The sequence below is a fragment of the Schistocerca cancellata genome, chromosome 6, assembly GCF_023864275.1.
Source record: "Schistocerca cancellata isolate TAMUIC-IGC-003103 chromosome 6, iqSchCanc2.1, whole genome shotgun sequence".
NCBI classification, from domain to species: Eukaryota; Metazoa; Arthropoda; class Insecta; order Orthoptera; family Acrididae; genus Schistocerca; species Schistocerca cancellata.
Genome location: NC_064631.1, coordinates 82,564,076 through 82,636,164, shown reverse-complemented (window position 1 = coordinate 82,636,164; position 72,089 = coordinate 82,564,076).

The window sequence follows — 72,089 nt, the reverse complement described above, 5'->3', positions numbered from 1 at the left end:
AACGACCGGTATAACATTTCTAAATTGGCTTAGCTGTGTTGGGAAAGTACAGAGACAGCTCCAAGCACTAACAGAAAGCACTGATGCTCACATCGTCGTAGGCACTGAAAACTGGCTGAAGACAGAGATAATTTCAGCCAAAATTTTAGCGAAGAACCTAACGTTTTTCCGAAAGCATACGCTAAACACAGTTGGCGGTGGCGTGTTTGTTGCTGTTACAATTAGTTTGGCCTGTCGCGAAATTGGACAGAGGTCATTCTTGGCACTCGGAATAAAATTATAACTGGATCCATTTACCGACCTCCCAGTTCAAAAGATACAATTGCTGGAAAGTTCAAGCAAAACATGAGTTTCAGTTCAAAGACGTACCTGATTCATACAAATGTAGTTGATGGTGACATATGTAACTCCGGAGGTACGCATAAAGCATCATTCGAAAATGTACTAATAGCATTCTCTGAATATTATTTCGAGTAGTTAGTTCATGAGCCCACACTAATAGTAGACGGTTGTGAAATTACACTTGACCTCTTAGCGACAAATAATCCTGAGCTAATAAAGGGCATCAAAACGGAAACAGGGATTACTGAACACAGGGTTGTCGTAGCGAGATTGAAGATTGCAACTCGCAAATACTCCAAGAATAAACGAGAAATATACCTTTCAAACAGCAGGCAAGAATTCACCTGACGCCGTTCTGAGAGATCATCTCTTCTTCCATATTAACAATGTTAAGTGTACACCAGATGCGGCTTGAATTCAAAGAAATAGTATCGGCAGCAATTGAGAGATTTATACCAAACAAATTAACAAACGATGGAGCTGATCCTCCTTGGTACGCAAAAAGGTCAGGACACTGTTGCAGAAACAACGAAAAAAAAAAAAATTCCAAATTTAAACAGGCGCAAAATCTCAATTATTTGCAATCTCTTACAGAAGCTCGAAATTTAGCGCGGACTTTAATGCGAGATGCCTCTAATTACTTCCACAACGAAACTTTGTATCGAAACCTGCAGATAATCCAAAGAGATTCTGGTCGTATGCTATGTTAGCGGCAAGACACAATCAATGCCTTCTCTGTGCGGTAGCAATGGAGATACTATTGGAGGCAGTGCTGCCGAAGCAGAGATACTAGATACAGCCTTCCGAATTTTCTTCTCCACAGAAGATGAAGTAAATATTTCAGAATTTGAATCAAGAACAGCTGCCAACATGAGTAACGTAGAAGTAGATATCCTCAGAGTAGTGAACCAAGTTAATTCACTTAACAAAAGCAAGTCTTCCGGTCCACATATTATATCAGTTAGGTTCCTTTCAGAGTATGCTGACACAACAGCTCCGTACTTAACAGTCATACCCAACCGTTCACTCGACGAAAGATCCGTACCCAAAGACTGGAAAATTGCAAAGAAATGGTTCAAATGGCTCTGAGCACTATGGGGCTTAACATCTGAGGTCATCAGTCCCCTAGATTTAGAACTACTTAAACCTAACTAACCTAAGGACATCACACACAGCCATGCCCGAGGCAGGATTCGAACCTGCGACAGCATCAAAAGCGTGGTTCCTGACTGAAGCGCGTAGAACCGCTCTCCCACAGCGGCCGGACGGAAAATTGCACAGGCAACACCAATATTCAAGAAAGGTAGTAGAAGTAACCCACTGAAATACAGGCCCATATCGTTAACGTCGATAAGCAAATAGTTTGGAACACATATTGTGTTCTTAACATTATGAATTACCTCGAAGAAAACGGCCTATCGACACACATTCAACACGGATTTAGAAAACAACTTTCTTGTGAAATACAACTAGCTCTTTACTCGCACGAAGTGTTGAGTGCTACTGAAAAAGGATTTCAAATTGATTCCGTATTTCTGGATTTGCGGTTGACTATTGACATTGTACCATGAAAGCGACTTGTAGTGAAATTGCGAGCTTATAGAATATCGTCTAGTTATGTGACTGGATTCGTGATTTCCTGTCAGAGAGGCCACGGTTCGTAGTACATCACGGAAAGGCATCGAGTGAAACAGAAGTGATTTCTGGCGTCCCCCAAGGTAGTGTTATAGGCCCTTTGCTGTTCCTTATCTATATAAACGATTTGGGAGACAATTTAAGCAGTCGTCCTCGGTTGTTTGCAGATGACGCTGTCGTTTGTCGACTAATAAAGTCATCAGAAGATCAAAACAAGCTGCAAAAAAAAAATATATCGGAATGGTGCGAAAAGTGGCAGTTGACCTACAATAACGAAAATTGTGAGGTCATCCACATGAGTGCTAAAAGGAACTCGTCAATCTTCGGTTACACGATATCTTACCCACTTCCTTATCTATATAAACGATTTGGGAGACAATCTGAGCAGCCGTCTTAGGTTGTTTGCAGATGACACTTTCGTTTATGGACTATAGTCTATTCAAAATTACTTTAGTATTGACAGCTGCGACGGAAGTGGTAGGAAGAAGGCCGCGCCGGGGGCACGGCTCGGATTTCGCCAGTCCCGTGATGGCTGTAGCCGCAGTTACCGTATTGTTTCTGTGACAGTTATTAGTTGTGTCTTATTTAACATGCCAGAAGAAAGTATATCGAAAGTTAGAAGTGGAAAAGTTCGATGTCGTTCTCGTGGACAGGGAATTGCTTTACGAAGATAGTGTAGAGAAATGGTCTGTTCGTTAAGAGCTTACTTTGAGAGTGAAAAACGTAATGGTGGCCTACTACTCTCCGTTAGCAAGGTAGTAGATAGAACGGCAGCAGCCCTGAATATCAACAAAAGCACCGTCGTAAAAATTCGGAAGGAACTGTTTGAGACAGAAAAGGAAGTTGGAGAACCATCCAAAGTTGGTACTCCAAGGAAGAAACTTTCTATGGATAAGCGTGTTACGAATTTAGATTCATTTGCAGAGGATGCAATTCGTCGTCATGTTTACGATTATTATCGCAGAAACGAACATCCCACATCGTTATTCACAGTTTTGCACAAGGTAGGATTTCACTACAGACAATTTTGCGGCCGTAAGCTATTGATGGAAAGGGATGATATTGCTGCATGGCGGTGCCGATTTTTAAGACAAATATTTAGCATAAATGTTTGAAAGGGTACAGTACCGCCCGACATTGAAAATAGGTACAACATACTTCATTATTTTTGTCAGAAGAACACATTTTTTTTGTAAAATAACTCAATTTCAATTAATACAGCGAAGCCGGATACCAGTGTGGGAAAGAATGACAATTTATTTATTTAATTGATCACATGTGCACTCCCACAAAGTAAAGCTCTGCATCCAGTTTGGTGAGATCTGTGAAATGAATGAATGTATGGTCGTCTGCTAACCGCAGACAGTGAATGTGAATATATGATCATCTTTGAGACGATCCTTTGGTGGGACCAAAGAGATGAAACTTACCTGAGCTTTGAGCGCCTGAAATGTTGCTGACCAATACGGTAGCAAGGTGCTGCCCCACTTCAGCAGAGGTGCGAGAGGACCTCGAGAACGGCCATGTTTCAGCACTCTACCGCTGGATCTTGTGCTGTTATAAACTCTTTTAGTTGTGGTCCGTAATGATGAAAGAGTGGAGACATGGTATGCATGTGGAATATTTAAGAGTAGTTTGAGATAATAATTTCTCTATTTCAGGAACTTTTGTGGGGAGAATTAAATGTCAGGCAGGTAATATTAATGGGATTGTAGTAATCTTCGGAAGTGACCAACGGTCACACTGAAACCACGTGTAGCAATAAGTTGAAATACTTCCATGTGCTTAAGTTAAGCTGAATTACTAGCGTGTGTACAATAAGTTGAAATATTTAAGAAATAGCGTGTGTACCATAAGTTGAAATATTTAAGAAATGGCATGTGCAGGACTTGAATTTAGAGACGAGTACTTCCACGTGGTGAGTACTGTGTGAGTCTCAAACTGTGTATGAGACAAAAGATAAAGAGAAGTACTCGTCCATGGTATCAGTTGAGGACTCGCGTGTGTGATGAATATGTTCTTAATATTACTTTGCGTGATATGATTCCGTGTGACGCTAGATTCAAACTCTGAGAGAGAAGCAAGGTGAGTCGGCCGTCTATCCAGCTACGCCACTTGGCTTGCATTGCACAGGAAGACGTGCATATATCTCCAGAGTTCATAGTAGGAAAGTAGAATTAGGAAGTGGGGCAGTGTCGTGAAACTGGGATAAATATTAATTGAAGTGGGAAAGCTGAAATTGATAATGTTGTGACTATTACCTGTGTAGTATTTCATATTGTAGTGTGGTGTATGTCATGTAATTTGGGTATGTGTGGTTTGCATGGGAGAGTAGCGAGGTAGTTTCAAAAGATTTGTGGGTTATGCTTGTTCCTTCTGTACCGCTCGGTCTGGAGGAAAGTTTCGTGATGATGATCGTGAGAGTCGAAGTGTGAGAAATAATAAAAGATCCACCATCCTATCCAGAAAGTGCACTGTAGTGTTAAATAATTACGAGACCATAATATAGAGATTCACCAATGTAAAGCCATGCACACTGGGCGGAATTTCTCATGTGTTATTGTTGTAGGTTATAGAATTTGTGTGTTTAGGTTACAGAATTTATCGGAATAAATACACTCCTGGAAATGGAAAAAAGAACACATTGACACCGGTGTGTCAGACCCACCAAACTTGCTCCGGACACTGCGAGAGGGCTGTACAAGCAATGATCACACGCACGGCACAGCGGACACACCAGGAACCGCGGTGTTGGCCGTCGAATGGCGCTAGCTGCGCAGCATTTGTGCACCGCCGCCGTCAGTATCAGCCAGTTTGCCGTGGCATACGGAGCTCCATCGCAGTCTTTAACACTGGTAGCATGCCGCGACAGCGTGGACGTGAACCGTATGTGCAGTTGACGGACTTTGAGCGAGGGCGTATAGTGGGCATGCGGGAGGCCGGGTGGACGTACCGCCGAATTGCTCAACACGTGGGGCGTGAGGTCTCCACAGTACATCGATGTTGTCGCCAGTGGTCGGCGGAAGGTGCACGTGCCCATCGACCTGGGACCGGACCGCAGCGACGCACGGATGCACGCCAAGACCGTAGGGTCCTACGCAGTGCCGTAGGGGACCGCACCGCCACTTCCCAGCAAATTAGGGACACTGTTGCTCCTGGGGTATCGGCGGGGACCATTCGCAACCGTCTCCATGAAGCTGGGCTACGGTCCCGAACACCGTTAGGCCGTCTTCCGCTCACGCCCCAACATCGTGCAGCCCGCCTCCAGTGGTGTCGCGACAGGCGTGAATGGAGGGACGAATGGAGACGTATCGTCTTCAGCGATGAGAGTCGCTTCTGCCTTGGTGCCAATGATGGTCGTATGCGTGTTTGGCGCCGTGCAGGTGAGCGCCACAATCAGGACTGCATACGACCGAGGCACACAGGGCCAACACCCGGCATCATGGTGTGGGGAGCGATCTCCTACACTGGCCGTACACCACTGGTGATCGTCGAGGGGACACTGAATAGTGCACGGTACATCCAAACCGTCATCGAACCCATCGTTCTACCATTCCTAGACCGGCAAGGGAACTTGCTGTTCCAACAGGACAATGCACGTCCGCATGTATCCCGTGCCACCCAACGTGCTCTAGAAGGTGTAAGTCAACTACCCTGGCCAGCAAGATCTCCGGATCTGTCCCCCATTGAGCATGTTTGGGACTGGATGAAGCGTCGTCTCACGCGGTCTGCACGTCCAGCACGAACGCTGGTCCAACTGAGGCGCCAGGTGGAAATGGCATGGCAAGCCGTTCCACAGGACTACATCCAGCATCTCTACGATCGTCTCCATGGGAGAATAGCAGCCTGCATTGCTGCGAAAGGTGGATATACACTGTACTAGTGCCGACATTGTGCATGCTCTGTTGCCTGTGTCTATGTGCCTGTGGTTCTGTCAGTGTGATCATGTGATGTATCTGACCCCAGGAATGTGTCAATAAAGTTTCCCCTTCCTGGGACAATGAATTCACGGTGTTCTTATTTCAATTTCCAGGAGTGTAAGATAGTGAAAAGAAAAAGATTGGTGGACTTTTCCTTCGAATTGTATGTTGTCATGATGTCCCGAATTTATAATGTGTGCGCCATTCATATTCAGTTCGGTGGCCACGTGTTGATAAAAGCCGTTAAATAAAAGACATAAAGAAAATGTGGTATTGCCAGTGCGTAGTGAACAGTCTAAGTCCTGTAAATCACTGGTAGTCAGATGTGCGTTTCCGTTGCGTATTATTCATACAGGAAGATAATTTGTAACTTAATTGTGAGTACGACAGTTCATGTTACTCGATAAATAAGAATGAATCCACTCGCTTGGCAGACCACTCATCTTGCAGGCCTGACTGCTTGATGCCACAGTATGAGCAAGGCATGTGGGTGCCTCTCATGTTAATGAAGTGGTTTGTCTCGATGAAACGTGAGTTAATTCTGGTCACGTAGTTAATCAGGTGCGGACAGACGACACGTTTAAAGAAACAATGAAGATGCCGTCTGGTAAGGGGAGCAGATTGATTCTATGGCATGCAGGCACCTCGCAAAGTTTTGTGTAACACTGTGTCCTTCACTTTAAACCGAAGAAGACAGGAGAACATCGTGAAGATATGAACCACATTACATTCACAAAGTGGTTCGTAGAAGCTATAATACCCAATCTAGATAAACCGTCAACAATTGTTTTAGACAATGCTCCATATCACTCTGTTGTTGTTGATAAAGCACCAACTATGACAAAGCGAAAGGAGGAAATGATTAAGTGGCTTGAGCATCGTAACGTAAATGTATCTCATGACCTTATAAGGTCGAGCTTATGGAAAAAATAAATTTCCATACACCGAAATTACCAAAATATGAAATCGACGAACTGGCAAAAAATATGGGCATACAATCTATAAAGTTTATATGGGCCCAAATTAAAAGTTACTTTGCCAAGAACAACCAAACATTTACGCTCTCCGCAGTAGAAGCACACACTAAAGAAGCAATTACTCACGTTACCTCTGAAGACTGGAAGAAAGCCGTCAAACACAAACACAACATTATGGAAAGAGAATGGCATAATGAAGGTGCTTTGGAGACTTCAGTGGAAGAGATCTCAGTGGAAGAGATCTCTTTAAATAACAAAAGTGACAGCGAAATTTCAAGTGTCTGTAACAGCGACGGGAGTGATATCAGTGGAGTTTTACCATTATCCACATAGAGATACAGCACAAACGGATTCAGCTACCCATTTGGAGTGCACACTTTGCACTTGTAAGTACTGGCATAACAAAATTAATTCACACTAAGTTTTGAAATTTTAATATGGCGGCATTATAAAATATAACGAAAGTACATTTCTAGAATTCAATCTGTGCATACATATTACAGTATACAAAATAATGTCTGCAGTACATTAGCCATTTTTGTATTGTTTTTGATTCTCAGAATACATGTTGCCGAGTGTAAGATACCAAACCAGCATTTTTTATTTTTTGTTGTGTTGGAAATAAGGATGCATATCACAAATATATCAGGTCTTTACAAATATAAAGATCTGTTGCCTATCGCTACTGTACGCTATCTGACGATTGCGTGTCATATTATTTATAGTTCTGTATCTCGCATTAGAGATCTTCGGCACAGCTAGAGTTTGAAACAGATGAAAATTTGATGTTCTCTTGACATTTCATTCGCATAATGTGTAAACCTAACGTCAATAACAAAAAACTTTTTCGCATGACGAAAATTTGGTAACGTCGTCGGAAAGTTGTTTCTTGTAAACTGTCGTTTAATTGTCTACATAAATGTTTTTAAATAATAAAAATGAAATTTCACAACGACTTACAGTCGGCTCCACATTTAAAGATCTAATAGTTAGCGTGTGTGAGCGAGATGAATGAAATATGATATTACTCACGATTTTCGTGTGGGATTTAACAACTCTGTTCCGCGCTCACCTGTGCTACTTCCAAGCTGTCAATCCTAAAGTAATTCTGAATGCACTGTAGTAAGGTCATCAGAAGATCAAAACAAATTGCCAAACGATATAGAAAATATATCTGTATGGTACGAAAATTGGCCATCGACCCTCAATAACGGAAACGTATGAGGTCTTCTACATGAGTGCTAAAAGGAGTCCGTTAAATTTCAGTTAGGCGATAAATCAGTCCAATATAAAGGCAGTAAATTTAACTAAATTCGTAGCAATTAGAGTTACAAAAAACTGAAGTTGCAAAGAATACATAGAAACTGTTGTTGGGAAGGCTAACGAAAGACTGCCTTTTATTACCAGGACACTTAGAAAATGTAACAGATCTACTAAAGTTCAGAGAAGGGCAGCACGTTTTGTACTATCGCGAAATAGGGGAGAGAGAGTGTCACTGAAATGATACAGGATTTTTGATGGACATCATTAAATGTTCAAATGAGTGTGAATTTGTAAGGGACCAAACTGCTGAGGTCATCGGTCCCAAGACGTAGACATTACTTAATCTAACTTATACTAAATTATGATAAAAACAACGCACACACCCATGCCTGAGGGAGGACTCGAACCCCGGCGGGAGGGTCCACGCTGCCTCTCCGCGCGGTGTACATAATTAAAACAAAGGCGTTTTTCGTTGCGGCGGAATCTTCTCACGAAAGTCAATCAATTTGAGACACCAACCTTCTCCCCCGAATGCAAAAATATTTTGTTGACGCCGACTTACATAGGGAGAAACGATAACCACAATAAAATAAGGGAAATCAGAGCTCACACGGAAAGATAAAGGTGTTAGTTTCTTCTGCTCGCTATATGAAACTGGAATAATAGAGAACTGTGATGGTGGTTCGATGAATCCTCTGCCAGGTACTTAAATGTGATTTACAATCCTAATCGTAGATAAAACGAATATCATCAGTTGTAAGAGTTACGTAGTCTTGACGTACTAAAATCCCCCTTTACTATGGTCGAAAATTTGAATGCAAACAAACACGGAGCACCGTACGATCATCATAAAAGGTGGAAAATCTCAAAGTTATATATTTTTCCTGGCACTTTCTATATTTAATCAGTTTCCTGCTGTAGGTAACTCAGTAGAAGGAAACCAGTCAATTGACATTAATGCGTTTCAACCGGAGGGTAATGCTGTTCAAGAGGTATTAAAAAAAAATCCCTTCCCCGTATTTGCCTGGTTTCCAAGAGGTTTGCAAACAGCACCTTTTGAAGTATGTATTGTTTAAGGTTATGGACAAAGATTGTTGCTAACCACATATTCCCCACAAATACTGTATATTAAGACCAATAGTCTTCTCCACACCTATCACCGTATCTCTCCTTCTCCTACATCTTCTTCTTTTATTACGGCCCGCAAAAAAACCAAAATTCATTCGTGGATGGAGTTTTTCTCTTCGCCTACCGTAAACTGTTCTTTCTTTTCCTTTCTATCCTCCACTTTTCTTATAAGTTTCTCTGTGATCTACTTTCTCACCCGTTCCATTGCTTATATGCGATGTTTCAGCTGGTGTACACATTTTCACTCACATTGTCCTCTTCCATCGTGATTACTATATGAACCTATTCAATTTCTGTCACTCTTCCATAAATACTGATTTCCCTCATATTCTTCTGAGCATTTACTCCAATTTCATCCATCTACATGTCTGCACATTCTGCCTTATTCATTATCGGTACTTTGATGTAGACATTTAAGCTAGACCTCTCATATGATCGTTGCTCATGTTTTTCGCCTACTATTTTTGGCGTTAATGCCTTCACCATGGTTTTTCCATTTCGTAACTCAGCTGTTGAAAGCATCAGAGGGAGCATTTGGTAACAAGACACAGGATTAAAGTAGAAGACGAATGGTAGCTTTGAGAGATGAAATAGTGAAGGCAGCATAAGATCAAATAGATAAAAAGAAAACACCTGGTGGAAATGCTTGGACATCGTGGGAATTTTAAATTAAATTGATAAATTATAAAATATAAAACAGCAGCAAATGCAACAGGTGAAACATAAATACAAAATATGAGAAATAAGAGTGGCAGAAAGCGAAAAATGGCGAAACAGTAACGGCTAGAGGACAAATGTAAGGATTCAGGAGCATAAATCACTAGGTGAAAGATACTGTCTGTTCCTAAATTAAAGAGGCCTTTGATGATAAGAGAAGCATCCGTACAAACATAAAGAACACAGATCGGAGACCTGTACTAGTCAAATAAGGGAAGCTAAAAGCTAGAAGTCAAATAAGGGAAAGCTGAAAGGTGGAAGCAATATATGGGGAGGCAATACAGGGGAGATGAACTTGAAGACTGTTTTATAGAAAGATAGGAAGACGTAGATGAAGATGAGATGGGGGATACGACATTGCGCAAAGAATTTGATAGAGCACTGAAAGGCCTAAGACGAAAAACGGCCACTAGATTCTGAGCACTATCGGACTTACCTTCTGAGGTAATTAGTCGCCTAGAACTTAAACCTAACTAACCTAAGGATATCTCACACATACATGCCCGAGGCACGATTCGAACCTGCGACGGTAGAGGTCGCGCGGTTCCAGACTGTAGCGCCTAGAACCGCTTGGCCACCCCGGCCGGCCACAGCCACTAGAGTAGAGGACATTCCGTCAGAACTACTGATATCATTGGGAGGGCCTGTCATCACTGAACTGTTCCACCTCGTGTGCAAGATGTGTGATACAGGCAAAATACCATCAGGTATCAAGATGAATATGTTGTTGTTTGTTGTTGTGGTCTTCAGTCCTTAGACTTGTTTGATGCAGCTCGACATGCTACTCTAACCTGTGCAAGCTTCTTCATCTCCTAGTACTTACTGCAACCTACGTCCTTCTGAATCTGCTTAGTGTATTCATCTCTTGGTCTCCCTCTATGATTTTTACCCTGTACACTGCCCTCCAATGCTAAACGTGTGATCCCTTGATGCCTCAGAACTTGTCCTACAAACCGGTCCCTTCATCTTGTCAGAGTTGTGCCACAAACTCCTCTTCTCCCCAATTCTATTCAATACCTCCTCATTAGTTATGTGATCTACCCATCTAATCCTCAACATTCTTCTGTAACACCACATTTCGAAAGCTTCTATTCTCTTCTTGTCCGAATTATTTATCATCCATGTTTCACTTCCATACATGGCTACACTCCATACAAATACTTTCAGAAACGACTTCTGACACTTAAATCTATACTGGATGTTAACAAATTTCTCTTCTTCAGAAACGCTTTTCTTGCCATTGCCAGTCTACATTTTATATCCTCTCTACGTCGACCATCATCAGTTATTTGGCTCCCCAAATAGCAAAACTCCTTTACTACTTTAAGTGTCTCATTTCCTAATCTAAATCCCTCAGCATCACCCGACTTCATTCGACTACATTCCATTATCCTCGTTTTGCTTTTGTTGATGTTCATCTTATATCCACCTTTAAAGACACTGTCCATTCCATTCACCTGCTCTTCCAAGTCCTTTGCTGTCTCTAACACAATTACAATGTCATCGGCGAACCTCATAGTTTTTATTTCTTCTCCATGGATTTTAATACCTACTCCGAATTTTTCTTTTGTTTCCTTTACTGCTTGCTCAGTATACATCGGGGAGAGACTACAACCGTGCCTCACTCCCTTCCCAACCGCTGCTTCCCTTTCATGTCCCTCGGCTCTTATAACTGCCGTCTGCTTTCTGTACAAATTGTAAATAGCCATTCGCTCCCTGTATTTTACCGCTGCTACCTTTAGAATTGAAAAAAGAGTATTCCAGTCAACAATGTCAAAAGCTCTCTCTAAGTCTTCAAATGCTAGAAACGTAGGTTTGCCTTTCCTTAATCTTTCTTCTAAGATAACTCGTAAGGTCAGTATTGCCTCACGTGTTCCAATATTTCTTCGGAATCCAAACTGATCTTCCTCAAGTTTGGCTTGTACTAGTTTTTCCACTCGTCTGTAAAGAATTCGTGTTAGTATTTTGCAGCTGTGGCTTATTAAACTGATTGTTCGGTAATTTTCACATCTGTCAACACCTTCTTTCTTTGGGATTGGAACTATTATATTCTTCTTGAAGTGTGAGGGTATTTCTCCTGTCTCATACATCTTGCTCACCAGATGGTAGGGTTTTGTCAGGACTGGCTCTCGCAAGGCCGTCAGTAGTTCTAATGGAATGTTGTCTACTCCCAGGGCCTTGTTTCGACTCAGGTCTTTCAGTGCTCTGTCAAACTCTTCACGCAGTATTGTATCTCCCATTTCGTCTTCATCTACATTTTCTTCCATTTCGAGAATATTGTCCTCAAGTACGTCGCCCTTGTATAGACCCTCTATATACTCCTTCCACCTTTCTGCTTCCCCTTCTTTGCTTAGAACTGGGTTTCCATCTGAGCTCTTGATATTCATGCAAGTGGTTCTCTTTCCTCCAAAGGTCTCTTTAATTTTTCTGTAGGCAGTATCTACCTTACCCCGAGTGAGATAAGCCTCTACATCCTTACATTTGTTCTCTAGCCATCCCTGCTTAGCCATTTTGCACTTCCTGTCGATCTCATTTTTGAGACGTTTGTATTCCTTTTTGCCTGCTTCATTTACTGCGTTTTTATATTTTCTCCTTTCATCAATTAAATTCAATATTTCTTCTGTTACCCAAGGATTTCTACTAGCCCTCGTCTTTTTACCTACTTGATCCTCTGCTGCCTTCACTATTGCATCCCTCAGAGCTACCCATTTTCTTCTACTGTATTTCTTTCCCTCATTTGTGACAATTGTTCTCTTATGCTCTCCCTGAAACACTGTACAGCCTCTGGCTTAATCAGTTTGTCCAGATCCCATCTTCTTAAATTCCCACCTTTTTGCTGTTTCTTCAGTTTTAATCTACAGCTCATAACCAATAGATTGTGGTCAGAGTCCACATCTGCCCCTGGAAATGTCTTACAATTTAATACCTGGTTGCTAAATCTCTGTCTTTCAATTATATAATCTATCTGATACCTTCTAGTATTTCCAGGATTCTTCCATGTGTACAACTTTCTTTTATGATTCTTGAACCAAGTGTTGGCTATGATTAAGTTATGCTCTGTGCAAAATTCTACCAGACGGCTTCCTCTCTCATTTCTTTCCCCCAATCCATATTCACCTACTATGTTTCCTTCTCTACCTTTTCCTACTCTCGAATTCCAGTCACCCATGACTATTACATTTTCGTTTCCCTTTATTACCTTAATAATTTATTTTATCTCATCATACATTTCATCATTTTCTTCATCGTCTGCAGAGCTAGTTGGCATATAAACTTGTACTCTTGTAGTAGCTGTGGGCTTCGTGTCTATCTTGGCCACTATAATACGTTCACTTTGCTGTTTGTAGTAGCTTCCCTGCACTCCAATTTTTTTATTCATTGTTAAACCTACTCCTGCATTGCCCCTATTAGATTTTGTATTTATAACCCCGTATTCACCTGACCAAAAGTCTTGTTCCTCCTGCCACCGAACTTTACTAATTAACACTATATCTAATTTTAACCTATCCATTTTCCTTTTTAAGTTTTCTAACGTACCTGCCCGATTAAGGGATCTGACATTCCACGCTCCGATCTGCAGAACACCAGTTTTCTTTCTCCTGATAACGACGTCCTCTTGAGTAGTCCCCGCCCGGAGATCCGAATGGGAGACTATTTTACCTCCGGAATATTTTACCCAAGAGGACGCCATCACCATTTAACCATACAGTAAAGCTGCATGCCCTCGGGAAAAATTACGGCTGTAGTTTCCCCTTGCTTTCAGTCGTTCGCAGTACCAGCACAGCAAGGCCGTTTGGGTTAGTGTTACAAGGCCAGATCAGTCAATCATCCAGACTGTTGCCCCTGCAACTACTAAAAAGGCTGCTGCCCCTCTTCAGGAACCAACTGGCCTCTCAAGAGATACCCCTCCGTTGTGGTTGCACCTACGGTACGGCCATCTGTATCGCTGAGGCACGCAAGCCTCTCCACCAACGGCAAGGTCCATGGTTCATGGGGGGAAGATGAATATATTAATTCCAATTCCAAAGAAAGCTAATGCTGGTAGATGAAGATGTGAATTTTACCGAACTGTCAGTTTAATAAGTCATTATTGAAAACAAACACGAATTCGTCACGTAAGAATGTAAAAACTGGTACAAACCGGCCTCGGGGGGATCTATATGGATTCTGGAGATATGTAAGAACACGCGAGGTAATAGTCACCCAACGACGTCTGTTAGCAGATGGGTTAAGAAAAGGCAAACCTTCGCCAATACCATTTGCAGACTTCAAGAAAGCTTTAGATTGTGCTGACTGAAATACTTTCTTTGGTAGCAGGGGTAAAATGCAGGGAGTAATAAGCCAGTCTGCACTTACAAGAGTCGAGGGGCATGAAAGGGAAACAGTGGTTAAGAAGACAGTGAGACAGGGTTCTTTCAATATGTACACTAATCAAGCAGTAAAGGAAACAAAAAAATTGGAATAGGAATTAAAGTTCAAAGAGAAGAAATAAAAACCTTGAGGTTTTCCGATTATACTGTAATTCTGTTAGAGACTGCAAAGGACTTCGAAAAGCAGTTGAACGAAATGGACAATGTCTTGAAAGAAGGATATACCTAACAAAAGGGAAATGAGGATTATGGAACGTAGTCGAATAAAGTCTGACGGTGATGAGCGAATTATATGAGGAAATGAGACAGTATAAGTATTATAACAGTGCTGTTATTTGGGCAGTGAAATAACTCTGATGGCCGAAGTCTGCAGGAGACAAAATTCAGACTGCAAATGGCAAGAAACGCGCTTCGGAAGAAGAGAAATTTCTTGACACTGAATATAAATTTAAGTGTTAAGTATTTTATGAAGGTATTTTCTGGAATTTTCGGCATGTGTGGGAATGAAATGTGGATGATAAACAGTTTACACTAGAAGAGAGTAGAAGTTTTTGGTATGTCGCGCTACAGAAGGGTACTGTTAATTAGATACATTGATGGCGCAACTAATGAACAGGTACTGAGTAGAACTGGAAAAAGAGAAATTTGTGGCACAATCTGACAAGAAGAAGGTATCGGTTGCTGGAAGACATAGTAAGACATCAAAGCATTGCCAGTAAAGTGCTAGAAGGAAATGTACTGAGTAAAAAATCTTGTAGGGAGGCCAAGAGATGAATACAGTAAGCAAATTCGAAAGGATGTAGGATGGATCTTGCGGTTGCAATAGTTATTCGGAGTTGAAAGGCTTGCTCACGACAGAGTAGCACGGAATGCTGTATCAGACCAGTTTTTGGACTGGAGACCATAGCAGCAACTCAGTTGATTAGTAATTAACATCTCATTATCAGTACCAAATGTCTTTATCTTCCTGGCTATTGATTTCAGAGCTTGCTATTTCAATTCAAAAAATTATAAAATTATGTAGCCTTACATAAGACCATTCATATCTCCTTCATCCATTCTTTTATCTGTCCACTACACCAGTTTCTTCCTGGTCTTCAGGGTGTTTCAAAATTCCAGTTACAGACTTCTGGGAGTTGTGTAGAGATTTAGTAGATACGTCCTTGGTAAGAACCCACGTGTGGAAATTTACCGGTTGTGTATAAAATACATTTGAAGATCGACTCGCTTTGAAATCTCCTACTTCACGGTAAGATCAGTGATGGTGACGATGTGTTACGGTATTACACAACACGTGTAACAATTGTGTTTTCTGGATCACTTCAGCCCATCACACGGCAATTCCGTTCGACTGACACAACGACTGTGAGGATCTGGTTCGTTAAGAACTAAAAGGATTGACTGTGGTGCTCCAGGAATATGCACCAGGTTTGTGGACCCTGTGTATGAAAGCAGGCGTTACAGATACACATTGTGCAACCAATGGCACGGGGTAGAAGCTGGTGGCACGTATGGGATACAGTTAAGCGACGTCAAATGACTTGTCACTCGAAGCAGTCACAAAACTCGATAAAATGGCTCTGAGCACTATGGGACTTAACATCTGTGGTCATCAGTCCCCTAGAACTTAGAACTACTTAAACCTAACTAACCTAAGGACATCACACACATCCATGCCCGAGGCAGGATTCGAACCGGCGACCGTAGCAGTCGCGCGGTTCCGGACTGAGCGCCTTAACCGCGAGACCACCGCGGCCGGCAAAAACGCGATAGAAGTCAACAAAATTTGGAGAACGATTTATTGTTAAGTAAGTGCCAGGTACTGACACATCAGTGGTAAATATTTCAGAAAATTCTAAGATGAATGATAATATCGTTGCAGATTCATGTGTACGCCTAGGTCTGGAATTCTGTTCAGGTAAGAAAATGAAGGAAGTAGGTTCGTGTTTTACTATACGCTATTTTTTGCACCTTGAGGTGTGCAAGAGTTTCTGAGACTTTCTTATTAATGCCACAGAGTTATGTTGTGGGACATTAGATGTTTTTTTTTTACATACAAGGACACTCTCTCTCAGGCGTATGTTTGTTAGATTTTGTATATTCTATCTCATCATAACATTAATATTCTTCCCTTACCACAAATATGTGACTGCTGATTTCCTAGTATGTGGCGATTTCCGAGCATCCATCACGGCTTACCGGGTCGCCGGCTATCGCGTTTCGTGGTCTCATCGAGTGACACTTCATTTTGACGTCACTTCCGTGTAAGCCGATCGTGAAACTAGCTTGTCTCACAGCAGGGTCCCTACACAGAGCGTCTGCTGTGTAACACACATTTCTGACAAGGGAATCGTTCTATCACACATATTGGAATCCACCCTGAAATTTTGTCATGAGGGTTAAAACACACCGCCCTGTCAGAATTCTGCCTGCTGAGTCACATTGCAAGTATTTCTTTGATACTACAATTAGTCACTCTTACCACATGAAGAACCGCTTATAACAGCCGATTTTACAGCCCTCCGTGGCTAGAGCGCAAAACCGTGACAAGAGAGTACGTAGTCCTGCCTAGCGCCTAGTCCATCGTGCACACACGCGTTTTTTAAGCACTGAAACTATACCAGCAAGATATAAAATCATTATTTATTTGAAAAATTACGGTTCATGTCGACAGTTAGCTGTTGCATATATTACTGTTATTCGAGCCACTAGCAAAGGAAAGAAAATCAGGGAAGCACATGAAGCCTTACAGACTACATCCACTAGACGGGAATTTAATTTTTGCCATTATTTTGTAGCGATTCCTGTAGCACACGTCATATATTAAATTTGAATGACGCTAACTTTGTTTTCAGTGAAGCAGTTCTACATCTACATCTACATTTATACTCCGCAAGCCACCCAACGGTGTGTGGCGGAGGGCACTTTACGTGCCACTGTCATTACCTCCCTTTCCTGTTCCAGTCGCGTATGGTTCGCGGGAAGAACGACTGTCTGAAAGCCTCTGTGCGCGCTCTAATCTCTCTAATTTTACATTCGTGATCTCCTCGGGAGGTATAAGTAGGGGGAAGCAATATATTCGATACCTCATCCAGAAACGCACCCTCTCGAAACCTGGCGAGCAAGCTACACCGCGAAGCAGAGCGCCTCTCTTGCAGAGTCCGCCACTTGAGTTTGTTAAACATCTCCGTAACGCTATCACGGTTACCAAATAACCCTGTGACGAAACGCGCCGCTCTTCTTTGAATCTTCTCTATCTCCTCCGTCAACCCGATCTGGTACGGATCCCACACTGATGAGCAATACTCAAGTATAGGTCGAACGAGTGTTTTGTAAGCCACCTCCTTTGTTGATGGACTACATTTTCTAAGGACTCTCCCAATGAATCTCAACCTGGTACCTGCCTTACCAACAATTAATTTTATATGATCATTCCACTTCAAATCGTTCCGCACGCATACTCCCAGATATTTTACAGAAGTAACTGCTACCAGTGTTTGTTCCGCTATCATATAATCATACAATAAAGGATCCTTCTTTCTACGTATTCGCAATACATTACATTTGTCTATGTTAAGGGTCAGTTGCCACTCCCTGCACCAAGTGCCTATCCGCTGCAGATCTTCCTGCATTTCGCTACAATTTTCTAATGCTGCAACTTCTCTGTATACTACAGCATCATCCGCGAAAAGCCGCATGGAACTTCCGACACTATCTACTAGGTCATTTATATATATTGTGAAAAGCAATGGTCCCATAACACTCCCCTGTGGCACACCAGAGGTTACTTTAACGTCTGTAGACGTCTCTCCGTTGATAACAACATGCTGCGTTCTGTTTGCTAAAAACTCTTCAATCCAGCCACACAGCTGGTCTGATATTCCGTAGGCTCTTACTTTGTTTATCAGGCGACAGTGCGGAACTGTATCGAACGCCTTCCGGAAGTCAAGAAAAATAGCATCTACCTGGGAGCCTGTATCTAATATTTTCTGGGTCTCATGAACAAATAAAGCGAGTTGGGTCTCACACGAACGCTGTTTCCGGAATCCATGTTGATTCCTACAGAGTAGATTCTGGGTTTCCAAAAACGACATGATACTCGAGCAAAAAACATGTTCTAAAATTCTACAACAGATCGACGTCAGAGATATAGGTCTATAGTTTTGCGCATCTGCTCGACGACCCTTCTTGAAGACTGGGACTACCTGTGCTCTTTTCCAATCATTTGGAACCTTCCGTTCCTCTAGAGACTTGCGGTACACGGCTGTTAGAAGGGGGGCAAGTTCTTTCGCGTACTCTGTGTAGAATCGAATTGGTATCCCGTCAGGTCCAGTGGACTTTCCTCTGTTGAGTGATTCCAGTTGCTTTTCTATTCCTTGGACACTTATTTCGATGTCAGCCATTTTTTCGTTTGTGCGAGGATTTAGAGAAGGAACCGCAGTGCGGTCTTCCTCTGTGAAACAGCTTTGGAAAAAGGTGTTTAGTATTTCAGCTTTACGCGTGTCATCCTCTGTTTCAATGCCATCATCATCCCGGAGTGTCTGGATATGCTGTTTCGAGCCACTTACTGATTTAACGTAAGACCAGAACTTCCTAGGATTTTCTGTCAAGTCGGTACATAGAATTTTACTTTCGAATTCACCGAACGCTTCACGCATAGCCCTCCTTACGCTAACTTTGACATCGTTTAGCTTCTGTTTGTCTGAGAGGTTTTGGCTGCGTTTAAACTTGCAGTGAAGCTCTCTTTGCTTTCGCAGTAGTTTCCTAACTTTGTTGTTGTACCACGGTGGGTTTTTCCCGTCCCTCACAGTTTTACTCGGCACGTACCTGTCTAAAACGCATTTTACGATTGCCTTGAACTTTTTCCATAAACACTCAACATTGTCAGTGTCGGAACAGAAATTTTCGTTTTGATCTGTTAGGTAGTCTGAAATCTGCCTTCTATTACTCTTGCTAAACAGATAAACCTTCCGCCCTTTTTTTACATTCCTATTAACTTCCAAATTCAGGGATGCTGCAACGGCCTTATGATCACTGATTCCCTGTTCTGCACTTACAGAGTCGAAAAGTTCGGGTCTGTTTGTTACCAGTAGGTCCAAGATGTTATCTCCACGAGTCGGTTCTCTGTTTAATTGCTCGAGGTAATTTTCGGATAGTGCACTCAGTATAATGTCACTCGATGCTCTGTCCCTACCACCCGTCCTAAACATCTGAGTGTCCCAGTCTATATCTGGTAAATTGAAATCTCCACCTAAGACTATAACATGCTGAGAAAATTTATGTGAAATGTATTCCAAATTTTCTCTCAGTTGTTCTGCCACTAATGCTGCTGAGTCGGGGGGTCGGTAAAAGGAGCCAATTATTAACCTAGCTCGGTTGTTGAGTGTAACCTCCACCCATAATAATTCACAGGAACTATCCACTTCTACTTCACTACAGGATAAACTACTACTAACAGCGACGAACACTCCACCACCGGTTGCATGCAATCTATCCTTTCTAAACACCGTCTGTACCTTTGTAAAAATTTCGGCAGAATTTATCTCTGGCTTCAGCCAGCTTTCTGTACCTATAACGATTTCGGCTTCAGTGCTTTCTATCAGCGCTTGAAGTTCCGGTACTTTACCAACGCAGCTTCGACAGTTTACAACTACAATACCGATTGCTGCTTGGTCCCCGCATGTTCTGACTTTGCCCCGCACCCGTTGAGGCTGTTGCCCTTTCTGTACTTGCCCGAGGCCATCTAACCTAAAAAACCGCCCAGCCCACGCCACACAACCCCTGCTACCCGTGTAGCCGCTTGTTGCGTGTAGTGGACTCCTGACCTATCCAGCGGAACCCGAAACCCCACCACCCTATGGCGCAAGTCGAGGAATCTGCAGCCCACAAGGTCGCAGAACCGTCTCAGCCTCTGATTCAGACCCTCCACTCGGCTCTGTACCAAAGGTCCGCAGTCAGTCCTGTCGACGATGCTGCAGATGGTGAGCTCTGCTTTCATCCCGCTAGCGAGACTGGCAGTCTTCACCAAATCAGATAGCCGCCGGAAGCCAGAGAGGATTTCCTCCGATCCATAGCGACACACATCATTGGTGCCGACATGAGCGACCACCTGCAGATGGGTGCACCCTGTACCCTTCATGGCATCCGGAAGGACCCTTTCCACATCTGGAATGACTCCCCCCGGTATGCACACGGAGTGCACTTTGGTCTTCTTCCCCTCCCTTGCTGCCATATCCCTAAGGGGCCCCATTACGCGCCTGACGTTGGAGCTCCCAACTACCAGTAAGCCCACCCTCTGCGACCGCCCGGATCTTGCAGACTGAGGGGCAACCTCTGGAACAGGACAGGCAGCCATGTCAGGCCGAAGATCAGTATCAGCCTGAGTATCAGCCAGAGACAGAGCCTGAAACCGGTTCGTCAGACAAACTGGAGAGGCCTTCCGTTCAGCCCTCCGGAATGTCTTTCGCCCCCTGCCACACCTTGAGACGACCTCCCACTCTACCACAGGTGAGGGATCAGCCTCAATGCGGGCAGTATCCCGGGCAACCACAGTCGTAGCCCGATCGGGGGATGCGTGGGACGAGCTGGCCGTCCCCGACAAACTCCCATCCGGACCCCCACAGTGATGCCCATTGGCAACAGCCTCAAGCTGTGTGACCGAAGCCAACACTGCCTGAAGCTGGGAGCGAAGGGATGCCAACTCAGCCTGCATCCGAACACAGCAGTTCCGTGTTAATCCATGCAGTCGTCACAAAAATGTGAAGTGTTTCTTGTATGATGCAAACAAACACTTTCCTTAAGCAGGGACATGTCACAGCAGTTAGTAGTTTTATTTGAAGAGAATTGCGACAGGGTAAGAATAGGTCGCGCCCGCTGTTTTGTATGCCGTGAAGCATACCCGACATTCTGGACAAAAGTCTTGAAACATGCTGATGCTAAGTGGCAATGCAGAAATTACTAGAGGTCAACAGAAATTTTCTGCTGATAAACCTGAAATGACAAACACGTATCAGAATTATATTGTCCACCACTTTCCCGAAAAAAGCGTAAGAGTGTCGAAAAATTTAACCATCGAGAGACTACGAATGGAAACTGAATTACATTAACAGTCTTCTCGTTGTCTTCTTAAAGACAAAGGTGTCGTTACGTGTGGGCCAAGAGTCCAACAAAACGATGAATTATGGTCTGCAGCTGATAAGAACTCGTTTCGGATGCTGTACTGAAAATCATTCTCTCCGATTTTTCCATATTTTGCTACATCGATTACAAGATTTCTGCACCTAAACCGCCCTTTCTTTTGATTTTTGGTTGTAATTCGCCTTAAGGTTCCTGAAGGCAGATACAAAGCTGAGAAGCTGTAATCCACTGATATTTATCACTGCCGCTGTTAGCCGGCCGGTGTGGCCGTGCGGTTCTAGGCGCTTCAGTCTGGAACCGAGTGACCGCTACGGTCGCACTTTCGAATCCTGCCTCAGGCATGGATATGTGTGATGTCTTTAGGTTAGTTAGGTTTAAGTAGTTCTACGTTCTAGGGGACTGATGACCACAGATGTTAAGTCCCATAGTGCTCAGAGCCATTTGAGCCATTTTTGAACTGCCGCTGTTGTACACGAATGAGCCATAGCATTCATCGACTGCATAGATAACTGACTTTTTTCGCTCAAAATGGCAAAGTGTAGCTTGAACGCAGTTCTTGCACGAACGTTACTGTGGAATGACTTTAGAATCTAACTGAAACTCTCAATAAAATGTTGTTTTTTGCTAAAATACATGGACTGGACTCCAAAACACTTACTAGCTAATGTAGGTAATTGTTAGGTGCAAAATTGTTTAAACGAATTATTTATCGAACTTTATAATACCATGACACAGGGAAAGAGTTGGAATTCTAAATCAAATGATATTGATGTCGCACGAGTGCAATTTGCTGTGTCCACATAAACTGTCAGTGACTGCTGAATTAGGTGACAGATTAAAGGAACGAGGTAGACAACCAGTGGCGAAATGTGGCATTTTTTGTAGGATAGGCCGAAAATTACAAATTTTGAGAAAGGAAAGAAATCTTAAAACCAATCTTGTAAAACAAAACTCTACAAAAGTAACATAGTCACTTAATTCTACTAAGATTAAAACTATTAAAGAAAGTGTCATAAATAAATGCGTAAAAATATCAAACAACTACATTTTCATTGAAGTATAACACGTAGTAATGCACAGTTATATGTTTTCATAAATTTATTCTATCCTCCGGTCCTTTTTCTAGGCGTAAACGTCGGTGACACGAGATATGAAATCTTGCCAACTGGTTCAAGATTTCACAGTTCCCTTCACTACAGCCAAAATTGCCAAATTTGACAGTCTGTAATCTGTCATCTGCCATTGTGTTGCGAATGTCGGTTTTAACGCGTTTTAATGTACTCATGCCTCCTTTGCAGGACGCAGCGGTTGCTGGAATTATAAGAACCAGCGACAGTAATTCCACACATTCAATGAACACATATTTTAATCTAATGTTTATAGTGGATTTAAAGATATCCTGGGACTGTAGCCGTTAAACCCTCACAGCTGTAAGTAAACGTAAGTTCCCTTTCGAGTTTTTCATTCTCAATAAAAGATAGGCATATATTTAAGTAGTTTTTCAACTTCAGGTGTAGGCATATTGTTCGGCCTGCTATGACCTGAGAGCTTTTTCTCATTCAGAAGATTTGAAAAATCTTCTACATGGAAGTCCTGGAATCTAGTTCTTGATGTTTATTACCACTGTGGCAATTATTTCTATTCCTAGCTTTCTCAATTACTGAATAGTTACTTCTGTTTCGTTAAAATTAATTTTAGACACTCCTGCTGAATTTATAAGCCTCTTAGCTTCCACTAGGCATTTCAGAATAGTGTCCTAACAGCTTAGTCTTTCAATAGCCTTAATGTAGTTTTCAGTTTGAAGCTCACAGCGTATTATGTCCTCAGTTTACTTCGCAAGATGTCAAAAACAAGATACTTGTGTGCTAGAAAATCGAACTGTACAGTTGCAGTAGAAAAAGAAAAGTCTATTCATTCAGTATACTATTTATCCCAATTCCTTCATATAAAGAATTATCACCCCACCCTAAATTCTTTATCACATCATTAAATGCTGCTCTCAGGTCTGTATACTAATGAATAGAGGTTTGTACAGCGCGTGATTGTAAATTACACCTTGTTTCTCAAGTACCTGGTAGTTTCAATCTCCTTTCTACATCTACATCTACATCCACATGTATACTCCGCAAGCCACCCAACGGTGTGTGGCGGAGGGCACTTTACGTGCCACTGTCATTACCTCCTTTTCCTGTTCCAGTCGCGTAAGGTTCGCGGGAAAAACGACTGTCTGAAAGCCTCCGTGCGCGCTCTAATCTCTCTAATTTTACATTCGTGATCTCCTCGGGAGGTATAAGTAGGGGGAAACAATATATTCGATACCTCATCCAGAAACGCACCCTCTCGAAACCTGGCGAGCAAGCTACACCGCGATACAGAGCGCCTCTCTTGCAGAGTCTGCCACTTAAGTCTGTTAAACATCTCCGTAACGCTATCACGGTTACCAAATAACCCTGTGACGAAACGCGCCGCTCTTCTTTGGATCTTCTCTATCTCCTCCGTCAACCCGATCTGGTACGGATCGAACACTGATGAGCAATTCTCAAGTATAGGTCGAACGAGTGTTTTGTAAGCCACCTCCTTTGTTGATGGACTACATTTTCTAAGGACTCTCCCAATGAATCTCAACCTGGTACCCGCCTTACCAACAATTAATTTTATATGATCATTCCACTTCAAATCGTTCCGCAGGCATACTCCCAGATATTTTACGGATGTAACTGCTACCACTGTTTGTTCCGCTATCATGTAATCATACAATAGAGGATCCTTCTTTCTATGTATTCGCAATACATTACATTTGTCTATGTTAAGGGTCAGTTGTCACTCCCTGCACCAAGTGCCTATCCGCTGCAGATCTTCCTGCATTTCACTACAATTTTCTAATGCTGCAACTTCTCTGTATATTACAGCATCATCCGCGAAAAGCCGCATGGAACTTCGGACACTATCTACTAGGTCATTTATATATATTGTGAAAAGCAATGGTCCCATAACACTCCCCTGTGGCACGCCAGAGGTTACTTTAACGTCTGTAGACGTCTCTCCATTGATAACAACATGCTGTGTTCTGTTTGCTAAAAACTCTTCAATCCAGCCACACAGCTGGTCTGATATTCCGTAGGCTCTTACTTTGTTTATCAGGCGACAGTGCGGAACTGTATCGAACGCCTTCCGGAAGTCAAGAAAAATAGCATCTACCTGGTAGCCTGTATCTAATATTTTCTGGGTCTCTTGAACAAATAAAGCGAGTTGGGTCTCACACGATCGCTGTTTCCGGAATACATGTTGATTCGTACATAGTAGATTCTGGGTTTCCAAAAATGACATGATACTCGAGCAAAAAACATGTTCTAAAATTCTACAACAGATCGACGTCACAGATATAGGTCTATAGTTTTGCGCATCTGCTCGACGACCCTTCTTGCAGACTGGGACTACCTGTGTTCTTTTCCAATCATTTGGAACCTTCCGTTCCTCTAGAGACTTGCGGTACACGGCTGTTAGAAGGGGGGCAAGTTCTTTCGCGTACTCTGTGTAGAATCGAATTGGTATCCCGTCAGGTCCAGTGGACTTTCCTCTGTTGAGTGATTCCAGTTGCTTTTCTATTCCTTGGACACATATTTCGGTGTCAGCCATTTTTTCGTTTGTGCGAGGATTTAGAGAAGGAACTGCAGTGCGGTCCTCCTCTGTGAAACAGCTTTGGAAAAAGGTGTTTAGTATTTCAGCTTTACGCGTGTCATCCTCTGTTTCAATGCCTTCATCATCCCGGAGTGTCTGGATGTGCTGTTTCGAGCCACTTACTGATTTAACGTAAGAACAGAACTTCCTAGGATTTTCTGTCAAGTCGGTACATAGAATTTTACTTTCGAATTCACTGAACGCTTCACGCATAGCCCTCCTTACGCTAACTTTGACATCGTTTAGCTTCTGTTTGTCTGAGAGGTTTTGGCTGCGTTTAAACTTGCAGTGAAGCTCTCTTTGCTTTCGCAGTAGTTTCCTAACATTGTTGTTGTACCACGGTGGATTTTTCCCGTCCCTCAAAGTTTTACTCGGCACGTACCTGTCTAAAACGCATTTTACGATTGCCTTGAACTTTTTCCATAAACACTCAACATTGTCAGTATCGGAACAGAAATTTTCGTTTTGATCTGTTAGGTAGTCTGAAATCTGCCTTCTATTACTCTTGCTAAACAGATAAACCTTCCTCCCTTTTTTTATATTCCTATTAACTTCCATATTCAGGGATGCTGCAACGGCCTTATGATCACTGATTCCCTGTTCTGCACATACAGAGTCGAAAAGTTCGGGTCTGTTTGTTATCAGTAGGTCCAAGATGTTATATCCACGAGTCGGTTCTCTGTTTAATTGCTCGAGGTAATTTTCGGATAGTGCACTCAGTATAATGTCACTCGATGCTCTGTCCCTACCACCCGTCCTAAACATCTGAGTGTCCCATTCTATATCTGGTAAACTGAAACCTCCACCTAAGACTATAACATGCTGAGAAAATTTATGTGAAATGTATTCCAAATTTTCTCTCAGTTGTTCTGCCACTAATGCTGCTGAGTCGGGAGGTCGGTAAAAGGAGCAAATTATTAACCTAGCTCGGTTGTTAAGTGTAACCTCATCCCATAATAATTCACAGGAACTATCCACTTCTACATCACTACAGGATAAACTACTACTAACAGCGACGAACACTCCACCACCGGTTGCATGCAATCTATCCTTTCTAAACACCGTCTGTGTCATTGTAAAAATTTCAGCAGAATTTATCTCTGGCTTCAGCCAGCTTTCTGTACCTATAACGATTTCAGCTTCGGTGCTTTCTATCAGCGCTTGAAGTTCCGGTACTTTACCAACGCAGCTTCGACAGTTTGCAATTACAATACCGATTGCTGCTTGGTCCCCGCATGTCCTGACTTTGCCCCGCACCCGTAGAGGCTGTTGCCCTTTCTGTACTTGCCCAAGGCCATCTAACCTAAAAAACCGCCCAGCCCACGCCACACAACCCCTGCTACCCGTGTAGCCGCTTGTTGCGTGTAGTGGACTCCTGACCTATCCAGCGGAACCCGAAACCCCACCACCCTATGGCGCAAGTCGAGGAATCTGCAGTCCACACGGTCGCAGAACCGTCTCAGCCTCTGATTCAGACCCTCCACTCGGCTCTGTACCAAAGGTCCGCAGTCAGTCCTGTCGACGATGCTGCAGATGGTGAGCTCTGCTTTCATCCCGCTAGCGAGACTGGCAGTCTTCACCAAATCAGAAAGCCGCCGGAAGCCAGAGAGGATCTCCTCCGATCCATAGCGACACACATCATTGGTGCCGACATGAGCGACCACCTGCAGATGGGTGCACCCTGTACCCTTCATGGCATCCGGAAGGACCCTTTCCACATCTGGAATGACTCCTCCCGGTATGCACACGGAGTGCACATTGGTTTTCTTCCCCTCTCTTGCTGCCATATCCCTAAGGGGCCCCATTACGCACCTGACGTTGGAGCTCCCAACTACCAGTAAGCCCACCCTCCGCGACCGCCCGGATCCTGCAGACTGAGGGGCAACCTCTGGAACAGGACAAGGAGCCATGTCAGGCCGAAGATCAGTATCAGCCTGAGACAGAGCCTGAAACTGGTTCGTCAGACAAACTGGAGAGGCCTTCCGCTCAGCCCTCCAGAATGTCTTTCGCCCCCTGCCGCACCTTGAGACGACCTCCCACTCTACCACAGGTGAGGGATAAGCCTCAATGCGGGCAGTATCCTGGGTAACCACAGTCGTAGTCCGATCGGGGGATGCGTGGGACGAGCTGGCCGTCCCCGACAAACCCCCATCCGGACCCCCACAGTGATGCCCATTGGCCACAGCCTCAAGCTGTGTGACCGAAGCCAACACTGCCTGAAGCTGGGAGCGAGGGGATGCCAACTCAGCCTGCATCCGAACACAGCAGTTGCAGTCCCTATCCATGCTAAAAACTGTTGTGCAAAGAACGTCTGAACTAATCTACAGAGAGCGCAAACAAATCGACACAAAATTTAAACGGTTATTAAACTACGAGATTGCTTAGTAATTGCAGTAATGCTGCCACTTGCGCACTGCTGACACATCGCTCGGCGGCGGAAGGAGACTGCGCGATTTTACACTATTCAGGTACTAAAATGCGATGCTACAACTCTCAAAACTATAATACGCCCGAAATTTATGAATTAAACAATACAAGTACCAAAAACACGCAAAGAAATTAAGAATTAAACTATGTAACAAATGAGTGAGCTAGGAGTATACGACTTGCTGCTGCAGCTGCTTATCCAACGGCGGCAGGGAGCACTTTCCCCTCAGAAGATCACTGCTTTTACTTCAACAGCTAAAAAATGTTTGAAATCCTATTAGATTTACCACAAACATTTAATTGCGTAATTTTTTAAAGGGACAAAAGAGGGCTAAGATCAACTGATGTGCGTAACAGTGGACAAAGAGAGCATAAGGATACGCCTGTTTAAAAATACACTCCTGGAAATGGAAAAAAGAACACATTGATACTGGTGTGTCAGACCCACCATACTTGCTCCGGACACTGCGAGAGGGCTGTACAAGCAATGATCACACGCACGGAACAGCAGACACACCAGGAACCGCGGTGTTGGCCGTCGAATGGCGCTAGCTGCGCAGCATTTGTGCACCGCCGCCGTCAGTGACAGCCAGTTTGCTGTGGCATACGGAGCTCCATCGCAGTCTTTAACACTGGTAGCATGCCGCGGCAGCGTGGACGTGAACCGTATGTGCAGTTGACGGACTCTGAGCGAGGGCGTATAGTGGGCATGCGGGAGGCCGGGTGCACGTACCGCCGAATTGCTCAACACGTGGGGCGTGAGGTCTCCACAGTACATCGATGTTGTCGCCAGTGGTCGGCGGAAGGTGCACGTGCCCGTCGACCTGGGACCAGACCGCAGCGACGTACGGATGCACGCCAAGACCGTAGGATCCTAAGCAGTGCCGTAGGGGACCGCACCGCCACTTCCCAGCAAATTAGGGACACTGTTGCTCCTGGGGTATCGGCGAGGACCATTCGCAACCGTCTCCATGAAGCTGGGCTACGGTCCCGCACACCGTTAGGCCGTCTTCCGCTCACGCCCCAACATCGTGCAGCCCGCCTCCAGTGGTGTCGCGACAGGCGTGAATGGAGGGACGAATGGAGACGTGTCGTCTTCAGCGATGAGAGTCGCTTCTGCCTTGGTGCCAATGATGGTAGTATGCGTGTCTGGCGCTGTGCAGGTGAGCGCCTCAATCAGGACTGCATACAACCGAGGCACACAGGGCCAACACTCGGCATCATGGTGTGGGGAGCGATCTCCTACACTGGCCGTACACCACTGGTGATCGTCGAGGGGACACTGAATAGTGCACGGTACATCCAAACCGTCATCGAACCCATCGTTCTACCATTCCTAGACCGGCAAGGGAACTTGCTGTTCCAACAGGACAGTGCACGTCCGCATGTATCCCGTGCCACCCAACGTGCTCCAGAAGGTGTAAGTCAACTACCCTGGCGAACAAGATCTCCGGATCTGTCCCCCACTGAGCATGTTTGGGACTGGATGAAGCGTCGTCTCACGCGGTCCGCACGTCCAGCACGAACGCTGGTCCAACTGAGGCGCCAGGTGGAAATGGCATCGCAAGCCGTTCCACAGGACTACATCCAGCATCACTACGATCGTCTCCATGGGAGAATAGCAGCCTGCATTGCTGCGAAAGGTGGATATACACTGTACTAGTGCCGACATTGTGCATGCTCTGTTGCCTGTGTCTATGTGCCTGTGGTTCTGTCAGTGTGATCATGTGATGTATCTGACCCCAGGAATGTGTCAATAAAGTTTCCCCTTCCTGGGACAATGAATTCACGGTGTTCTTATTTCAATTTCCAGGAGTGTAGAATGGGCACCATAATTTTTCCGCATCATTGCACTGCAGCCGTCGTATGATTCCGATATTAAGATCGGTAAAGACTTGTCATTACACTTTGATGTGTATCCATCTACCGGCAAGAAATAGAAACAAATCAAAGGCTATATTTTAAAAACCATTCCCTCGCTGTAGAAACCGCAGTCCGCCACATGAAAGAAACGGGTTTACTGCGCATACTCGTAACAAGCACAGAATTCTGAGCTGCTTTTGATTATAAAGCTAGATGAGTGATACATTATACTGGGGAGAGCATAAGCGAAGTTCTAAAGTATAATATTTGGAAAAGAATTATTTAGGAATTTGTTGGGTGGGCTAAGCCTTAGAGCTTTAATAGACGCTTCGCCCCGGGAGATATGTACGAATGAGCACCAATAGCGCGTGTTGAGTATACCTAGATGAGTACGCGAAATAATTTAGAAAAGAAAGAGCCGCTTCGTCACATTGTGTGCGAACGCTTGCCATCGTTCAAAAATTTCAGATGCAGAGAATGGTTGCAGTGCTGGCTGAAAGTTACTTCGGCCCAAACATCTATGGTCGACTCACAGACAGAGTCTGAAATTGACCATCAGGCTAACTGTCAGATCCTAGAAGCGCAGACAAAAGCCAATCGTCCGCTCTTTGGAGCGCTAAGACAGAGTCTTTATATCCTCTCGTTCTAAACATTTTGGTGGTTATGCCAGCTCTGGATTCTTGTCAACCAGTCGCTATGGATCTTAAGAGTTCCGATTAATGAAAAATTCATAAAAGAACGAGAAGAAGTATTATTCTAGAAGAAGCATAGATATCAAAAGATTGAGGTTTTCATTATCTTTTTCTATATTTATTGTCTGAGATGAAATTTTTTACAAAATATTAATTTATGTCATTGACTATAATGATTTATTATTTTATTAACGATGAAGTTACTTTTGATAATACCACGAGAATGTTCATTGACATTCCACACACAATTACGTCGTGAAAATTATTCTAAATAAAATACAGTTGTGGATATTACAAGTCTTACGCCTTTTCTTTATCTGTTCATATACAGGACGATCCACTATTATACCCCTATTTTTATGCAACTATTAGCCACCCATTAACAATGTTACATGTTTGCTTTCTGTTCCATTAACCACTGTGGGCATTACCATTCGCATTTCCACATTGGCACAAGCATTAGTAATGCAACGTTGCAGTCGAGGTGCTACGTTTCCGACAGACCGTTGCACCATATCGTCTGGTGCCCAAGCACAATCTACCCTAAAGACTGCTAAAGTGTCCAAGCCACGCGATTTTCTGGCATACTCTCTCTCTTTCAAATATCCCCAGAGGAAAAAATCCAGTCGGTCAAACCTAATTTCTCGGTGGCCAGTCAAAATTTTCACGACGACCAATAACTCGGCCTGGGATAGCATTCTCAAGCCATTCTCTGGGAATCTACGCAAAATGAACATATGCCCCATCGTGCATAAGGTGTACCGTCCCAGGTTAAAACAATGGGATGAACAAAGGTTTGTAGCATATCCACATACCTCTGTGCATTCATTGTTTCACGAAGAATGTAAGGACCGATACGATTGTTGTTGTGGTCTTCAGTCCTGAGACTCTTGCTACTCTATCCTGTGCAAGCTTCATCTCCCAGTACTTGCTGCAAACTACATCCTTCTTAATGTGCTTAGTGTATTCATCTCTTGGTCTCCCTCTACAATTTGTACCCTCCACGCTGCCCTCCAATGCTAAATTTGTGATCCCTTTATGTCTCAGAACATGTCCTACCAACCGGTCCCTTCTTCTTGTCAAGTTGTGCCACAAACTCCTCCCCAATTCTATTATTCTCATGAATACCACACCACACAGTCAACGAATGACGTGACTTAAATTTTTCAATCGTAACTCTAGGGCTGTCGGTACTACGGGGCCAAGCAATTGAACCCAGTTAGGTGATTGCCATACTGCTACCCTAGCTGCAATCCGAGCATGGACAGAAATGTGTAATCTCTACGCCACCTTCGCTTCATTCTTAATGGCGTGGAACAGAGCATAATACAATGGTAGAGTAATTGATATTACATCGTATGTCGTATAACCGTAGTAAAATCAAAATAGGGGTGTAACAATGGATCACACTGTATATCTGCATTGATCATGAACTCCACGGTGTCTAAAAATACACTCCTGGAAATTGAAATAAGAACACCGTGAATTCATTGTCCCAGGAAGGGGAAACTTTATTGACACATTCCTGGGGTCAGATACATCACATGATCACACTAACAGAACCACAGGCATATAGACATAGGCAACAGAGCATGCTCAATGTCGGCACTAGTACAGTGTATATCCACCTTTCGCAGCAATGCAGGCTGCTATTCTCCCATGGAGACGATCGTAGAGATGCTGGATGTAGTCCTGTGGAACGGCTTGCCATGCCATTTCCACCTGGCGCCTCAGTTGGACCAGCGTTCGTGCTGGACGTGCAGACCGCGTGAGACGACGCTTCATCCAGTCCCAAAAATGCTCAATGGGGGACAGATCCGGAGATCTTGCTGGCCAGGGTAGTTGACTTACACCTTCTAGAGCACGTTGGGTGGCACGGGATACATGCGGACGTGCATTGTCCTGTTGGAACAGCAAGTTCCCTTGCCGGTCTAGGAATGGTAGAACGATGGGTTCGATGACGGTTTGGATGTACCGTGCACTATTCAGTGTCCTCTCGACGGTCACCAGTGGTGTACGGCCAGTGTAAGAGATCGCTCCCCACACCATGATGCCGGGTGTTGGCCCTGTGTGCCTCGGTCGTATGCAGTCCTGATTGTGGCGCTCACCTGCACGGCGCCAAACACGCATACGACCATCATTGGCACCAAGGCAGAAGCGACTCTCATCGCTGAAGACGACACGTCTCCATTCGTCCCTCCATTCACGCCTGTCGCGACACCACTGGAGGCGGGCTGCACGATGTTGGGGCGTGAGCGGAAGACGGCCTAACGGTGTGCGGGACCGTAGCCCAGCTTCATGGAGACGGTTGCGAATGGTCCTCGCCGATACCCCAGGAGCAACAGTGTCCCTAATTTGCTGGGAAGTGGCGGTGCGGTCCCCTACGGCACTGCGTAGGATCCTACGGTCTTGGCGTGCATCCGTGCGTCGCTGCGGTCCGGTCCCAGGTCGACGGGCACGTGCACCTTCCGCCGACCACTGGCGACAACATCGATGTACTGTGGAGACCTCACGCCCCACGTGTTGAACAATTCGGCGGTACGTCCACCCGGCCTGCCGCATGCCCACTATACGCCCTCGCTCAAAGTCCGTCAACTGCACATACGGTTCACGTCCACGCTATCGCGGCATGCTACCAGTGTTAAAGACTGCGATGGAGCTCCGTATGCCACGGCAAACTGGCTGACACTGACGGCGGCGGTGCACAAATGCTGCGCAGCTAGCGCCATTCGACGGCCAACACTGCGGTTCCTGGTGTGTCCGCTGTGCCGTGCGTGTGATCATTGCTTGTACAGCCCTCTCGCAGTGTCCGGAGCAAGTATGGTGGGTCTGACACACCGGTGTCAATGTGTTCTTTTTTCCATTTCCAGGAGTGTATTAGCCAACGAAATGATACTACAGGGCTTAGAATAACGTTCTTGTAGAGGAGAAAGAATGCAGAATTAATAACCTCACAGCTGTAAACAATAACAAATCATAAGCATAACTACTACTTTAGATTTATCGCTGTTGGGCAAAACATTCCCCGCATGCATCTCATGAGTTGCGTACTTATTTACTCTTCTCGCCCAAAAACTAGAAGCTGCTCACCACTGTAAGTCTCATGGTAACAGCGGTATTAATTTAACGCCATGTTAGGCTTAATATTGTTGTAACGAGAGCACTTTTGCTGTGCTGGGTTATTTGACAGATGCGTGACTACAATAACCAATGTAATACGGTTCTAGAGGAGCTATGTGGCCTGTGTTATATCACTATTTCGTGAGAAAATGTAGGCTGTTACTAAGATGGAGAAATGAGTTATCTAATGAAGGTGGCACGGCAAATAAATGGAGTGTCTCACAATTCGTATTGCAGGCTCCTAGCTGGGACTTAGACGGTATAGTTTTGATAACGTCCAGATATGTACCACTTGGACGTACATCAGATTTGGAGATCGCATCACATTCAAATCTCCCGCTTCATGGTAAGCACACAATGGCAACAATGAACTCGCAAAGGAATGCGACATGTCTAACTCTGCAATGAAATGTTTTATACAGCAGTAATACAGCGAATGGAATACGTGGGAATTTTAGCTGCTAAGACATACTGCAAGTATTTTTTAAATTATGTTGAAAATGGCAAATACGTGGCTCGCCAGACGGCTGGAGAAATGTGCACCCATACCATAGCTGCAGCACACAGAGCGTGCGCAACACAGCATGTCCACATCATTGGTTGATGACACGTCGATGAACAGTTAACAAGGGGCAACGTGATGGTAGCTTGTAAAATGAATTGCTATTACCGTTGATAGTATCTCTCACACAGTTGTCGACAGTTACTATTCGTTCGAGTTTGAAACTCATTTACTATCCATAGTTATCGGCAGTTGCCTTTGCGGTGTCGCTAAGTATTAGCAATGGAGATGAAATAGAATAAATGTTCATTGTGTTTTCTTCGTATGTGCTTGCCAATAGCATCTATTTTTGTGCAGGTTCTAGAGTCCTGCTTTAATGTGAAATCTAATTCATGTTTTCAATCTTGTAAGGAACGTGGTGGTAATCGTGATCGGTTAGTTCTCCTGTGTTATTTATTTGTTACTTTATTCAATATTCAGTCCAATGATGTCTACATATGGTTAGAAGTTGTGGAAACAATAGTAGGAATAGGAAATAACTGTGCTGATACCATTAATAGTGGTTCCAAAGATGATTGCTGTGTAATTGAAGTCCAGAACAAAAATCTAGTACCTTCCTAGCTCAAAGAAACCCTGTACAGTAACAGATTTCAGTGATAAAGAAATGGATGTAATTTTTTTAGTTAAACGAAGGAGGGAGAAAAATCTTAAAGTAAACCAGTGCGCAAAGGGAGTTTCTAATGATAGATCTACAAGAAATAAGAAATATGCACAAAATGAAACTCGCAAAAATGTGTAAGAACAACCGTACGAAAGAATTAAAACTGCTTCTGAAAGTCTGAACATCATTATCGAAGGAGATCTATGCGGCTAGCACCTCTGATTTGCAAGTGAGACGAACAGCATTGATTCTCACGCTTCTGCGGCCTGATTTACCAGATTAAGGAAATTATATGGGAAAATAAGTTGTGAAATTACGACGTTTACTTCAAGTTAACGTGTAGAGAAGATGTCATTAACAGGTAATACTACAGAAATTCTTAGCCGACCTCAAGACCAATCTTCATTTTTCCCCTAAAATGCTCAGTATATAGCAGATGCGATGCTGTTTATTTTGATTTAGGACCTTGCTTTTCTGATTAATGCACGTGCTCAGCTAGTTGAACTCAGCATGCACTTAGGCAAGGTTACTGGTGCTCATATGTGCTTACCTGGGTTTTCCTTTTTTCAGTGAACTAATTCAGCAATCATTGGCGCTTAATGTGGACATAGCAGATTGTATGACATTATTACCACTTTCTTTCCAATTCAACACCTCCGCCCCCTCATGCCATGGTATTTTCATGTATCTTCAATAATACAATTAAACCACTGAGCACTTTGTAATTGCTTGTATTACCTGTTTAAGGTTGGGAGTAAAGTCCATGCATTTTAGTAACAAACATGACGTTACTGTGACTTTTTGCTTCATTCCATAGTTTGATGAAACTCTTTCCCACTTTTCCTGTTCGAGCTATGGTATCCATGTTTCATGTTTTATTGGGCCATTCTTCATCAGGTTCAGATGTCAATAATTTCTGTCGCATGACTTTGACGTATTATTCCACACGATATTGTTGGGAATGGTTTGTGCACTGTGTAGGAGGTAACTTTGTCTAGTTCTTGATAGAATCGCAGGGATAAGCTAAATGCTCATAGTCACACAAGCAAATAAAAGGTGCTGTATTTATGGGAGTATAATACATAACCGTGAGTATAAAATAGCCTGAATTGCTGAAATGTAACTACACTGCTCTCAACTACTATATGCGGAAGTGGTTAACCTCTTGGTCTGTAATACTTCACATTAAGACAGTCAAGACAACATGACTCCACTTGAGCCCCACTTGAACCTGGCAAGAACTTCCTGAAAGCCAGGCAGGTACTGGTTAACTGGATTTCTTCCTTCGTTGTAAAAGTATGGTCCTGTTTAAAGACAGATTAACAGCGGACGGAAGCTTCGAAGCCCCGAACGCCTGCGGCAGTTAAGCGAAGGCTTACAGGTGTTCTCCACATTAACAGGCGGACTTGTTGTGAGGCAACAGCAGTCTTGATAACTCAGGAATGCAGGTGAACACTTGAAACAGTCCTTAGCCGTGATCATAAGAAATTCCGAAATGTAATGTGATTGGTTGCCAGCTCTTGGAAGTGCCACAAAGAGAAACTCCCGAGTGCCGTGTGAGTTCCCATGTTGCATGCTTGCGACTTCCAAGACCGGATATTTTGTCATGCTGTATGTAGACAGAGGAATGGGCGGGGGCGATTACACATAGAATAACTTCTATTTGGAGCGATAGCAACTGAGCAATGGTAAATGTGTTTTGTTGGGAACTCAGCACCATGAAGGGTAGAGTTAGTTAAAATGAACGAAATGGCCAAGCTGGGGCAGCCTAGAGATCGATTCAATATGGACTCAATGAGAGGACTGATGAGACAGTTAGTGAGAATATTGAGTACAGTTCAAAGTAGTCGATGACTCACAGAAGGAGTTGAGGATTCTGGGGAATGACTGGGAAGTGAAGAATGAGGATTCGGGAGGCCTAGAGATCGATTCAATATGGACTCAATGAGAGGACTGATGAGACAGTTAGTGAGAATATTGAGTACCGTTCAAAGTAGTCGATGACTCACAGAAGGACTTGAGGATTCTGGGGAATGACTGGGAAGTGAAGAATGAGGATTCGGGAGGCCTAGAGATCGATTCAATATGGACTCAATGAGAGGACTGATGAGACAGTTAGTGAGAATATTGAGTACAGTTCAAAGTAGTCGATGACTCACAGAAGGAGTTGAGGATTCTGGGGAATGACTGGGAAGTGAAGAATGAGGATTCCGTGAATGCACTCAGTTAGAGTGCACTGACACTGAGTAGGGTCTGTTTAATCAGATGGACCGTTCACGTTAAGTGATTTACATGCCGTTTCGCACAAAGGCTTCTGACAGCGCCTTCTGGAGCCATTTCCGTGTTTTTTCAACAAAGTTTCCAGATTTTGAACTGAATCCCTGCATTCATTCTAATGTCTACAGTCACTTTGTGATATCCTCATTTTCCATTCTACGTCAGATAGATTATATAATGATGTGGTCTCTGAATCTTTAAGCATTGGACTGTGTGTCTCTCATATGACTTTAACTTAACAAATGTCAAGTTACGTTTTTGTGAGAATAGCAGAGCAGAAAACAGATGCCGTGTATTCATACAAATAGGCAACCCCTTGCCCAGAGAATGGCCAGGCCAGCTGTGAAATGGCGTAACATATTAAGAGTTGAGCCACGGGATAGTCGTAATGGAGACTGTGAAGAACCTAACGGTGTTCCGAAAGGATAGGCTCAATACGGTAGGCGGTGGCGTGTTTGTTGCTGTCAGAAGTAGTTTAACTTTTCGCGAAATTGAAGTAGATACTTCCTGTGAGTTAGTACGGGCCGAAGACATTGTTGGCAACCAAAATAAAACAATAATTGGATCCTTTTACCGACCTCCCAATTCAAATCATACTTTTGCTGAAAGGTTCAAATAAAACTTGAGTTTGATTTCAAACATGTCCCCGACCCATACGATAATAGTTGTTGGTAACTTTAATTTACCCTCGATGTCTTGGCGGAAATACATGTTTATTTCCGGAGGTACTCATAAAATATCTTCCGAAATTGTGCTAATCGCATTCTCTGAAAATTATTTCGAACAGTTATTTCAATAAACGGTCGTGAAAATACGCTTGACCTCTTAGCAACAAATGATCCTGAGTTAATAACTAGCATCAAAACCGACTCAGAGATTATTGAACAGAGGGTTGTGGTGGCGAGATTGAATATTGTAATCCCCAAATCCCCGAAAAATAAGGAAAAAATATACCTATTCGAAAAATCTGATAAAAATTCACTTGACGCCTTGCTGAGAGACAGTCTCCACTCATTCCAAATTAATAATATAAGTGCAGACTAGATGTGGCTTAAATTCCAAGAAATAGTATCGGCAGCGATTGAGAGATTTATACCAAATAAGTTAACAAACGACGGAGCTGGCTCTCCTTCGTACACAAAACGGGTTAGAACACTGTTGCAGAAACTACGAAACAAACATGCCAAATTTAAACCGACGCAAAATCCCCAAGATTGGCGATCCTTTACAGAATCTCGAAATTTAGCGCGCACTTCAATGCGAGATGCCTACAACATTTTCCACAACGAAACGTTATCTCGAAACCTGGCAGAAAATCTAAAGAGCGTCTGGTCGTTTGTGAAGTATGTTAGCTGCAAGAAACAATCAATGCCTTCTGTGCGCGATAGCAATGGAGATACTATCGAAGACAGTGCTGCCAAAGCAGAGTTACTAAACACAGTCTTCCTAAACGCCTTCATCAAAGAGTACGAAGTAAATATTCCAGAATTCAAATCAAGAACAGCAGCCAACAAGAGTAACATGGAAGTAAATATCCTCGGAGTGGTGAAGCAACTTCAATCACTTACTAAAAGCAAGTCTTCTGGTCCACACTGTATACCAATTAGGTTCCTTTCGGTGTATGTTGGTGCACTAGCTCCATACATAAGAATCATAAACAACTGTTCGCTCGACGAAAGATGCGTACCGAAAGACTGCACAGGTCACATCAATATTCAAGAAAAGTAGTATGAGTAATCCACTAAATTACAGGGCCTAATCGTTAACGTCGAGATGTAGCAGGATTTTAGAACACACATTGTGTTCGAACATTATGAATGTCGTTCCTGTGAAACACGACTAGCTCTTTATCCAAATGAAGTGTTGAGTGCTATTGACAATATATGTCAGATGGATTCCGTATTTCGGGATTTCCGGAAGGCTTTTGACTCTGTACCACACAAGCGGCTCGTAGTGAAATTGCGTGCTTATGGAATATCGTCTCACTTAAGTGACTGGATTTGTGGTTTCCTGTCAGAGAGGTCACAGTTCGTAGTAACTGACGGAAAGACATCGAGTAAAACAGAAGTGATTTCTGGCGTTACCCAAGGTAGTGGTACAGGCCCTTTGCTGTTCCTTATCTATATAAACGATTTAGGAGACAATCTGAGCAGCCGTCTTCGCTTGTTTGCAGATGACGTTGTTGTTTATCGACAAACAAAGTCATCAGAAGATCAAAAGAAATTGCAAAACGATTTAGAAAAAATATATGAATGGTACGGAAAGTGGCAGTTGACCCTGAATAACGAAAAGTGTGAGGTCATCCACATGAGTGCTAAAAGGAAGTCGTTAAACTTCGGTTACACGATAAATCAGCCTAATCTAAAAGCCGTAAATTCAGCTAAATACTTAGGTATTACAATTACGAACAACTTAAATTGGAAGGAAACATAGAAAATATTGTGGGGAAGGCTAACCTAAGACTGCGTTTTGTTGGCAGGACAGACCTACTGAGGAGACTGCCTACACTACGCTTGTCCATTCTCTTTCAGATAGGACTGACGGAGTACATCGTAATAGTTCAAAGAAAGGCAGCTCGTTTTTTATTATCGCGAAATATGGGACAGAGTGTCACAGAAATGATATAGGATTTGGACTGGACATCGTTAAAAGAAAGGCGTTTTTCGTTGCTACGGAATCTTCTCACGAAATTCCAAACACCAACTTTCTCCTCCGAATGCGAAAATATTTTGTTGACACCGACCTACAAAGGGAGGAACGATCACCACGATGAAATAAGGGAAATCAAAGCTCGTACGGAAAGATATAGGTGTTCATTATTTCCGCGCGCTATACGAGATTGGAATAATGGAGAATTGTGAAGATGGTTCGATAAACCCTCTGCCAGGCACTTAAATGCGATTTGCAGAGTATCCATGTAGATGTAGATGTAGATGCTGTCTGCCGATGAGCGCCGGCCGGTGTGGCCGTGCGGTTCTAGGCGCTACAGCCTGGAGCCGAGCGACCGCTACTGTCGCAGGTTCGAATCCTGCCTTGGGCATGGATGTGTGTGATGTGCTTAGGTTAGTTAGGTTTAATGAGTTCTAAGTTCTAGGCGACTGATGACCTCAGAAGTTAAGTCGCATAGTGCTCAGAGCCATTTGAACCATTCTTCTGATGAGCGGACACACACGCTTCAGACAAAACCTACATGTCACGTCAACATCGCGTTATCTACAGATGCTTGCACGTAGCCCCGACTATGTCATGTGGTGAGATGAGATGCTTAATCCCCAGCCAAATTAGACCTGAGATTACGCTAGTACCGCATAGTGAGAATTTTATTGGAAAAGAAGCCACAGTTTGTTACCCATTAGTTTTAAATTATAAATTGAAAATGGGCATATCATTACTAAACATTTTTTAATATTTATGGCAAGACCACCAAGACCGCTGGGGTCTGGCAATATTTAATTTAGCCATAGTATGCCACGAAGCTACTCAGGAGCACTTGATGCAAATGTGTACAAATGGTTGTTGGGAACCGTGAAGGACACCATCTGCAATCGTAAATTTTTGAGAGGTTTAGTAATCTTTTTTTGACGTAAACACTGGAAGAGGGACGCACCGCAGAACCCCTTACTGGAGAACTGTGTTTACGTGTGCCGCCGCAGGAGCCGTCGCAGCCGCCACTTGTTGACAGGTCGGGACGGCCGCTCCCCGCCTCCCTTGTCTGCTGCGGCCCACAACACAGCTGCGACCCCACCGCCACCGCCGCCAGCGCCACCCCCGCGTCAGCTGCCGTTGCTAGAAGCCAGGGCACGTCCTGCTCTACTGGCTCCCTGCCGCCAAGTTGACAGCACGTGTTCTGCCAGCATTAGCTCTCGCTCCCCTTGTCAGCACTGTTATTGTCTGGCTGTCAGTACATTTCGAGAGTTATGTCAGAACGCAAATTACCATTGTGTTAGCGAATCGCAGTAGTACACGTTACAAAATGGAACTTGTTTCAATAATGAATTGAAAATCAGCTCAAAACTGATAATATTTTGCAGTTTTACCTTTCAGACCTCAATTTTTTTCTGGAGAAAGGAAAATTTTTCTTTATATGTTAAGGTACTTAGATGATTTTGTAATTATTTTATGTGGAAGATTTATCCAAAAATATGAACCCGTTTTCGAAACGTTATTTGTACACTTTGTGATGTGTTGGCAAATGTGCCAACACCTTGTAGATAGAGGAGGCCAAAATGCACGCTATCTAACGCAGACGGGCGTGAAGTCTGGAACAGGATACGTATGAATTACTAAAGAAAAGTACGTATCGTCTGTTTACTTAACTTTAATTCATCCTTGTGGTACATCGCTCTTGACTATACAAATGAGACTCTCTCCAGATATGGTTAATGGCGCCTTGCTAGGTCGTAGCCATGGACTTAGCTGAAGGCTATTCTAACTGTCTCTCGGCAAATGAGAGAAAGGCTTCGTCAGTGTAGTCGCTAGCAAAGTCGTCGTATAACTGGGGCGAGTGCTAGTCCGCCTCTCTAGACCTGCCATGTGGTGGCGCTAGGTCTGCAAGTACTGACAGTGGCGACACGCGGGTCCGACATGTACTAATGGACCGCGGCCGATTTAAGCTACCACCTAGCAAGTGTGGTGTCTGGCGGTGACACCACACTTTGCTTCATTTTACGGACTAAAACAACTAATTAAGAAATATTCTCTATTGTAATAAGTAGTAAAATGACCATACAATAATTAGCAACCAAACAGACAGTAACAATATTCAGTCATACCGTGGGGATACAGCGAACCAGCCACACCCGTGCGCGCTGCTACATTGACTTACTGATATTTTCATAGTAATACCCAACAGTTGGCAGTACCTGTGTATAATGGAAAGGGTGAACATTCATAAATGAGTACCTCAGGTTTACACCGAGAAAAAATATTCATTTGCAGCTAAGACACAGCAAAATTTAATGTACACCATTGTAGCCAGAGAGAGTGAAAGGGTTTAGTAATGCACGGCTGTTTTTGAACTGTTTCCATTTAATATTATGAATAGGACACTAGATAAAACATGCAGTGAGAGTTCCGCATCATAAACGTAGAGTTAATGTAAACTGAATGTTGAGACTGGTCTGGACTCGTATTCAGAAGACAGGTGGTGAAAGTCTTAGTATTTTTCGTGGTCTCCTTAGATCGAACAAGACAAATACCACACTGGTTACATACTAAACGACACTCTCGACTTGTCAACACATACATGTGGTCTCTACTTTATTATTTAAAATAAAGCCACCTGATTATTGAGGTGTATTCCTCCGATAAATTTGGCAGGAAGAGCAACAAAACTGATTAGTTGTAGAGGTCTGGATTTTCAGTGATATTAGAAATGATCGCTATCAAACCGGATATAAGTATTCGACTATAGAGAGCAAATATTTCTTCCATAAGGGATTGGGTTAAAGAGCTGAGACTGATTAGACAATCCACCAAAAAAGAATTTTCTTACAGTTCTAGTCACTTTTCTTTATTACGGTACTATCTCATTACTCTGCGTTGTCAGGGTACGTAATTATTTCAATCTTCTATTAGTGCATCTTCCCCTATCCCTGCTCCCTTCTGCTTCCATATCCACCATTCCCTCAGTCTTTCCACGTCCTCCACCGTCCACTCTCTGTCCATTTGCTCCTGCCCCTCTCACTCCATCTGATCTTCCCTCCTCTAATTCCATCTCATCCCCAATCTCTTTATCAACGACCAACACCACTTGTCTTCGTTAATGTCCTCCTCCCCCTCTCAGTCCACTTATTCCTCCCCCTCTCCCTGCACTTCTCGTCCTCTTCTCTTTATCTGTCCATTTTCTCCCCCCCCCTTCCTCCTCTGTTCATCTCTTTCTTCTCCACCTCATTGCTTCTCTCTTTCTTCCCCTGTCCCTGTATATCTCTTCCTCTCTCTTTTCTCTGTCCATCTCTTCCTCTCCCTTCCCTCTGTCCATTTCTCCTACCCTATCTCAGCCCATCCCTCTCTCTCTCTGTGCCTGTGTCCTACCTCTTGTCCTCCTTTGTCCCTCCATGTCATTCTATCTAACACAATACGATGATGGCGTTTCTTACACCTACAGTATTTCTTTCCAGATCTTAAGTCATATGTGTACCAAATTTCACTTAAATTGGGGCTTAGGATGGGCTTCTCAGCTGTGATCTTGCATCTGAGTGGGTGCATGGACAGGGACCGGAGGAAGAGACTGGCGAAGTGCTTTATGTGGAGCGTGGCTGTGACATGGACATCGACGAAAGAGGTAGAAAGAAGAACAGAAGCGTTTGAGATATGGGTTTGGAGGAGGAGGAAGGAAGAGATAAAATCGGTAGACGAAGTTGGAGTGAGGAAGTGTGGAGAAGAGTGGTGGGAAGGAGAGAAATTTTTAAGCAATCAGAAGAGGAAACACAATTGGCTTGGATAATGGATGAGAAGTCATTGTTTACTGACGGATGCTATGGAAGGAATGGTGAATGGAAGAAAAAGAAGACGCAGAAGATACTAGATGAAAGAGAGTACAAGGCTATAAAACAAATGTGAGGAAGTTTAGAGGATAGGTAAAGACAGGGCTGCAAGGAGAGCTACATGTGAAGAAGAGCAGAACGCTGATGATAATGTTGATTATGGGATAAGGAATGAGGATGTTTTCCACAGAATCGACAATGAAGGAAACATGGAAAACTGGCACGCAGACGGGGCGGGGTAACAGGGCAGCTGTTAAGACATCACGGAATGATTTAAGCGGTACTGGAGTAAAACCAGTTAGGGCAGACACAGACTGAGAAACATCCGACAAACAGTTCAGGACGGACGGTGCAAGTGCTGCTCTGAGATGATGTTTGCACAAGACAAGAGTTGGTGGCTGGCGAACCAGCTGAAGAACTCCTATCACTCTAAAAGTAAATCCGGACAGCACCAAGGTCAGAGACAAAGCATGAGAGGTATGTCGTAATATCACTTTGTCCCTTCTTCAATATTTCCAATACAATCTTTTATTCACCGATTCTAAGAAGGACCTTGTGATATTACAGTTGCTGTGCCTCTTTCATTAACAGAACAAATATAGCCTTCATGAGCTGCGTCAGCGTGTGGCTGAACTTCTCTGAATAGCACAGTGAGATAGGATGTTGCTCGTTCCGAACACACAGCGTGCCAGTTGTGGTTGTCGTCCAGAGTTACCGCTCGTTAAGGCCAACGGTGCCATAATGTTCGTCCGGCAGCGCGCGCGAGTAATGTTTAACTTCAGCGCGAGAGCACGGAATGTCGTTCCAGAGTGGATCGTTTGAGAACGCGTGACGTAATTTCGTTATTCTGCTTTCACACCTGTCGTATAAAAAGGCATTAATAAATCTGTAACGGTATTTTAGTCTGCCGTTCTTTCTAAACCTCATCCACTGGTAGTTAAACGTTATTCATTAGTGAACAAGTCATCGTTGAAAAAGGAGAAGTGTTCTTCTCGACTAGTTCACACCACATAAGGAGGAGATGCTCTTACAACTGGCGGACTACGATTTCTTAGCACTCTTCGGAGACAGGTTATGCAACAAGAATGCAGAAAATTGTGTGTGCGCAGTATTCCAGCAAAGCTGTACTTCTTTTCGCTAAAAACAACGATAAAAAGGAATGATAATTTGTTGACTATAATCTGGGAACTGGTGTGACTTTTAGAATTAGCGGGACAAGTGACGATGTTGAAAACAATGACAATGTTAAGAGTGACAGTAATGGTGCGATTGTAGGTGATATCAATACGCTGCACAGTGCAATTGTAAGTGTTAATTCCGAAAAGGAATTGGGAAATTTGTTAAGAAAGAGCAACATAAATAGTGAGAAAAATGAACTTTGTGAAGCGCTAGCCTGCTTAACAATAGATGTTACAATAATTAGCCATAGACCTGTATCAATGGAACTAAATCAATTCCCGGTATACATTACAAAAATTAAAAATGATTATCTTAAGCCTGCAAATACGCAATTTTACTACTCAGTTGGAGGATCAGCTGAAAAGGAATGTGTATGAATTTCGATAAGTATAAAAAAAAATCACTGAACTCGTCGATAAGTTAAAGGAGAAAGCACGATGAGTTACGTAACGGAGTTAGGGATGGACAGTCGAAGCTCATAGCAGAGGTTGACAAATTAAAACTTCAGCATGATGCAGATCGTAGGTCTAATAAAGTCGCATTTTGTCTGGTGGAATATCAGATTAATGACGAGTACACGACAGTATTGTTTACAACACTAGAGGACAGTCCTTAATATTATAGTTGTCACCCAAGAACAATGCACGTACCTTGCCAGTCAAGTTGAAAACATGTAGCATGCGACTTTAGACGAACGTGTGCTAGAAGAAAAAATCAGTGATATGATTCAAATGAAATGTCGCGTTGTACTGAGTGCACCATCTATCTTACCAGTACAAACACAGGCAAATTTTACGAATTGAAATGTCTACGCTTGTGTATTTCATCTAGTTAAATGTTGCCTTCGTTATTATATGTTTTTCTTGGCGCTATATACACTCCTGGAAATGGAAAAAAGAACACATTGACACCGGTGTGTCAGACCCACCATACTTGCTCCGGACACTGCGAGAGGGCTGTACAAGCAATGATCACACGCACGGCACAGCGGACACACCAGGAATCGCGGTGTTGGCCGTCGAATGGCGCTAGCTGCGCAGCATTTGTGCACCGCCGCCGTCAGTGTCAGCCAGTTTGCCGTGGCATACGGAACTCCATCGCAGTCTTTAACACCGGTAGTATGCCGCGACAGCGTGGACGTGAACCGTATGTGCAGTTGACGGACTTTGAGCGAGGACGTATAGTGGGCATGCGGGAGGCCGGGTGGACGTATCGCCGAATTGCTCAACACGTGGAGCGTGAGGTCTCCACAGTACATCGATGTTGTCGCCAGTGGTCGGCGGAAGGTGCACGTGCCCGTCGACCTGGGACCGGACCGCAGCGACGCACGGATGCACGCCAAGACCGTAGGATCCTACGCAATGCCGTAGGGGACCACACCGCCACTTCCCAGCAAATTAGGGACGCTGTTGCTCCTGGGGTATCGGCGAGGACCATTCGCAACCGTCTCCATGAAGCTGGGCTACGGTCCCGCACACCGTTAGGCCGTCTTCCGCTCACGCCCCAACATCGTGCAGCCCGCCTCCAGTGGTGTCGCGACAGGCGTGAATGGACGGTCGAATGGAGACGTGTCGTCTTCAGCGATGAGAGTCGCTTCTGCCTTGGTGCCAATGATGGTCGTATGCGTGTTTGGCGCCGTGCAGGTGAGCGCCACAATCAGGACTGCATACGACCGAGGCACACAGGGCCAACACCCGGCATCATGGTGTGGGGAGCAATCTCCTACACTGGCCCTACACCACTGGTGATCGTCGAGGGGACACTGAATAGTGCACGGTACATCCAAACCGTCATCGAACCCATCGTTCTACCATTCCTAGACCGGCAAGGGAACTTGCTGTTCCATCAGGACAATGCACGTCCGCATGAATCCCGTGCCACCCAACGTGCTCTAGAAGGTGTAAGTCAACTCCCCTGGCCAGCAAGATCTCCGGATCTGTCCCCCATTGAGCATGTTTGGGACTGGATGAAGCGTCGTCTCGCGCGGTCTGCACGTCCAGCACGAACGCTCGTCCAACTGAGGCGCCAGGTGGAAATGGCATGGCAAGCCATTCCACAGGACTACATCCGGCATCTCTACGATCGTCTCCATGGGAGAATAGCAGCCAGCATTGCTGCGAAAGGTGGATATACACTGTACTAGTGCCGACATTGTGCATGCTCTGTTGCCTGTGTCTATGTGCCTGTGGTTCTGTCAGTGTGATCATGTGATGTATCTGACCACAGGAATGTGTCAATAAAGTTTCCCCTTCCTGGGACAATGAATTCACGGTGTTATTATTTCAATTTCCAGGAGTGTATCTTTCCACTGATTTATCGATATACAGGGTGGCCCACAAACGTTGCCACAAAGTTCGAGGGATCGTAAAAGGTTTCTTGGGGAGCGAATCGAGAATGAGAACCTGTATGGGGAAATCCCATCCAACGACGATACAGAGCGACTGAGACATCACAGCTATAGTCACTGGCGCCGGCGCCAGGTACTGGACCACACCTTCGGCAGCAAAGGTGAGTTAGTGCGATGACAGACCGTGGGCGGAGTGCCTAGCAGTGTTGTTTGTTATTCAGTGATCGCGACTGATTGCAAGGATTGCCAGAGGAGAAGATAGAGCCAGCTGCAGCGCAGGCAGGCCTTGTCTCCTACGAATGCAATGGTCAGTTGCCTTGGCGAATGACTGTTCCAGACATGGCTTTCCATCTGCAGTTTATTTTTCTCCTGTATACCCAAAAGCATTGGAGATTTTGGAGGGTCCGAGAAGAAAAATAAACTGCCAACAGAAACCCATGTCTGAAACTGCCATCCAAGAAGGCTACAAAGGAGACAATTCCCATCCACGCAACAGCTATCTCACTCGATCTTATCCATTGGTGAGTGTGGCAATTAGTCACGACCACTGAATAACAAACAGCATTGCGATTTGTTGTGCCTGTGGCAAGCCAGCGTAGAAAGTCACGTTTGCTGCCGAAGGGATGGCCTAGTGGTAGGTGCTGCTGCCTATAACTTCGGCCCTATGTAGTGTCGTTGGATGACTTTTCATCGCAGGGGTTTCTATCCGATATTTGTTCTTCATGAGTCCCTCCACAACCCCTCGAGCCTTGCAACAATGTTTTTGGGTCACTCTGTGGACATTTGTTATAGACATGAGGTTGGCCTGCGTACTGCTTATGTCTACAATGTAACAATTGTCATGACTCTGCATCAAGACATTGGAAAGACAGAAATAACGGAGAAGCAGGAGCAACAAGAAACAACAACAAAACCCGACTCCTACGTTGGAACAAAACTGCACAACTCATGCCACATCCTGCCACTGAATGTGACTAAATATAAGTGTTGGCGTTAACCCTTGTTAGGTAGTCAGGCCTATTTTACCCCACAAGGAGCTTTCATGGTCTGTAATTCTGTAAATATTTGTTTTTAATACCAAGCATTCATTCACTTTGTTTGCCCCTTAGTGAAGTATATTGTGACAGACAAAAATTGTTTTGGAGCTTTAGTTTAAAATTCACACAAATAGAACTTCTCAAGCTGATCAGGGTTTTTAGACCCTGTGTATTCTAACTTCCATTATTACAGTAAATTCTGAGAAATATTCTGTTTGTCAACAATGGAATGTGTATGGCTGAAGTAAGATAGGTATGAAGAAGTGAAGTCATTATTACTTTGAACAATGGGCCGTCTGTATCTGTGAAAAGTGGGAAGAGGGAGTGGGGGGTCATAGTTTTTTCCTGTAACCAAATCAGTGTCTTTTTTACTATTATTCCGCTTAACAAAGTGATGGTTTACATAACGAATGTTTTCCCAGCTGGTTTGACTGCTCTTTTCCGACACTCTCTCATCTCTAGTCACTTCCAGTGGGAAAATGAGTTTTATGAGCAGGTTGATGGTGAGGCCATGGGTAACCCACTGAGTCCTACGATTGCTAATTTTTACATGGAAAAATTCGAACAATTAGCTCTGGAAAAAGCGAGTAAGAAGCTGTGTCGATGGTATCGATACCGGATGATACATCTATTGTTGGGTCACATGGCAAAAAAAAAACTTTAGATGAATTCTTTTGTTATTTAAATTGTAGAAATAAAAAAATCCTGTTTACCGTGGAAATAGAGAAAGACAAAGCAATATCCTTCTTGGATGTCTTCGTAATGAGACAGACTGATGGCAGCTTGAAACATAAAGACTTTCGGAAGGTGACACATCCCGACAGGTTCTTGCATAAGGATTCCACTCATCATCCACAACAGAAAAGAGATGTAATTAAAAGTCTAGTGGACAGAGCTAACAGGATTTGTACGCCGGAACACATGGGCGCAGAGTTAAATCATGTAAGGCAGACTTTTGAGAAGAATGTGTACTCTAGTTGAGGAAATAAATAGTGTGTTGCGATTGAATAACAGGAGACCTAAGGACAACGATAGGACACAGCGATGGAAGAACGTGGTTTCTCTACCCTTCATCAAAAAAGGTGTCCAACGTAGCCTTGGACGAAACATCAGGGATTAAAGAGTTCCATGGACCAGTGCCATACAACCCGGAAGGATTCTCAGCAGCTGATCAGACAGAATGCTTACGTACGCGTCACGTGTCAGAGTCGTATCTAGACATATCAAGGGTCCCACATCACTCCAACTACGCACACCACATCATTACAGAGTCTCCATCAGCTTGCTGACCTGCAGACTCCATGGATTCATGAGGTTGTCTCGACACTCGTACATGTCCAATCGATCGATACAATTTGAAACGAGACTCGTCCGACCAGGCAACATGTCTCCAGCCATCAACAGTCCAGTGTCGGTGTTGCTGGGCTAAGGCAAGGTGTAAAGCTTTATGTCGTGCAGCCATCAAGGGCACACGAGTGTGCCTTCGTCTCCAAAAGCCCATATCGATGATGTTTCCTTGAATGGTTCGCACGCTGACACTTGTTGATGGCCCGGTATTGAAACTTGCAGTAACTTACAGAAGGGTTGCAGTTCTCCACGTTGAACGATTCTCTTCATTCGTCGTTGGTCCCTGTCTTTCAGGACCTCCTCCAGGCCGCAGCGGTGTCGGAGATTTGATGTTTTACCGGATTCCTGATATTCACGGTATACTCGTGAAATGGTCGTACGGGAACATCCCCACTTCATCGCTAGATCGGAGATGGTTCAAATGGCTCTGAGCACTATGGGACTTAACTTCTGAGGTCAGTCCCCCAGAAATTAGAACTAACCTAACGGCATCACACACATCCGTGCCCGAGGCAGGATTCGAACCTGCGAGGTCCGAGATCCTGTGTCGCATGCCTCGTGCGCCGACTGTATCACCACGTTCAGACTCACTTACATCTTGATAACCTGCCACTGTAGCAGCAGTAACCGATCTAACAATTTCGCCAGACGCTTGTTTTTGTCTTATACAGGCGTTGCCGACAGCAGAGCCGTATTCTGATTGTTTCCTTATCTCTGTATTTGAATGCATTTCAGTATATATGTTTTAATGTAAGATGTGTAGAGAGCAATATCGTAAAGTTTCCTACATTAAACAGATTTACACATACGAGTGGAACAGTTTGTTATAGAACCACGTGGAATAGTTTTGTGTGCTATTTGAAACTCACCAGACGGTAAATTGCTTTTACCATGTGAAACTGGCCCCCAAGTACGGAGACAGGTCACATGTGTCCTCAATTTTTCCCTGTGCTTTTCTTCAATCCGTTCACAGTCCTCCCATCGTCCCAGATGCCGTCGGCGTCATAATTCGCCTACACCTCAGGAACTTTCAACATGACGTATTCCTCTGGAATCTCCCAGGGTGAACAGTGCTCTGTAGCAAGCAGTAGTAAGACGCGGCGTTGAAAGCAGCGAACGAACAGATCGATGGCTGCCTACTGCTGTGCAAACAAAGGACCTCTGGCGTCCGGCCGTCTCGATCGGCAAGAAAATATCTCCTCGAGAGCGAGACCATCTAAGGGCGACCTTCTGCCGCGTCGACCCCCGCATTTCCCAACCTGTACCTTGAAATTCTTTTTCAGTTCCTTACGACGAACTTGTGCATTTCATCAATAAAATGAGTTTCAGAAACACTGTTTTCAGTGCATCTGTATTCAAATTCGTGAAGTGGTTTGAGGAAAGGAGAAGTATGTCGTCTCCTGAACGTAAAAAAAAAAAAACTATTGTTTGCGCTAAAATAGGTAGAAGATATGTTATTGTTTGATCGCACGATTACAGAGCTCTTACCGGAAACAACCACAACCCTTAAATATCCTTGAGTATATACATGGAGCAATCTAAAGTATAACCAGCACACCGGGCTAGTCGCAGAAAGGGGAGGAGGCAAACAGAGATACACTGGAAATGTAGTCCACTAACGGTACAATGTTGGTCCTCATTCCAGGACATTTACCTGGATCTACTGAAAGAGGAAAAGTGAAAATCTGAGAGACAGAACCGCTTTTCCTTGTGGGTTCATTCAGTAAGCGTGTAAATGTCACGGAGATCTTCATCGAGCGTCAGTTGCTGACTGCAACCCTGTGCAACCTTTTCCATACTTCCAGACTGATACTATTATTTGTTTTGAACAGTAGTGATGCTGACAAGATGACTCTCGCATACGCTGCTATTTATATATATTTGACGATGATGGTGCTAATTTTGTGTTTAACATTTGACGGTGCCGCTACGGCTGCAGTACATTAAGACATGTTTCTTTTTATAAAACAGATCGGAAGATGGTCATTATAGACTGAAACCGGTAATGTGATGACAAAAAATTTGTGACCACAGACGTAAAGTAAAGGAAATTTGTAATATTAAAAAATGCGAAAATAACAGTTCAAATGGTTCGAATGGCTCTGAGCTCTATGGATCTTAACATCCGAGATCATCAGTCCTATAGAACTTAGAACCACTTAAACCTAACTAACCTAAGAACATCACACACATCCACCCCCGAGGTAGGATTCGAACTTGCGACCATAGCAGTCGCGCGGTTCTGGACTGAAACGCCTAGAACCGCTCGGCAACTGCGGCCGGCTGAAAATAAATCTGTTGACGTTTCACGACTTAACCACTGAACCAATTTCCATAAAATTTTTCATAGCGTTGGGTTGATCGCCGAGGAAGACCTGAGGCTACTTTGGAAAGTATGTAGTGCAACACATTTATTGTTTTGAAGAATATAATTCAAAATAGCTAACAATTATTACTGTTTGGTTCAAATAGTTCAAATGGCTCTCAGCACTATGGGACTTAACTTCTGAGGTCATCAGTCCCCTAGAACTTACAACTACTTAAACCTACCTAACCTAAGGACATCACACACATCCATGCCCGAGGCAGGATTCGAACCTGCGACCGTATCGGTCGCGCGATTCCAGACTGTAGCGCCTAGAGCCGCTCGGCCACTCCGGCTGGCAATTACTGTTTGAAAAATCGATTTACCCTTTGACTTTTGAAGTTTGTCATATTTGTGAAAATGCTTTTATTGTTTAATATGTTCTACAGAATACGATTCAACATAATGAATACTATGTTCATAAAATATTGCGCGAGTTTCATCCATGCTTTCATACTAATGTCAGTCACAAGCCTGTCATATTTTAGCCGCTGAGCGCAATGGGTCTCTAATAACTTCACTGTTGCATTGAAATTTGCGTGAACGGCTCCTGGTCATGCTGTTATCATTTCTGCTTAACGAACATGCGTTCCCAGGGTTCAATTACCGATCGGGTCGGTTTCTTCTCTGCCTGCTTCTAGGTGTGTGCGTTGTACTCTTCATTATTTTGTCATTATCGACGTGCAGGGCACCGTAGCGGCGTCAAATAAAAATACTTGCATTGAGGTCCCGAACATTCCAGCAGGATCTCCCAGCCAATAAAAAATACACTTTATTTAATTTTACTGATACAAGAGCGCAGCCATGGGTAACAGGTTGAATGCAATGCTCAAACAGTTCCCAACGTTTTTAATTCACGCCAATTCATACTTTCCTACTAATAAATACGAAAGTAACTCTGTCTGTTGCGGTTTGCTGCTACGGTCGAAGGTTCGAATCCTGCCTCGGGCGTGGATGTGTGTGATGTCCTTCGGTTAGTTAGGTTTAAGTAATTTCATAATTTTTAACCTTTGGGGGACCAAATGTTTTACGTGGACTGCGTATGCAGTTCACTTGTGATGTACAAGCAGTGTTTGGAGGCTGAACATGGCTTACCTTGGCTGTTGTTTGGGGCAATCATGCAGACTATGGTGGCCTTGAAGCACTCCCAGATGCTAACATTCTGGCCTGAAAGACTTGGAGTATAGCTGAGACTACAGGACTATTGGCTAAACAGCCTTATTGTACATTGGTTACCAGCATGCCATTTGTTCTGTCAACCAGAAAATGTTTAAGTTATTCTAAGTCTAGGGAACTGAAGACCCTATATGTTACGTCCCATAGTGCTTAGAGCCATTTGTACCATTTTGTGCGCTTTCACAACAAAACCACTGAAGCGATACACATGAAATTCGGCGTTAAGCAGCTCGAACCAAAAGATAGGCTATTTTACATAGTGCGTAGTACAAGATATTTATTGATTTTAAGAATGTTACGAAAATTAAGGGACTATATTTACTCTTTGAAAAACTATTTCCTCTTTCACTTTTGAACTTTATATTTATGAAAATGATTTTATTGGTTGATGTGTTCTACATAATATGATGAACATAACCAATCAAACGAATATTCAGTTCTCAACATGTTTTAATCCACACTTTCATACACATTCCAGTTTCGACGGCTCTACCACTGAACGGATTCCGATGGTAGTTTGTACCAGCTTTACTTCTGCCAGTACCTCGTCTCCTACCTTCCAAACTTTACAGAAGCTCTCCTGCGAATCTTGCAGAACCAGCACTCCTGAAAGAAAGGATATTGCGGAGACATGGCTTAGCCACAGCCTGGGGGATGTTTCCAGAGTGAGAGTTTCACTCTGCAGCGGAGTGTGCGCTGATATGAAACGTCCTGGTAGATTAAAACTGTGTGCCGGACCGAGACTCGAACTCGGGACCTAAGCCTTTGTCGGGCAAGTGCTCCAACATCTGAGTTACCCAAGCACGAAGGACGGGGCGTGGGTCGTGTAGTAAGAGACTTATTAATTACTGGGGTGTGTTGTAGCCACGAGTCTGAATGCTATGTAGTAACTGATAGATTGTTCTGCACTTCAAAAGCGGGTATCGTCGAAGTTGTGGCAGTGTAACACAAGCAAGGTTGGATGTAAAAGCATCAAACGTGGATAAACAACAATGAAATAGGATAGTAAGATATAAGATTCGCTGATTACATTGCTAACGTCAGTGAGCGTAAAGAAGAAGAACACAACCTACGAAATGGAATAAACAGTCTAATGACCACAAAAGGTGGACTGAGAGCAAACCAAAGAAAAACGAAAGTAATGCGGAGAAGTGTAAAAGGAATTAACGTTGAACTTAACTTTAAGAATAGGTGACCACGATGTAGGTGAAGTGGAAAAAAATCTGCAGCCGTAGAAGGGAAATAACGTACGACAGATGGATCAGGAAGACTTGTTCAGGTACACTCCTGGAAATTGAAATAAGAACACCGTGAATTCATTGTCCCAGGAAGGGGAAACTTTATTGACACATTCCTGGGGTCAGATCCATCACATGATCACACTAACAGAACCACAGGCACATAGACACAGGCAACAGAGCATGCACAATGTCGGCACTAGTACAGTGTATATCCACCTTTCGCAGCAATGCAGGCTGCTATTCTCCCATGGAGACGATCGTAGAGATGCTGGATGTAGTCCTGTGGAACGGCTTGCCATGCCATTTCCACCTGGCGCCTCAGTTGGACCAGCGTTCGTGCTGGACGTGCAGACCGCGTGAGACGACGCTTCATCCAGTCCCAAACATGCTCGATGGGGGACAGATCCGGAGATCTTGCTGGCCAGGGTAGTTGACTTACACCTTCTAGAGCACGTTGGGTGGCACGGGATACATGCGGACGTGCATTGTCCTGTTGGAACAGCAAGTTCCCTTGCCGGTCTAGGAATGGTAGAACGATGGGTTCGATGACGGTTTGGATGTACCATGCACTATTCAGTGTCCCCTCGACGATCACCAGTGGTGTACGGCCAGTGTAGGGGATCGCTCCCCACACCATGATGCCGGGTGTTGGCCCTGTGTGCCTCGGTCGTATGCAGTCCTGATTGTGGCGCTCACCTGCACGGCGCCAAACACGCATACGACCATCATTGGCACCAAGGCAGAAGCGACTCTCATCGCTGAAGACGACACGTCTCCATTCGTCCCTCCATTCACGCCTGTCGCGACACCACTGGAGGCGGGCTGCACGATGTTGGGGCGTGAGCAGAAGACGGCCTAACGGTGTGCGGGACCGTAGCCCAGCTTCATGGAGACGGTTGCGAATGTTCCTCGCCGATACCCCAGGAGCAACAGTGTCCCTAATTTGCTGGGAAGTGGCGGTGCGGTCCCCTACGGCACTGCGTAGGATCCTACGGTCTTGGCGTGCATCCGTGCGTCGCTGCGGTCCGGTCCCAGGTCAACGGGCACGTGCACCTTCCGCCAACCACTGGCGACAACATCGATGTACTGTGGAGACCTCACGCCCCACGTGTTGAGCAATTCGGCGGTACGTCCACCCGGCCTCCCGCATGCCCACTATACGCCCTCGCTCAAAGTCCGTCAACTGCACATACGGTTCACGTCCACGCTGTCGCGGCATGCTACCAGTGTTAAAGACTGCGATGGAGCTCCGTATGCCGCGGCAAACTGGCTGACACTGACGGCGGCGGTGCACAAATGCTGCGCAGCTAGCGCCATTCGACGGCCAACACCGCGGTTCCTGGTGTGTCCGGTATGCCGTTCGTGTGATCATTGCTTGTACAGCCCTCTCGCAGTGTCCGGAGCAGGTATTGTGGGTCTGACACACCGGTGTCAATGTGTTCTTTTTTCCATTTCCAGGAGTGTATATACGACACACCTAGCTAAAGGTCTAGTAGTGCCCAAGAGAGGCTTTGCTTTCAGAAATTAATTCCTTGGAATGTACCTCTACAGCATATTCTAATGCAGAAGTGAACCGTAGACCATTAGATTACCGGAAAAGGTCAGAAGTAAGAGTTTGGGTTGGGTCTACAGAACGATCCTATAAAATTCAAAGGGTTAAAATATACCATGTCCGCTTTCTTCGTCCTATTAAATGATAATAACACCTCTCACATTTCAACGGCGTTTTATTGATTAATTAGTAACATTTAATTACAGTTGGATGAAGTCGAGAAAGTACAACAGACGGAGGTGCAACTACTGAGTTATTAATGCTCTTGTAGACGACAGTTACCAAATCAGAATAACGAAACCTTGGCACAATATTCTAATAACACCTTGTGCTCTGAAATGATTCATTCTGTGAAGCCATTCCCTACTCCCGTGCTAACGTTAGACACGAGGCCGGGCACATATTACGGCGTCTTTCATCTTAACGAGCGGCGCACTCTGAACGACAACCGTAACTGCCGCCATGCGCTCTCGAAACGAGCAACATCACAACGTTGTGGTGACGAGAGAGGTACAGTCACACACTGACGCAGCTCACAGACGCTATATTACTTCTCCTAACGAAATAGGTAGAGAAATGATACCCTTACATGCCGGCAAATCTTAAATTTTCCTCCTCGGTTCGCCCAGGCATATGATGGTGTTATTGTGGTCTTCAGTCTTGAGACTGATTTGATGCAGCTCTCCATGCTACTCTATCCTGTGCAAGCTTCTTCATCTCCCAATTCGTACTGCAGCCTACATCCTTCTGAATCTGTTTAGTGTATTCATCTCTTGGTCTCCCTCTACGATTTTTACCCTCCACGCTGCCCTCCAATACTAAATTGGTGATCCCTTGATGCCTCAGAACATGTCCTACCAACCGATACCTTCTTCTTGTCAAGTTGTGCCACAAACTCCTCTTCTCTCCAATCCTATTCAATACTTCCTCATTAGTTACGTGATCTATCCATCTAATCTTCAGCATTCTTCTGTAGCACCACATTTCAAAGGCTACTATTCTCTTCTTGTCCAAACTATTTATCGTCCATGTTTCACTTTCACACAAATAATTTCAGAAACGACTTCCTGACATTTAAATCTATACTCGATGTTAACAAATTTCTCTTATTCAGAAACTCTTTCCTTGCCATTGCCCGTCTACATTTGATATCCTGTCTACTTCGACCATCATCAGTTACTTTGCTCCCCAAATACCGAAACTCATTTACTACTTTAAGTCTCTCATTTCCTAATCTAATTCCCTCAGCATCACCCGACTTAATTCGACTACATTCCATTATCCTCGTTTTGCTTTTGTTGATGTTTATCTTATATCCTACCTTCAAGACTCTGTCCATTCTGTTCATCTGCTCTTCCTGGTCCTTTGCTGTCTCTGACAGAATTACAATGTCATCGGCGAAACTTGAAGTTCTTATTTCTTCTCCATGGATTTTAATACCTACTGTGAATATTTCTTTTGTTTCCTTTACTGCTTGCTCAATATACAGATTGAATAACATCGGGGAGAGGCTACAACCCTGTCTCACTCCCTTCCCAACCACTGTTTCCCTTTCATGTACCTCGACTTTTATAACTGCCATCTGGTTTCTGTACAAATTGTAAATAGCCTTTCGCTCCCTGTATTTTACCCCTGCCACCTTCAGAATTCGAAAGAGATTATTCCAGTCAACATTGTCAAAAGCTTTCTCCAAGTCTACAAAAGCTACAAACGCAGGTTTGCCTTTTCTAAATCTAGCTTCTAAGATAAGTCGTAGGGTCAGTATTACCTCACGTGTTCCCATATTTCTACGGAATGCAAACTGATCTTCCCCGAGGTCGGCTTCTACCAGTTTTTCCATTCGTCTGTACAGAATTCGCGTTAGTATTTTGCAGCTGTGGCTTTTGCAGTCGTGACTTATTAAACTGACAGTTCCGTAATTTTCACATCTGTCATCGCCTGCTTTCTTTGGGATTGGAATTATTATGTTCTTCTTGAAGTCTGAGGGTATTTCGCCTGTCTCATACATTTTGCTCAACAGATGGTAGAGTTTTGTCAGGACTGGTTCTCCCAAGGCTGTCAGTATGTAACAACAACGACTCTGTCCTATTGTGCATATTGTATTTTTTTTCATCTGATTTTTCGATTAACTTTTGTAATTAATGTTCTGCTTTCATTTCTTTTTTTGTTTCATGTCATTGTGTTCAGAAAACTGTAAACAAGTTACAATATGAATATTAATGTTTATGTCAAATGTCAAGCGATATTGTAATAGAATTGAAATGTAACAAATGTTGAAACTGTTGTAAGATGTTTAACATTGTAATTGTGCGTCTGGTCCATTCGTAGGCAATGTGTTAGGATATGTAGAATGTAAAACCTCGGGTGAATACCCGGCCTGTCAGGGAGCGGTAAAAGGTGGATGGCAGGCGAGCGCGGGGAAAATTCACGCGGGTACTGTACGGCACAACGGGCTCAGCAGTGGTAGTTGGAGTTTGGCATTGGTCTGAGCATCATCTTCTGGAGCGAGGAGGCTCTCCTCGAAGACGTAGTTTCACTGAGCCTCGGGTATGCTGTTCCAACGCCCACACAGCATGGCAATATTCCGTAGGCACTAAATGGAAAAGTATTGCGACGCTAAGAAGAATTAAAGTGCCGATACGTCAAGAGCCATAGCTGTGGTTGTATGTGTGCTCTGTGCCTTGCCATCTCGCCGCCCGTCAATCACCGCATCGATACAAGCAGGTTGAAACTTTTAGTACTGTATGCGTATGGACCATAGGGTGAAATGTTCAATCATAACCTAAATTTTACCGAAATTTCCCCTCATTTAATTATCCTCACTACTAACCTAGGCAGGGTCCTTTCCAAATGTTGTGCAATCCGAGTGTCCCGAAATGAAAAACTAAATTTTGTGTTAATAATAATTACTTGCAGACCTAGTTATGTTAGAATGGTGTTTAAAGGATTGTTTTGTTAATGAACCAGTAAATGAATGACGAAGTTCTAACGAAGTTGAAAGATAGCTTTAATATTGTTATGGTAATGAAGTTTAATTATTTCGAGACAGATATAAAGGTATTTAAATGAGAAGTAAATAAGATAAAAAAGTAGTAACTCATATACTGGAAATCTTGAACGCATGATAATTTCAGTAATCATTTTTTTTAATATAGTGATCATAACAGTTTCAGGGTCCCCCCCCCCTCCTTTTCATTCATTTGAATTCTGAAGTGTCCCACATTAGTTTGATCAGCAAAAGTTAAAGTTAGTATATAAGTCAAAACTTATCAGTGTTTTATCTTTATCAAAATTGAAATTTTGTGTGTGGCTCGAAAGTGCTATTTCTAGGGTAACCTATGCCCGAATGTAATCAGATCAATAGACAGTACGAAGCTTTGTAGTATACATTATAGTGTAGTGTTATGTATTCATGGTTTTTCCATATCAGTACAGAACGTGAAACTATCAGTTCAATAGATTTTCTGTTTCTAAAATTTTACTATATTATGCAGTGTTACTACGTGTTGTTTTGCGTGAATATACATCAACTTGTACAAGGAAGAAACTCAGTCAATGCCTAATTAGGCTGGCGACCGTATAATTATCAAATTAGTACCATCTTCAGTGTTGCTTTTGGTACCTACTGACGTGTAATTGCATTTTGAACTTACTTGACGGATCATTGTTATTACAGAGTGGGTGTAAGTCTGATTTGCCACCAATCAGGTAAACGCGGTCAATATCTATACGAAAATCCTGTCTCGTAAGGTGAACCCCACTCACTTACCATAGTACAGGCTTTAATGAGTATTGTGTGCCCCACGCGCACGTTACAAGTACTTCTAATGGAATGTTGTCTACTCCTGGGGCCTTGTTTCGACTTAGGTCTCTCAGTGATCTGTCAAATTCTTCATGCAGTATCATATCTCCCATTTCATCTTCATCTACATCCTCTTCCATTTCCATAATATTGTCCTCAAGAACATCGCCCTTGTATAGTCCCTCTATATACTCCTTTTACCTTTCTGCTTTCCCTTCTTTGCTTAGAACAGGATTTCCATCTGAGCCCTTGATACTCATACAAGTGGTTCTCGTTTCTCCAAAGGTCTCTATAGTTTTCCCATAGGCAGTATCTATCCTACCCCTAGTGAGGTAAGCCTCTACATCCTTACATTTGCCCTCTAGCCATGCCTGCTTGGCCATTTTGCACTTCCTGTCGATCTCATTTTTGAGACGTTTCTATTCCTTTTTGCCTGCTTCATTTTTATATTTTCTCCTTTCATCAGTTAAATTCAATATTTCTTCAGTTACCCAAGGTTTTCTACTAGCCCTCGTCTTTTTACCTACTTGATCCTCTGCTGCCTTCACTACTTCATCCCTCAGAGCTACCCATTCTTCTCCTACTGTATTTCTTTCCCCCATTCTTGTCAATTGTTCCTTTATCCTCTTCCTGAAACTCTCTACAACCTCTGGTTCTTTCAGTTTATCCAGGTTCCATCTTCTCAAATTCCCATATTTTTTCCAGTTTCTTCAGTTTTAATCTACAGTTCATACCCATAGATTGCGGTCAGAGTCCACACCTGCCCCTGCAAATGTCTTACAATTTAAAACATGGTTCCCAAATCTTCTGTCTCACCATTATATAATCTATCTGAAACCTGTCAGTATCTCCAGGGTTCTTCCATGTATACAACCTTTTTTCATGATTCTTGAACCAAGTGTTAGATATGATTAAGTTATGCTCTGCGCAAAATTCTACCAGGCGGCTTCCTCTTTCATTTCTTAGCCCCAATCCATATTAACCTACTATGTTTCCTTCTCTCCCTTTTCCTACTACCGAATTCCAATCACCCATGACTATTATATCTTCGTCTCCCTTCACTACCTGAATAATTTCTTTTATCTCATCATACATTTCATCAATTTCTTCGTCATCTGCAGAGCTAGTTGGCTTGTACTACTGTTGTAGGCGTGGGCTTCGTGTCTATCTTGGCCACAATAATGCGTTCACTATGTTGTTTGTAGTAGCTTACCCGAACTCCAATTTTTTTATTCATTATTAAACCTACTCCTGCATTCCCCCTATTTGATTTTGCATTTATAACATTTTATTCACCTGACCAAAAGTCTTGTTCCTCCTGCCACCGAACTTCGCTAATTCCCACTATATCTAACTTTAACCTATCCATTTCCCTTTTTAAATTTTCTAATCTACCTGCCCGATTAAGGGATCTGTCATTCCACGCTCCGATCCGTAAAACGCTATTTTCTTTCTCCTAATAACGACGTCCTCCTGAGTTGTCCCCGCCCGGAGATCGGAATGGGAGACTATTTTACCTCCGGAATATTTTAGCCAAGAGGACGCCATCATCATTTATCCATACGGTAAAGCTGCATGACCTCGGGAAAAATTAAGGCCCTTGCTTTGAGCCGTTCGCTGTACCAGCACAGCAAGGCCGTTTTGGTTAATGTTACAAGGCCAGATCAGTCAATCATCCAGACTGTTGCCCCTGCAACTACAGAAAAGGCTGCTCCCCTCTTCAGGAACCATACATTTGTCTGGCGTGTGAACAGATACCCCTCTGTTGTGGTTGCACCTACGGTACGGCTATCTGTGTCGCTGAGTCACGCAAGCCTCCCCACCAACGGCAAGGTCTATGGTTTATTCATGTCATATGATATCCAAGGGGAAAAGTTCAAAACAAACCCTGAACGAAACAGTCAAGTCGTCCAAGCAAGAGCATAAACAGCCAGAAAGATCATTTAGTCACTAAGGAGGTGGCATACCTATGAAATTAAATGGGCGTGTTGCTAGGGCCTCCCGTCTCGTTGACTTGTCGCCTGGTGCAAGTCCATTTAGCTGACGCCGCTTCTGCGTCTTGCATCTCGATGAGGATGAAATAATCATGAGAACATAACAACGCCCACTTCCCGAGTGGAGAGATTCTCTGGTGAGACCGGGAATCTAATTCGGACTCCTCATACGGTATTCTGCCTTGCTGGCCGCTCAGTTATTTATTTATTATTTTCCTTTCATTTTAACGATAAACTTTATTTTCCCTAGAAACAAAAACCTTGTTCACCTTAAGGGTATATCATTATTTAAGTAGTGTAATTCTTGGTATTTAATAAGATTTAAAGTTATGTTCTAACTGAATTTTAAATCATGGAAATGACCCAAAATTAGTGTAATTCATGGCATTTTAGAAAATTGAAAATTATGTTCTAACTGCATTTTAAATCAGGGAAGTGACCAATACTCCATAATAAATTAAAAATTTTCTCTGAAAAGTAATTACTTACTGGTTTTCTTTTTAAAGATCCTTGTTTCTCAAAAAAGTGTATGAATAGCACATAGTTTTCCTTTTTCCAGTTGGTTCTCTGAATATCGTCACTTTCTTGTCGGAAGTACAACCTGAATTCAATTACAGATACCTTCTCCGTTGTTGACCTAATTTATCTAGGAATATACACCGAAAGACAAAAAAAAATCGAAGCACCAAGAGGGAGCTGTGAGACATAAACGGAAGTTAGTAGACCCGTTTATACATCTGAAAAATGGATTAAGTGTATTAAAATTTCCCGCCAGTCGAACAAGTGTGCCACTATTAGCTCCACCACGAGCATGCAAATCAGGTTTGTTTAAGTGTTACTTACCTCTAAGATTGGAAGTAAGAAGTTCATATAAATCATGAATGCCCTTCAGGTGACAAAGACACCGCTATCAACACCTTACGGAGCTTGAATGAGGTCAGCCGGCCCGTGTGGTCGTGCGGTTCTAGGCGCTTCAGTCTCGAACCGCGTGACCGCTACGATCGCAGGTTCGAATCCTGCCTCGGGCATGGATGTGTGTGATGTCCTTAGGTTAGATAGGTTTAAGTAGTTCTAAGTTCTAGGGGACTGATGACCACAGATGTTAAGTCCCATAGTGCTCAGAGCCATTTGAACAATTTTTTTGCACGAGGTCATGTAATAGGGCTACGAGAAGTTGAATGTTGCTTCTGCGGTAGTACAAAAAGACATGGTAGGAATGTAGCTATTGTATATGACTGCAGGCATCGATGGTCACGAGATTCTACGGTCGCAAGAAGATCGGGCTATGGACGGTTATGTTGCACTACCGAGATGGAAGACCATTGTGTTCGGAGTATGGCTCTGACCCATCGTACGGCAACTGGAGCAGCGGTCTGAGCAGTAGTTGACGCCACAGTGACACAGAAACTGTTGCCAATCGGTTACTTCAAGAACAACTGCGATCCAGATGCCCTGTAGCCTGCATTCTACTGAGCCCAAGCCACTATCGTTTAGAACTTCTGTAGTGTCAAGCAAGAGCTCATTTCCAGAATGAGATTTTCACTCTGCAGCGGAGTGTGCGCTGATATGAAACTTCCTGGCAGATTAAAACTGTGTGCCGGACCGAGACTCGAACTCGGGACCTTTGCCTTTCGCGGGCAAGTGCTCTACCATCTGAGCTACCGAAGCACGACTCACGCCCAGTACTCACAGCTTTACTTCTGCCAGTATCTCGTCTCCTACCTTCCAAACTTTACAGAAGCTCTCCTGCGAACCTTGCAGAACTAGCACTCCTGAAAGAAAGGATACAGCGAAGACATGGCTTAGCCACAGCCTGGGGGATGTTTCCAGAATGAGATTTTCACTCTGCAGCGGAGTGTGCGCTGATATGAAACTTCCTGGCAGATTAAAACTGTGTGCCCGACCGAGACTCGAACTCGGGACCTTTGCCTTTCGCGGGCAAGTGCTCTACCATCTGAGCTACCGAAGCACGACTCACGCCCGGTACTCACAGCTTTACTTCTGCCAGTATCTCGTCTCCTACCTTCCACACTCCGCTGCAGAGTGAAAATCTCATTCTGGAAACATCCCCCAGGGTGTGGCTAAGCCATGTCTCCGCAATATCCTTTCTTTCAGGAGTGCTAGTTCTGCAAGGTTCGCAGGAGAGCTTCTGTAAAGTTTGGAAGGTAGGAGACGAGGTACTGGCAGAAGTAAAGCTGTGAGTACCGGGCGTGAGTCGTGCTTTGGTAGGTCAGATGGTAGAGCACTTGCCCGCGAAAGGCAAAGGTCCCGAGTTCGAGTCTCGGTCGGGCACACAGTTTTAATCTGCCAGGAAGTTTCAAGAGCTCATTGGAAGGCATGGTGGAGAATTGTGGTGTTCTCTGATGAAAGCTGATTCTGCTTTGGTGCCAGTGATGACTGTATGTTGGCTAGAAGCAGGTCAATTGAGGATCAGCAGCCATCCTGTCTGCATGCTTTACACACTGGATCTACACTGGAATTATGTTCCAGGGTGTTATTTCGTACGACAGCAGGAGCACAGTTGTGGATGTCCCAAGCACCCCGACTGCAAATCTGTCGTAAGTCTGGTGATTCGACCTGTTGTGCAGCCATTCATGAACAGTGTTGCTGTAGGTGTTTTCCAACAGGATAAAGCTCGCCCACATACCGCTGTTGTAAACCAACGTGCTCTGTAGAGTATCGACATGTTGCCTTGGCCTGTTCGATCATTAGGTCTGTCGCCAGTCGAGAACATATGGGACATTATTATACGACAGCTCCGGTGTCATTCACAATCAGCATTTACAGTACCAGTGCTGACTGGCCTATCTCCCAAACTTCACAGAAGCTCTTCTGCGAACTTGCAGAACGCGCACTTCTGGAAGGTAGGGGACGAAGTACTGGCAGAACTGAAGGTGTGAGGAGGGGCCGTGAGTCACGCTTGGGTAGCTCAGTTCGTAGAGCACTTGCCCGCGGAAGGCAATGGTCCCGAGTTCGAGTCTCGGTCCTTCACACAGCTTTAATCTGCCAGGAAGTTTCATTATTTGTTTATGGTTTTTGTGCCGTGTGTCAAAACCTTCCGCAAAGTTTAGGTACTGTTCGACTCAGTGTCTCTCTGCTGCAATCACTGGTTGTGTAGAATCTCTTTACCAGAGAGGCTTGTGGTGCGAATGTCAGCGAGGCGGTGTTGCTCGCGCAGCAAGGGAGCTTTGAGTTACCTATGGCACGAGGAAGAAGGCGAGCGGGGCCCTGTCCTGGCAGCAGTCAGTGTATGTGCCGGAAAAAGACTTGGTAGCACCTCGAGTGATAGAGCGGCCTAGTTGTAGCTGGAAAACTGTAATGTGGAAAGGAGCTCCCCTTTTGAATAGAAAAGCGTTTCGGTGGCAAGGTACTGGTGTTGCCCGTAAGGGATTGGCGATTAATGCGTCGGTTGGATGTCTGTACAGCCGGGTAGTAGATAAGTCGCCGTGGAGCTGAGTAGCTTTATTACTGAGTAGCTGCTCATCTGTGTGTTTCAGATGTTCTTCTTGCAAACTGGAACTGAGTCTGCTCTTGTGGAGTGCCATTATTTCCACTATTTCATGACTGGTCATGTGATTGTTCATGTGTTCTTGTTGCAAGTTTGTCACAGAGTACCGCGGTGGGGGGGGGGGGGCTATTATTGTATGCACTCCTGGGACCAGTGGTAGCTGATTTATGTTTCTGGTCTTATCACTCCAGTTTAATGTTGTATGTAATGTACTTCCAGGAAGCGTGTGCAAGACCGACGTGTGAAATAAAATAAGGTTGAAAAATTACTGCTCTGTAAACTCATTGAGGCAGCAGCGGAAGAATTCTAGTAAAGCAGATGTTTTCTAAAGTAATTACTTTTGCAATTGAACAGTTCACGTCTCTTAATTCAGCGTTCATCTGAAGGGGTATTGCACCCAAATTCGTTTTGGAACTGTTCGGTACTTGTGTGCAGTAAATCAACAGATTGTAAACTGTGGCATGAGAAAAATTGATGTGTGCATGAACTGTGGTAAGGGACTCCCGCTGTAATTTGTTATTGTGTGTTTCAAGTGCTTTTGCTTATTTGGATTTATCTCAATACTGTTTGTTCGTTTGAACTGTTGTAAGTTTGTTATTATAGATTTCTTTAAGGGTGACTATATACATATTAAGATAGCATTGGGGATTTTAAATTTTTATCACAAGTAATCGAGCTTAAATTCAATGTTTTAATTGATGTGTAACTGCTTTGGACTCAAATTTGTCACTACCGTGTCATGGATATTTTACCCTTAATACTGGATTAATTTAAATATTATCAGTTACGAGTAAGCCTTGTAATACCTATCCCTCAAACGGAGAAAAAGAAAATGAAATGCGTAGGACAATACGTTTTTAATAAATATTGAGAAAGAACTGTTTCTTAAGAAATTTGTTTTAAAAGATGTCTGAATTAATGTTAGTCTGGCAGTTAACAGCTCCTTCATTGCCCTTTACAAACTTCCAATCGCCGATAATGTTAACCTTCTGTGAAGTGTTTAGCAGGCTGTGACTGTAACCAATGACAGAATATCCGTCCGCAGCTCGTGGTCGTGCGGTAGCGTTCTCGCTTCCCGCGCCCGGGTTCCCGGGTTCGATTCCCGGGGGGGTCAGGGATTTTCTCTGCCTCGTGATGACTGGGTGTTGTGTGATGTCCTTAGGTTGGTTAGGTTTAAGTAGTTCTAAGTTCTAGGGGACTGATGACCATAGATGTTAAGTCCCATAGTGCTATATGGCATTTGAACCATTTGAACAGAATCTCGGACTATAGTTTTGTAATCAGGAAATAAGTGCCACATTAACATCAGCAAAGTAATCGGGTTTTGATTTGACTTCTGCTAATACGAAAGTAAACTGTAATTATATATACATGCGGTCGCCAGACTAATTAGGCAATGGAGTATCAAGTTTTCTGGCAAACTTCTGGTAAACTTGGACTAAGAGAACTAACCTGACTTGATACCCTAACTAATGTCCTCTAACGCAGTTATTCTCAATACAATACAGAAACTTGCGCTAGCAAGTAACACAGCGGCTAACCCTGTGCAATGTATACACACCGTCTCACAACAACACTATTGGCAAAAACTGCTCATATTAACCTGCTAACAAAATCTGATTAGGTAGCATGATCTGCTATCATTTTAATTATCAGAAAAAGGTCATGATTTGAAACAATACTCATTACTATGGGCTACAGAAGTTTGCATTTCAGTGTTAATGAAAACTGAAAAATGTTTTACCGCCGAAATTCAGTGTGATAAGAACATCATACTCGGGATTAATTCAGTCAGAAAGGACCCTGTTAAGGAAATTGCCTGGGGATAATCACAGGTGTGCTCACATAAGTTGGAAGTTATAGCGTCCCCAGTGCCATATTACGCAAAGACTTAAAAACAATATTTATAAATAAGAGACATTCATAAATTGAATAATATATTTTTTTTCATGTAGCCGTAAAACAATAATTTCTCTGTGTAGGTTTAGATTGCAAAGAAATAATTTATGACAAAATGATCTAAAGAGACGACAAGATACGCTCCTTTGTTAATTTTTTAGTCGTCTTCACTTCTTCTCCTGTCTTTATTGTGTATCGACGGACGTCTTTCGAGTGCTGACAAATGTAAGCATATTTGTATGAGTTAAGCAGATAATATATTAATTGAATATTATTGTGCACTTTTAATTTGTAAGAGGTGATCCGATTTCATGTCCGCCTTCCTTCAATTAACCTGCATTCAAGTAATTTACAGCTCAACAATTGCAGCGGCCGATGCAGCCAACGACGCCATTACGTGGCGATATTAACTTATGAAAAATTAGCAGAAGCGGAAAACTCGCCCGCTATTAACATAATATTAATTTTTCTCCACAGCCGCACGAAGTTGCAGAAATACGTAGCTTTAAAATTCTTATTTTCAGTACCGTAGCCGACAGCCAGAGCCAGGACTCTGACTACAATACAATGGTTAACGGAGGTAAGAAAAATACTCTCGCACGTGTGTGGGCCGCAATTATAATTAATAACTAAAGAACTTTTGCTTTAAAGTGAACTGACTAGCCGAGGAAATTAATATGAAAAGTTTATTACATTGTTCAGCTTGTATGCTCATGTTTTAAGATGCAGCAAGTCTAACATTCATTAACGTAACAAATAATTTGAGATTAATATTGTTAAAAAGGAGAACTTCAGGAAAGCATTTAACCGTAAAATCAAAATTAAATGGAATATCATTTTTATTAAGGCCCACCACGTAAGTCGGCAACAATCAAAAAACAATAATAATAACAATAATAATATATTAAATTACGACGGCCGACGGACGCGAGAAAGTTCCACAAAAAAGTTATTAATGAATACATAATACCTAGACCACTGGACGTACATATTCAAGTAACAGTTCCACTGATGGTGGTGGCGCTTGTGGCAAATTACAGTGGCTATAAAATCGGCAGTAAGCAACCATGGTCCTTGATGTTAGCCACTCCCTGATATATCTCTTCTTGCCGTCGTAAATTTAACCAAACATGGCCAATAATAATACCATGACCGATAGGCTACCTTACATTCAGTCCGATGGTAAATTACATGCATCTCTTCTTCCCTCTCTTTATACAGCCAAATTGACCTCAATAGCTGACCAAGCCCGCCGCTGACCACTGAGTATCACAGTCAGAATGCTAATGTGCCTCTCGCCACAAAGGAATCGAGCGCCTGGTGGGCCAAGTCCAGCTTTCCCAGTCCTTCAAACTACTTCCATGGCGGCGGGGCTTTGCTACAGGTTTTACGTTTAGTTTTCCTATTTGTAGGCTACTAAAATATACAGAGTTTTTACAAATTTATTCATTCATTATTACATATAAAATCAGGGGTGGAGCTACAAAATAATATCTTAAAACGCCAAAATTATTAACATAATTACTACATACGAGGGGCGTTTGAAAAGTCCGTGCATAGCCCGAGAGATGGCACCACCGGCGCGTATCAACGTCATGTTTAGTTAGTAACATCTTTGAAAAGAACGCACACCATGTTTCAGCCATATTGGTTTATTTATTTGTGTTTGGCATTCGTGTGAATCAACGAAGTCGGGTGATTTTCAAAATATGGACGAAGAAGAATTTCGTGTGGTGATTAAACATTGCTTTATGAAAGGCGAAACGCCTCAAGAGACTGAAGAGAAGCTTGATAAACATTACGGTGACTTTGCACCTTCGATTAGAACAGTTTATAACTGATTTAAAAATTTTCGGAGTGGCCATATGGGCAGAAGTGATGCTGAATGTTATGGAAGCCCTGTGGAGGTTACGACTCCAGAAATTATTGAGAAAATCCATGGTATGATGACGGGTGACAGGAGAGTTAAACTGCGTGAGATTGGTAGTGCTGTGGGCCTTTCGAATTAACGGGTACATAATATTTTGCATGAACATTTGGAAATGAGAAAGCTACCCGCAAGATGGCTTCCACGACTGCTCACGCTTGACAAAAAACGGAATCGTGTGAAGTGTTGCAAGGATGGTTTGCAGCTGTTCAGGATAAATCCGCAGGACTTTATGGGTCGTTTCGTCACTATGGAGTAAAAATGGATACATTAGTATACTCCTGAGAGCAAACAACAATCTAAACAACGGGTTACCAAGGGAGAATCTGCTCCAAAAATGTCGATCACCAATCCTTCGGTCAGAAAGGTTATGGCGACTGTCTTTTGGGATTCGCAAGGGATAATCGTCATCGACTATCTGGAAAAGGGTAAAACTATTACAGGTGCATATTATTAATCGTTATTGGACCGTTTGAAAACAGAGATTCAAGTAAAACGCCGGCGATTGGAACGCAAAAATGTCCTTTTCCATCACAACAATGCATCAGCACACGCCTCTGCAGTTGTGGTCGCAAAATTAATGGAAATGGGATTCCAACTCGTTTCACATCCCCCCTATTCTCCAGACTTGGCTCGCTCGGACTAGTATTTGTTCCTAAATTTGAAGAAATGGCTGGCAGGACAAAGATTTAGTTCAAACGAGGAGGTGATTACAGCAAATAATGGCCATTTTTCAGACTTGGTCAATTCCTGTTATTCAGAAGGGATCAACAAATTAGAACAGCGTTGGACGAAGTCTACAAGGAGACTATGTCGAAATATAAAAAAGGTTTACCCCAAACACGTAAGTAGTTTTTATGTTTGCACGGACCTTTCAAACGCCCCTCGCTTTTGTTCAACCAAAGATCCTGATAATGCAGATACACTAGCGTACAATGTCAGTAGAGAACTCATACGGAATATACATACACCTTTCGATTATTGGTGTTAGACTAGCATAGCAGTTGTAGTAGTGTTATCTCTTTAATATGTGTTACAAATCATGTATGCTACTTTTTCACGTACGGTGGCGAAGATCTGGGGACAGCCGACGGCACCACAAGTCACAGGATACAAATCACAGCTCGTCAGCTGCCATCGACAGCAGGGAGGAGCTGCATGCATCCACTGTGATGTAACAGTACAGAAAGTGAATTGCTACTGAACATGATGTATCACGTAATCACAGTCTCGTTACTAGAGTTCCATTGTGCATACATTTACTGAAGCCTTCATTTGGTCGTTTCACACTTCACAGCTGACTGCATTTAATTACGTCAGGAAGTAAATATATCAGGTGAAGTTAATTAATATTGTTCACGTGTATAATTGAAAACTGACCAAATGGTTTAATAGTGTAATTCCATTCAAATGTTTGAAAAAAAGACAAATTTTGTTTGCTGCTATTGGTTCAGGAATTATATTTGCTTCAATATTCTGTCTAGGAGACTATTAATTGAAGGTAATAAAAATGTGACGCACATCTCTGGTCTCAAAATATTACGACGTATTAAATTAAGTAAAGCGGGGCAGTGGCAATTTCGACTGAATGCGCACAAGCTACTAACAACGATGCTCGCAGCCACGAACCCCTCTCTCACGTTCAATTAACTGATGAGTAAGAGCCACGGACAGAGATAATTCTGGTGATGGAGTCCGTGATATTAAAGTATCATTGTTTATGCGTCTCGATGGCGAATACTGTTAACTGTGTGACAGAGGATTACTATCCAAACAATTATTATAATTTTGAGAACATTAGGCGTTATCTTATTGTGGGATAGATTCCTGTAGAACTACACTCCTGGAAATGGAAAAAAGAACACATTGACACCGGTGTGTCAGACCCACCATACTTGCTCCGGACACTGCGAGAGGACTGTACAAGCAATGATCACACGCACGGCACAGCGGACACACCAGGAACCGCGGTGTTGGCTGTCGAATGGCGCTAGCTGCGCAGCATTTGTGCACCGCCGCCGTCAGTGTCAGCCAGTTTGCCGTGGCATACGGAGCTCCATCGCAGTCTATAACACTGGTAGCATGCCGCGACAGCGTGGACGTGAACCGTATGTGCAGTTGCGTATAGTGGGCATGCGGGAGGCCGGGTGGACGTACCGCCGAATTGCTCAACACGTGGAGCGTGAGGTCTCCACAGTACATCGATGTTGTCGCCAGTGGTCGGCGGAAGGTGCACGTGTCCGTCGACCTGGGACCGGACCGCTGCGACGCACGGATGCACGCCAAGACCGTAGGATCCTACGCAGTGGCGTAGGGGACTGCACCGCCACTTCCCAGCAAATTAGGGACACTGTTTCTCCTGGGGTATCGGCGAGGACCATTCGCAACCGTCTCCATGAAGCTGGGCTACGGTCCCACACACCGTTTGTCCGTCTTCCGCTCACGCCCCAACATCGTGCAGCCCGCCTCCAGTGGTGTCGCGACAGGCGTGAATGGAGGGACGAATGGAGACGTGTCGTCTTCAGCGATGAGAGTCGCTTCTGCCTTGGTGCCAATGATGGTCGTATGCGTGTTTGGCGCCGTGCAGGTGAGCGCCACAATCAGGACTGCATACGACCGAGGCACACAGGGCCAACACCCGGCATCATGGTGTGGGGAGCGATCTCCTACACTGGCCGTACACCACTGGTGATCGTCGAGGGGACACTGAATAGTGCACGGTACATCCAAACCGCCATCGAACCCATCGTTCTACCAATCCTAGACCGGCAAGGGAACTTGCTGTTCCAACAGGACAATGCACGTCCGCATGTATCCCGTGCCACCCAACGTGCTCTAGAAGGTGTAAGTCAACTACCCTGGCCAGCAAGATCTCCGGATCTGTCCCCCATTGAGCATGTTTGGGACTGGATGAAGCGTCGTCTCACGCGGTCTGCACGTCCAGCACGAACGCTGGTCCAACTGAGGCGCCAGGTGGAAATGGCATGGCAAGCCGTTCCACAGGACTACATCCAGCATCTCTACGATCGTCTCCATGGGAGAATAGCAGCCTGCATTGCTGCGAAAGGTGGATATACACTGTACTAGTGCTGACATTGTGCATGCTCTGTTGCCTGTATCTATGTGCCTGTGGTTGTGTCAGTGTGATCATGTGATGTATCTGACCCCAGGAATGTGTCAATAAAGTTTCCCCTTCCTGGGACAATGAATTCTCGGTGTTCTTATTTCAATTTCCAGAAGTGTATTATTTTAATTTTGAGAACATTAGGCGTTATCTTATTGTGGGATAGATTCGTGTAGAACTAAAAGTTATAATATTTCTTAATAATGAAAGTAGGGGACGGTAACAAATCTAGACCTACGCAACTAAGCAGTGGGGAAGAATCCGACGAGGAAATAAAATGGGAAACAGTTTCATAAACTTTCGGGCGTGCAGCCGCATAAATTCAGCTACTTCTTCCAATATTTCGGCTGATTACCGTCCAGCCATCTTCAGAGTGAGCCCAGGTGACTGACGCTCC